Raw genomic sequence first — 72,089 nt, forward strand, 5'->3', positions numbered from 1 at the left:
GTTAAGAAGAGCAAGAACCGGGGCCTTTGTCATAGCTTTCTTGAGGCGTTCAAATGCTATGTGCATTCAAATTCCACTGAAAACAATCCCTGTGCAGCAAAGCAGTTAGAGGTGAAGCAATAGTTGCATATCCCTTAATAAATTTATGGTAAAAACCTGTGAGTCCTAGAAATCCTCGCAAGGACTTAATGGTGGTGGAAATGGGCCAATCCAACATGGCCTGTATTTTTGATGACTCAGGTTCCACACCCTTTTGGGATACTATGTGGCCGAGATACTCCAATTGACGTTTAATTGAGATAAAAAATTTATCTCAATTAATTGGCTTACTGTTTTTAATTGATTCCAGTGCCATTATTGAGTTAACATCTTGAAGTTTCTGTGGTTTAAATTTCATAATCCAGTTCGCTCTACATCATTCCAGTTAAATCAGTGAAAATCAAGCACAATTTGCATTAAAAAAATAAAAATAAAAATTTCCAGTAGCTAAATTTTTGTTTTCTTCATCTACTCTAATGTTTTTCCTTAAGTATTCTTTTGTGTGCCTACTTTTCTCATTGAGTTCTTTATTTTCTTGATTGTCTTTCATTCTTACTCTTTGAGTTTGTCTTACATATAGTTTTCCTTTTGCAATTACCTTTCCTTGCTTATACCTTTTCTTGTTTGTCTTTATTGTTTCATTGGTTTTGTGGTGGTTGCTTTTGAGATTGGTGTGCTTGCTTTGACATCTTTCATTTGAGGATTCCAAGGCCTCAAGATCAGATTGGTGCAAGGACATTATTTCTTTGAGAGTGACCTATTTTTCTGCCTCAATTTCACTTCGGCACTTTGGCTTAAAACTCTCACTGTTTTTGCTAACTTTTGTTTCTTAACTTGTTTGCTGTTTTTGTGTGTTTGCTGTTTTTTATTTCCAAAATGGCTGGATTTTCAAGTGATGCATCATACAAGCAGAATTCTCCATCCAAAGCTTCAGTCCTTGGTGAATTACATGAAGCTCAAAGAACCATTAGACGGTTGGAGGAGAAATTGCAAAAGATGGAGGTGCAACAAGCTAGACCATCTCCTTCAATTCATGATGAGCATCATAGACCTTCAACAAGAGTTTCTTCCAATGATTTTGGTCGTGAAGATGAGCATAGGAGAAGGAGAACTCCACCCCAAGTCCATGGACAAAGACATCATCACCAAGGGGAAAGAACTCACTACGGCAATGGCTTCTATCATGATGCAAAGTCTAGGCTTCCTTCGATCAAGCTACCTTGTTTTAATGGCTCTAGTGATCCTAATGTGTATTTAGATTGGGAGGCTAAGTGTGAACAAATATTTGAGATCCATGAGATCCAAGATGAGCATAAGCTTAAGCTAGCCACCCTAGAGTTTAGTGATTATGCCATGAAATGGTGGCATGGAATTGTAAAGGACATTATCTATCACAAGGGTCCTCCCGTGGACTCTTGGAACTCTTTAAAGGATCATATGCGCGCTAGGTTTGTGCCCCCACATTTTAGGAAAGACCTCATGTTGAGACTCCAACGGTTTCAACAAGGCACGCTAAATGTGGATGAATATTATAAGGAGCTTGAGACGCTTGTGCTTAAAATTGAATTAGAAGAAAGTGAGGAAGCTATGATTGCTAGGTTTGTGAGTGGTCTTAGGAAGGATATTCAAGACATTGTTGAGTTACAATAGTATTCATCATTAGGCTCTTTAGTTCATCTTGCAATGAAGGTGGAAGCCCAACTTGCTAAGAAAAACTCTTTCAAAAATGCTTCCAATGATGGATACTACTCCAAGACTTGGAGAAACAAAACTTCTTTTTCTAAACATCCTTCCAAAGATTCTTCTTTCAAACCCAAGGAAACTAAGCCATCTACTTCTAGACCTAAGTCTCCCACTAGAACATCCAATACTAAATGCTTTAAATGTATGGGTTATGGTCATATAGCTGCAAATTGTCCTTCCAAACGAAGTATGTACATGCATGAGGGCATTGTAGTTAGTGAGCATGATTCGGATTCTCCTAAGCATTCATTGCATTCTCATGCATCTAGTGAGGAAGAGAGCGAATGTCCACTTGAAGGGGACTTGTTAGTTGTGAGAAGACTTCTTGGACAAGTTTCACAACCTTTTGATGAAAGTCAAAGGGAAAATATTTTCCATACAAGATGTCTTATTCAAAACAACATTTGTTCCTTGATAGTGGATGGGGGTAGTTGTGCAAATGTGGCTAGTACAAGAGTAGTAGATAAGCTTGGATTGCCTACTATCTCTCATACAAAGCCCTACAAATTACAATTGCTTAGTGAAGTAGGAGAAATAATTGTTAATAAACAAGTCCTCATCCATTTCTCCATTGGAAAATACAAAGATGAGGTATTATGTGATGTTGTGCCCATGGAAGCCACTCATGTTCTTTTGGGAAGGCCTTGGCAATTTGATAGAAAAGTTTTACATGATGGCTTTACCAACAAATTATCTTTTGAATTCCATGGTCACAAGGTTACTTTAAAATCTCTCTCTCCAAGAGAAGTCCATGAGGACCAAGTTATCATGAAGAAAAAGAGGGAGAGTGAAAAAGATAAAAAAGATAAGAGTTCTAAGCCTACACTCCTTGTGTCTAGGCGTGACATTGAAAGGGAAATAGTGGCTCATCATCCTCTTTTCTTAGCCATCCCTAGAACTCTTAGAGTAGAATCACTTGTTGATAGTCCTCATTGCTTGGAAAATTTGGTAGAAGAGTTCCAAGATGTGTTTCAAGATCCTCCAAATGGACTTCCACCTTTGAGAGGGATTGAGCACCAAATTGATTTGATACCGGGCTCTTCTTTACCAAATCGTCCAGCATATAGGACCAATCCAAGTGAAACCAAGGAAATTCGCCAACAAGTTGAGGCTTTGATTGAAAAAGGGTGGGTGCAAGATAGCATGAGTCCTTGTGCTATGCCTATCATTTTAGTGCCAAAAAAGGATGGCACATGGCGAATGTGTTCGGATTGTAGGGCCATCAATAACATAACAATTAAGTATAGGCATCCCATACCTAGACTAGATGATTTGTTGGATGAATTACATGGTTCAAAAATCTTTTCAAAGATTGATCTTAAAAGCGGCTACAATCAAATCCGTATCAAACCGGGTGATGAATGGAAGACGGCTTTTAAGACCAACTTTGGTTTATATGAGTGGTTAGTCATGCCTTTTGGCCTAACTAATGCACCAAGTACTTTCATGCGCCTCATGCATGGATCATATAAATAATCTTACATCAAAACTCTGTTCTGGAATTAAGATATAAAATATTTTCTAATGAATATATCATGTGGCTTAATTGCCTGATGCTTAAAAATGTTCTTTGAAATTATTATATATTATGAAATATAATAGAGATGAATAAAAGAGCACAAAGATAAACAAAAGAGTAAAAGGAATGTAAAGGATATGAGAATGAATATCTCTTTTTTCTTGTTTTTGAAATCAAAACAAATGGTCGGAATATATACAAGTAGTACACTCATTCTAGGTTTAACTAAAGAGGGAAAGAATCAATAATTAAATACTAGAATCATAACACACAAAGACAAAATAAAGGTTATTCACCTCTATAAAGAGAAACCACCACAACTGATAATTAGAAAAAACACCCAAGACTCCCAATTAATATTAGGATATCCTTCTATAACTCTAGTATCTGTATCCTTTAATACCCGCCACAAGCTGGGGAGCAAATACTGATGAGACCCAGTTTGGAACAAATATTCTTAAAAGATTGAGGATTTAAAGCTTTTGTATAAATATCAGTCAGTTGGTGGAAATGAGAGGCAAATGGATGAGACCCTTATTTATTTTTTCCCTGACCACGTGACAATCTATTTCTATATATTTTGTACGCTCGTTAAATACTGGATTTGCTGCAATGTATCTTGATGAGTCATTCTCAAAGTATAAAAGAGATGGTTGCTCAAAAGGAACTTTGAAATCTTGAAGAAGATAAGTTAGCCATTGAATTTCACATGTAACAGTAGTCATTGCCCCGTATTTAGCTTTACAAGAACTCTTTGATATTGTTCCTTGCTTCTTTGATTTCCAAGATATGAGAGAATTCCCAAGATACACACTAAAATCAGTCACTGATTGTCTTGAATCACTGCAGGTGCCCCAATCACTATCACAAAAGGCTTTGAGAAGAACAAAAGTAGTGGAAGAGAAAAATAGACCAAGACTTGGAGCCCCTTTGATATATTTTAGAATTCTAATCATTGCATTATAGTGAGCAATTGTAGGCTTAGCAAGAAACTGAGAAAATGGTTGCACAGAAAATGTTATGTCAGAGGTCAGGTATTAGTGAGATAGATAAGCCTTCCAATCAATCTTCTGTAGGCTTGAATATCTGTGAAAGGAACACTTCCAGTAGAAGAGAATTTCTCATGATTATCAATAGGAGTGGGTGCAGGTTTGCAGGCTAAAAGACCTACTTTTGTTAATAATTCCAATGCATATTTTCTTTGATTTACCATTATTCCTGTCTTACTTTTTGCTACTTCTAGACCAAGAAAATATCTTAAATTCCCAATATCTTTAATCGTGAATGTCTGATTCAAGGCTTGTTTGATTCGAGCAATCTCTTCTTTATCATTTCCTGTCAATATTATATCATCCACATATACCAATAATGATGTAAAAGATCCTTCAGAAGAATTAATGAACAAGGAATGATCATTCATAGATTGAGTATATCCCATAGAAACCAAAAATGATGACAGTTTGGCAAACCATTCTCTGTTGGCTTGCTTAAGGCCATATAAAGCCTTTTTTAGTTTACAAACTTTTCCTGGTGGAATAGAAGTCAATCCAGGAGGAGCAACCATGTATACATCTTCTTTCAAATATCCATGTAAAAATGCATTGATTATGTCTAATTGTTTCAATTCCCAAAATAAATAGAAGCTAAAGAAAGAAGCAATCTTATGGTGGTGATCTTTGCTACTGGAGAATCCAAACTGTACTTCATAAAGAACTTCCCCAAAACTACCCCTGCATAAACCTCTTTAAGATACACTGTCTCCACAATAGAAATGTGCATTCTTTGTGACTCAAAAATTTTCCAGCGCCAGTGTACAAAGGAAATGAGACCTGCAACCTCAGCATCAAACCAGAAATTTTGATTTTACTCTTGAACCATCAGGCCAGCCTTACCATTCCTTCATCTATATATAGTTGGAATCATTCTATAGGGAGCATAATCAACACACTAAGCTTCAGCCACCTAAAGCATATTTGTGATTGAACCAGCACATAGTCCAACTGCTATCCATATCATCCTTCCACACAGCAGAAAGGCATTACACCATTCCCCTAACCCACCTTACCAGACTTAGTTCTGCCGAAATCCAAGACACCTTAATGAACCACACAACAGTAACACCACCTACACAAGGCAAATACATTCTATACAAACCTAGAAAACCAGCCCACATAGCTACCAAAACCCCAACCATCCCAACTAGCAGCTACAAAACACCAAAAACAGGACAATATACACCCCATTGCTCACCAAAAGCATTGTTGAAACCTACTACAATTCAATGCCCCTTATTGACTAGCTTTGGTATTCCATTCGGTCAGCTTTTGGTCTTCCATCCTCTCCATCCATCCACAATACATTCACATCAGCTTCACCACTTTGAAGAAATATCTATTTTCGTCTTTGTTTGTCATGAGGAATTTCCTTGGTACATCACAGTTGGAAGCTGAAACTGCATCTCGAACAACCATGCTTTGATACTTTCTTTCCAGCTTTCCAGACCAAATCATCCAGCATAGCTACAAAAGCAACCTTTCCTCCAACTCTTCATCCACATAGTGTAGATTTGAACCACCACTATTGGACCCTTGTTGGGGTCATCTGACAGTAGCTATAACGTTACCTCTACCTTTCAAACCCATACAAGGTGTTTCTCTTTAAGACAACATTGTCCTGTAGTGCTAGGACTCTCTTATAATCCTGTAGCAGTGACTAGCTCTTCCTCCACATCAGACCTTCCAGTTGCACCATATTGAACAAACGTTTCATAGAATCCATTACCAGTTGCAGTAATCTGTTTTGTTGTGATGATTGGTTCAAGAGACAGCATGCCCAACTCATCTTTGGATCCTTCTTTGAAGCTTAAGAGTGCTTGCCTCTCCCTCTCTATGTACTTTGCTTCACCACTTTCTCTTGAGTTGTTGAATAACACAACAAGTCCTTCAGGATCTCCTCCTGCAGGTGCATTAGCTGCAGCCAAAGTGCCAACCAACTACCATATTCCAGAGTGCTTACCTTTCCTTATCATTGCACTTTGCTTCCCACTTTCTTTTGATTGTTGAGTGCCACACCAATTCCTTCAAAGATCTCATCCAGTAGGTGCACTAGCTGCAACCAATCAGCCAAAGTGCCATCCAGCAACCATATTCCAGCCCACGTAGTCACCAGCATCAACTCCATCCAACAACTTTAAATTGATGCAACCTACTAATACAACCTTCATGGCTTTACTCACACCTCCCACCCCAACATACTTCAACGATAGTTATCTCATCCGTCTACTGGCCTTATTTATAACTATTAATGCAAATCAATGGGTTAAGAATCCAGTCTACAAAGGAGTAATTCAAAGAATGCACCTTATGCTTCAACCAGAGCCAAGACTTGAGTTGCGCCCTCTGAAGAACCTCTTCCTCATCTACTACACCTTGCTTGAAGACAATCAAGTTCCTTTGATCCCAAATGCCTCTTATAATATTAACCCATACTCCTTTCCAGACCAGATTCTGCTTAGAACTAGCTTGGTTCAAAGCAAAACTTTCAAAGTGCACCTTTATATCATTATGTTGGACGAAAGAGATTCCAATCCATTTGAAACACAAAGACCATACACATTGTGCATGTTTACACTACAGGAACAAATGTTGGCATGATTCATCATTTACCTGACAAAAGGTACATAACATAGTGTTTAACAGAACCCCTCTCCTACTCAAGCATTGTCTTGTTGGCATTCTACCCAGCAAAACTCTCCAAGCAGTTGTCGTTGCATTAGGAAATGCCTTTAACTTCCAAAGAATTTTAAACACATCTTGTTGAGAGCCTATGTCAGGCTTTGCTATGCATTCATAAGCAGATTTCACAGAATACGTCCCCGATACCTCCTTACCCCATACTTGTACGTCTTTGTTATTCTTCTTCAACACAGCCCTAGATAACACCATGGTCAGGTCTGTTTCCACTGAAGCTTCCCACTCAAATCTGGTTCTCCTCCACTTAAGACACCATCTCCATTCCGATTCCACCCACTCACCGACCTTTCCCACTGTATGTCCCTAGTTAAGAGACAAAGAGTACAATTTGGGAAACAAAGATTTGAGGTCAGAATTTCCTACCCAGACATCTTCCCAGAATTTTTGCTTTATCTGCACATCCTAATTCCCACCTTATTTCTTCTTGGAACCATCATTTTCCTCATCCCTCCCCACACACCTTTGTTAAGTCTCTCCACCACCAAGACTGAAGCCTAACAGGTGTTTGGGGGCTTCCAAACTCTAATCCATATTTTGAACCCAAAAGTTCCTTCCACCTACCACTCTCTTGTGATAAACACCTTCATCTCCATTTAGCTAGGAGTGCATGGTTGAACATACGTATGTCTCTAATTCCCAAGCCTCACTCCTCTCTGGGTCTACATACGTCCTTCCATCTTACCCATGTGATTGGCTTGTTCACTTTCTCCCATCCCCATAAGAATCTCCTCTGAATACTAATGATGCTTTTACTAATCGATTTTGGTGCTTTGAAGAGTGATAGATAATACAAGGGAATGGATGATATGACAGAGTTAATAAGACATATTCTCCCCGCCATAGATAAAAATCTTCCTTTCCACATGTTGAGTCTTGCTTTTAACTTGGTTATGACTGCCTCCCAGAAGAGTTTCTTCCTTGGGTTTCCTCTTACTTCAAGACCCAAATACTTAAAAGGTACCCTCATCTAAGTACAGTTCAAAGTCTTAGAGTAGACTACCACTGCATTACTTGGCACATTAATGCCTGCTAGTTTTGACTTGTGGAAGTTTATTTTTCAGACCAGATACTAACTTGAAACCCCTTAAGATTGCCTTCAGGGTTACCACATTACTGAAGGTGTTCTCATACAGAAAAAGAGTATCATATACGAACTGAAGGATGCACACCTCTAGCTCATTCTTGCCTATCTTAAGACCTGTCAAGAGGTTGTTCTTCATGGCTTGTCTTACTAACCCAAACAGGCCTTCTACAACCACGAGGAAAAAGAAAGGTGTTAGGGGATCACCTTGTCTCAACCCCCTTGAAGGTTTAAATTTCTCTGTTGGACATCCATTGACTAGCACAGACACTGTGGTGGATTCCAAGCATCCTCAGATCCACGATATTCACTTGTTGTTAAAACCCATCTTAAAGAGTGTGTCATATAGAAAGTCTCACCTGACCGAGTCATAAGCTTTCTTGAAGTCCAGCTTTAGACATAGCCCACTTCTCCCCTTCCTCTTAAGGCCCTCTAACACTTCATTGGCCATAAGCACACTGTCAAGAATCACTCTGCCCTTTAAGAAAGTTGATTGGCTTTCATCAATAACAGAGAGCGGCACCTTCTTCAATCTACCTGCCAACACCTTCAAAATGATTTTGTATAGGGCTCCTACTAGTGAGATGGGACGATACTGTTCAAGCTTTATAAGGTCCCTAACCTTCGGAACAAGAGCAGTGAAGGATGCATTACACCCCTTTGGGAGACTCCCAGACTCATGGAAGAAAGACAGCGCATCCACAATATCGTCTTTTAAAATCTCCCAACTTTGCTTAAGAAAGTTGAAATTGAACTCATCTGGTCTTGGGCTCTTTGAACCTTCACATTGCCACACAACGTCCCTAATCTTTTTCTCGAAGAAAATAGCTAGAAGGCTTTCATTATCAGACGTGTTAATAGACTTAAACTCAACTCCATCTAGTTTTACCCCTAGGTCCTTCGTTGCTTTAAATCTGGCTTTGAACAACTTCTTCACCTCAAGTCGCACTGTACTTGGTTCCTCACACCATTGGTCCCCCACTTGAACACCCTTTGCTTCATTCTTTACTCTTCTCCACCTCACTAATGAGTGGAAGAACCTAGTGTACGAGTCCCCAAACTTGAACTAGTTTGCTCTAGCCCTTTGACAGATAAGGGACTCAAGTTTGATATCATTCTCCTTTAGTCGACTTGCCAGCTCCATCCTTTTCCACCTGTCAGATTCCACTAGGCCCCCTTCACAATCTAAGCAGTCGAAGGCCTCTATTTCCTACAAAATCTTCCTCTTGGCAATATCAAGGTTACCAAACACTTCTGTATTCCATACTTTGAGATCAAACTTAAGGAGTTTCAATTTTTCTTTGATCTTTATTAACTCGTTCCCATGGGTTGAGTAGGACTGTCAATTATCCTTTACCATCCTGATAAAACCCCTTTCCATGTTCCAGGCATCAATTGTTCTGAAGGGTTTAGGGCCCCAATCCTTCTCCACTGACTTTACCACAATCGCACAATGGTCTGACACTTCCCTCCTTAAAACGTATTGTTTACTCATAGGCCATAACCAAAGCCAGTCTTCAGAGACAAGCACTCTATCAATTCTACTCTTTGTCAAGCCATCATGTTTGAACGATGTAAAATTCTTTCCTACAATAGGTAACTCCATCAACAGGTTAGAGTCAATGTAAGAATTGAATCCATTCAACTCGCTTGCTTGCACACCCCTTTCCTTAACCCCTTTTCTTTCACTTCTGTTTCTTACAGCATTAAAATCACCACACAAACACCATACTAGATCTTGAGAGGCCGATTTGGCATTGGAAAGATCCTCCCATAGAGTCTTCTTACCACTCAGAGAGCATGGAGAGTAAACATTGGGCACGACATATCTAGATGATGATTTCAGATGTTGTCCAGAGATAGCAATAAAGCCTTTCCCCATCACGTGACTTTCGTAGCTGAAGGATTCTGTATTCCACAAAGACAAAAGACTACCACTACCATTATCACCTTTATTGTGAATCCAACCAACTTTGTTATCCCCCCAAAGGGTGTAGCATCTAGCATCCAAAAGCTCACTTGTTTTCGTTTCTTGCAGACACACAAATTTTTCTTCCTCACACCCTATTATGGGCCTCAAGTACCTAGCTTTGGTTCCTCCCCCCAAGCCTCTTATGTTTAGATTGACAATTATCATAAGAGACCATCCTTTTTACTCTCCTCCACATTTTTCATTATCTCTAGGTCTCTCTCTTCCAAACAAATATATTCTTTGACTACCTCCAGCTCATCCCTGCGGCATGTAATCCCTGCTTGTCTACTAATCCCCCATAGCTTGGACGGTTCCACTAGCAATTCCGAATCCCTCCACCGCACATTACAATTAGCAATATCCCCGTCTGATATGGTTGTTGACGACATACCTTGTATATGGGAAGAGGTATTTCCGGCCTGTGACAGACGTGAACTCAACCTTACTGATCTCCTCGGTTGTGAATTGAATACTCCCAGCTCCGTTAAATTTCTGGTTTTACAGCGACGTGGGAGGGTTTTCGGTGCACTTTCCCCGGTCATTTCGTCGTCTTCCGAGTAAGGTAGAACGCCAGAACCTGTGCAAGGAGCCCCTTCTTCAGATAAGATTTTACGACCTTCAAAATGTCTACGACAATACTGCTGCCCTTCTTCCTTCCAAACCTTCTTCGCTGTGCTTGACTCACTCGTCGAACTAGGGGAAGCGAATGTGTTTGACTCGTTTGCAGCGTTCTCCTCCAAACCACGTGTCAACTCACAACTTGCTTCATGGGTTTTTCCTTCGTCTAACTCCAGCCCGAGTCCCATCTGATTTGGCCCAGACCCGGAACCATCTTCACCCGTTAACGCCTTCCCATCCTCTAATTGGACCTCCATCTTTCCTTCTTGGCCCAACTCCACTTTGGTTCCATCTGGCAAAGACTACCTTCTAGGTCTTTCTCTTTCTCTTTTTCCAGCAAACCTGCATAAGTGGTAGGGCTATTAAGAGTAACCCCATCTACTTTGTCAGCTTGGTTGTCAAAAACAGATCCTGCAAATACATTTTGCCTCTGTTTTCCTTCATTGGTGTATGACTTTTCACCTTTCCACTGACTTGTTCTATTTTTTTAGGAAGAAGCCCCAAAACTAGCCTTTGACATCTGTACCTTCCAATCCCCACCTACCTCCTCTCTTCCTCCCACCACTTTTCCCTTTGACCGGAGTTCCTCCCCGTCTCGGTGATTATTCTCCTCCTCTCCACTATTCTTAGAGAAGGATGATTCTTCCACGTACGTTTCAAAGGACGATACATTGTCTGAAGAATCATGGTTGTAGAGGTGGCCATTGCAACAATCAGCAGTGGATACTGGATGGTCCTCTTCAAGGAGGATACTTAACATATGTTCATTAATCCTCATCTTTTTTACCAACCTTACATACCGATGATTCTCGATACGAACTTGTATTTGAGTAAATTCCATGTTATCCCACATCAGCGTAGATTTATCGATTGACATCAACTTTACCGATTCACCAATCATTATTCTGAAGCATTCTTCGTTCCAAAGGGAGATAGGAAGGCCATAACACTTCACCCATACTACTTTGTGGCTCGCTACTACCATTTTCGTCGAAGGCTTTAAACTGACAAACAAACTATCGAACCAAACTCTGTTTAGCTTTATCAACTCCTCCATATTCTCCCCTTCTCTTGGTGTTAGGAGACCTAGGTTGTCCCCCATAGATCTTACTCTTATCATTTTCATGCCCCATTTTACAAACTCTTCACTCAGCTTATCAAAGTCCAGCCCATCAACATATTGACCCACTACACTTTTTTTCATCCACAACAAGGACTGTTGAAGAATCTTAGAATCTTAACCTTTCCCTTCCCTTCTTGCATGACCTTTAACAACTTAGCATAGGTTTTATTCCTTTTTTTTTCCACCCACTCCTCCTTACCTTTCTTGAGAGTGTTTCCCTCCGCTTCCTCCACCTTGTTCTTCCCACGATCCAACGTCCTCACCTTGTCCACGCTCCTATTCTCTTTCCTCTCTAGATTGTTTGGTTCCCCAAGATGGAGACGGTACTTTGGGATATTCACATAGAGCTTTCTATTCCCTACATATATTTGGTCAAGCTCCCTCTCCAAATTTCCCGCATTTCTTACTTCAAAAAATCGCACAAACCAAAATCTTCTGCCCCACTTGTTTAGCCTACGTGAAATGAAGACTTATTTCACCCTTGCCCATTTTTGGAAGATTTTGAGCATGTCCATCTCACCATAATCATTTGGGAAGTTGGAGAAGAAGAACATTGTATAATCAAAGGAGTTGGGATGTATTCTACGGACAATATCGCGACGATTGTGCCCCAAAGGGATGTGTGTTCTCATATTTTTTTTCTCTGAAGTCTTCAGTGTCAAATGATTTGTTAGACTGTCCTACTAAACGATTTATCGTTTATGGGTGGACAATGAAAGAGCATGGACAACCAAGAAGGAACTATAATGAAAGGCTTCGTGCAGGGCGATTTAGAAGTGTTTTTGAAAGAGAACACGATATAGCTTTTCTCCAACAGTCATGTTTCACAGCTTTAGAATAAGTGTTTGGCTCAACATGTGAAGAAAGAGACATAACAAAAGATTTGTAAGAAGGTGATAAATTGTTATAAGACAAAACAGAATTCAAAGGATATTTAACTCTTGAAGATGTACTGGAAACATTAAGATTACAATGATAATCCTTTAAATACTCAGGTGATCTTTTCATTCTTGTGCTCATTCGGACAGATGGATCTGATTCATAACTTTGTTTTATATCATGATTTTCATTGAGGTTTTGGTCTATATGAGAACAATCTTCTTCTGAAATCCCAATTTGTGACTCACAATTATTATCACTGCTATTTTCAACATTATCACAAGGTGCAAGAATGGCTTGTGATGGCTTGTGAAGAAAGAGACATAACAAAGATTTGTAAGAAGGTGATAAATTGTTATAAGAAAAAACATAATTCAAAGGATATTTAACTCTTGAAGATGTACTGGAAACATTAAGATTACAATGATAATCCTTTAAATACTCAGGTGGTCCTTTTATTCTTGTGCTTATTCGGACAGATGGATCTGATTCATAACTTTGTTCTATATCATGATTTTCATTGAGGTTTTGGTCTATATGGGAACAATCTTCTTCTGAAATCTCAATTTGTGACTCACAATTATTATCACTGCTATTTTCAACATTATCACAAGGTGTATTATCACAAGCTGCAATAATGGCTTGTGATGGCTGACTTAAGGCAAATTGATCTTCAACAAACAAAATTTGATCATTAATGTCAGGACTGTTAGTTTCCTTGCTAGTATCTTGAACCCTTTGGTATGGAAAAACATGTTCATAAAAGACAACATCCCTAGAAACAAAAAATTCTCTTGATTGAATATTCAACAAAATATATCCTTTTGTCCCCCTTTGAAAACCAATAAAAACACATTTTGATGCTCTAGGATCAAATTTTATTCTATTTGTTGACAAAGTGCTAGCATAACATAAAGAACCAAACACCTTTAATCCATTAAAATTTGCATCAGTTTTGAAAAGAATTTCATGAGGAGAATAATAGTTTAAAACAGGTGTGGGAAGCATGTTTATAATAAGCGCAACATGTATCACAGAATATGACTAATAAATTTTGGGTAAATGAGATTGTATCATAAGAGCTCTTGCTACATCTAATAAATGACCATGTTTCCTTTCAACTATACTATTTTGTTGTGGAGTATTGACACATGATGTTTGATGTATTATTCCTTTACTGACAAAAAAATTAGTCATGAAAAATTCAGTTCCATTATCACTTCTTATTATTTTTATTGTTGTCTCAAACTGTGTTTGAACAAAAATAACAAAATTTTCCAAAACCTTAACAACTTCATATTTTTGTTTCAAAAGAAAAATTCATGTGTACCTCGAATAGTCATCAACTATGGTCAAGAAATATTTATGCCCATGAATTGATGGTATTGAGTATGGTCCCCAAACATCTACATGAATCAAATCAAAACATTTTTTTGATTTAGATGTACCAATAGGAAAAAAAAGTCTTTTTTCTTTGCAAAATGACAAACATCACAAACAAAAGATTTGTTATATTTAACAAAAGGAAATTCATTCTTGATAACATCAAAACATTTATTTGAAATATGAGCTAATCAAAAATGCCAAAGGGTTTCTAGATCACTAGCACTGACATTAACAGTATTGATGGTGTGTGTAGATTCAAGGGGTTTAATTTGAAGTTTCTGGTAAGATGGGATCCTGAGTATATAAAGTCTATCTTGCATCTTAGCATAACCAATTATTTTCAAGGAGTTTTTGTCTTGAATGTGACAACCATTAGAATCAAAGGTAAGAACAAAAGATAGTTTGTCAATCAATTTTGTTATTGAAAGAAGATTAAAAGTGAAGCAAGGAATATACAAAACATTGTCTATGACATGATTTTTGATTGAGAAAAAACACTTCCAGAATAATTGGCAATGACTTGATTTCCATTTGGTAATTTGATATAAATAGGATCAATTTGATGATATAAAGTGAAGTAAGTTAAGGATGAACAAATGTGATCAGTAGCACCACTATCAATAATCCAAGAACTAAAAGAAGAAATAAAGTTATTACCAGTTTGTGTTGTTATGTTGGAAGGAATAACAGAGATTTGACTAGAAACATTGCCACTTGATTGACTTGTTGTAAAAGAGCTAACAATGTTTGATACTACTCAGGAGTAAAATCAATTTGTTGAGACTCCACTTCTGACTTTGAACCTTCATGATTTTGCTCATTATTGTTAAAATTTGTATTATGAAAGGCTGCATGACTCTGATGATGGTTCTGGTTTTTAAATTTGAAATGAGGTGGAAAACCACGCTTTTTATAGCATGTATCAATGGTATGCCATGTCTTTCCACAATAACTGTAAATTTTGGAAGTATATCCTCTTCCATAGCTTCCTCTTCCATATCCACCACCCATGTCATAGGTCGTAGCATTGTTTTTATAACCTCCTTTGCTAGTAGCAATCATTGCGTTGGATTGATCACAAAAACCTTGCCTCTCTTGTTGTGTAATGAGAGAGTAAACTCTATTCAAGGATGAACTATCTGATGAACTAACATGGTAAGGTGAAAAAAGATCTTGTGAGGGATCAACAACTTCACCCATAGATAAATGTAGCAACCAGAGCTTTGATGCCATATTACAAAGTGGACTAACTCAACCCCATAAAACCGGCTTATGAGGTGAGGTTTGCACCCACTTATATACAATGAAATATTCTTATATATAGTCGATATGGGATCTCCAACACACACCCCTCACGCCGAGAGTGACAGCTCGTGCGTGGGACAACATATTATGGGTGGTTCGATAATGACTCGATAGCGGGTGGCACGATAGGCCCAACAAACATTCGCTAGGATAGACTTTAAATGGTTTTGATACCATATTATGAAATAGAACAGATATGAATAAAAGAGAACAAAGATAAACAAAAGAATAAAAGGAAGGTAAAGGATATGAGAATGAATATCTCTTTTTTCTTGTTATTGAAATCAAAACAAATGGTCTGAATATATACAAGTAGTACACTCATTCTAGGTTAACTAAAGAGGGAAATAATCAATTATTAAATACTAGAATCATAACACACAAAGACAAAATAAAGGTTATTCACCTCTATAAAGAGAAACAACTGATAATTAGAAAAGACACCCAATTATTTTGCTCTATAAAAAGAAACAACTGATAATTAGAAATGACTCCCAATTTAATATTAGGATCCTTCTATAACTCTGGTAGTCGTATCCTTTAATATTATATAATATTATCAAATACACTTGTGCTTTATTTGATATTCATTTATGTATTGGAAGATATTTTGAAAAACAGAACACACACGTGTGTCGCTCATTTAAAGGTTTTTTGAAATATATTTCGGGGAATATATTTAAGAGAAATTATGGTTATACTGAAAAAGATTTACTCTGAATGTAATCTTGAATATATTGATGTTTACTTGAATTATATCTGAGATTGTAAAGTCTTGATAACTCAGATGATATTCAAACATACTATCATAACTCATTGATGTATAATTCCTCCATTATATTGAAAATATTAATGATCACTAAAAATCATAAAAGGGTTTCTAAGTGTAATTTTAGGAACAATCAGACTCAAAGGAGAACAAGTACAAAGTTTTCTTTTAGAGTGTCTAATGAAAAAATTGATGACTTTTCTACTGCAAGTTCACCGTGTTGTAAGAAGTAATATTTCTTTCTATGGACAGATGTCGAACCCACAAGGAACAATTGAATAATCATGTAAAAGACGTTAGAATATATGGCCTTAAACAAGAGGGGGTGAATTTTTTAAAAGGGGTTTTTGAAAACTTTTTCAGGTTTAATGAAATTCTTTGTATAATTCCAGAACATGAATTAAGTTAGCCAAGAACTCAAGCAGTTATACAACAATACACAGAAAAACAATCGGTTGTTTCTTCGAAACAATCAGTTGTTTATATCAGTTAAGCTTAAAACAGAATTTAAATGAGTTCAAGGTAAGAGAGAAACACACAAACAGTTTATACTAGTTCACTCTTAAGCCAAAAGCTACATCCAGTCCCCAGAATACCACTGGGTAATCCACTAAGCAATCAAACTAGATTACAAAACACAAACCACCAAAGTAGTGACCTTGAACCCTTCAAGAAACACACTACCTTTGGCAAACCACACCAAGAGTATTGATCTTGAACACCTCAAGAACACACAATACTCCTTGGCAACACAACACCAGAAATACAGTAGGTTTAGAAAGGATTACACCTAATCACAGTACAATCTGAATTGAATACAATTGCAATCTTATTCCACTTTCACTTGAAAATCCAGAGCTTGATGTGAATCTTGAAATCTTAGAATCAAATCTGTCAAACTGAATTTCTCAAAATTGTTTCTTACTTATTTGAAAACATAAACAAACCATTTATATTTTCCAAAGATTGGTCAAAGCAATTAATGAAGAAGTGTATTCAGTTAGAAAATATTTAAAACAGATTCATCATTCAAAACTGAATTCTATTAGGATTTTCAAAGAAACAATTGTTTGAAACCACGAAACAACCGATTGTTATGGCTTGACAGTTAAGTCAACCAAACCAAAACAGTTTTCAACCTTTTTCAAAATTCCTAAGAGCTAAACAACTGGTTGATTCGACAAAACAATAGGTTGTTTTTTTACTTATTAGGAAAAACACTTGATTTCAAAAAGGTTTTAAATCACATCAGTTTCAGATTCAACAAAGGAGTGGATCACATTCTATTCTACCCAAATCCCACCCAAACACAGCAGCAACACCAGCCTTTCATCAAACACCTTGGATTTACATTCTTCAAAGCACATGATCTCTCTTGATCAACAAAATATTCACTAAATACAAAACAAAATAATAAAAGTTCGTTAAGATTTGTTATAATGGCAATGATTAATAAGAAAACAAGTTGTCCCGACCAGTCCTCGGTCATCGATTGAAAGACTGACCTCAGACATCGTGCACCGATGCTTGGTATTGGAAGGAACCACGTGAGGTGGGCCCCAGACACACCTACCAGGGGATTGGTTAGTTTTTGGATATTAGTATGCTAAGCCTCGATGTTGGAGATCGATATAGGACCTCGCCAGTAGAGGGAGAATATCGAACATAGGTGGTCTGAATGTTATAAAGGGCCACGTACAATGGGCCCTAGAGTTATGTTGAGTTAACAGCTAAGACATGAGATATGTGGAAAGACTAAGTCACGAAGGATCCATGCACATGGTGTGTATAGTGCATGCAGGCGCGACACGTATGAATAATCCTGGGAGGCGTTAAAGCCCATTAGGGTTAGGGTTTCCAGGGAAGCTGCATGCATGGCACATGAATGCTTAGGGCACCCACGAAGCAGATGGCGCTAGAGAATAGGTGCATAAGTTGGTATCCAAGCGGCCACTCTATTATTCATTCCACTCTAGTTAAGGAAGGTTCCATGTGTCAGATACGCTAAGATTACCTAAATAGCGGGGCAGGGACATTTTCCAAGGAACCCTAGATGAGGGTAACAACACAAAGGTAAACCCTAGTTTCAACCTATATAAAGGTTGCCAAGAATCCTAGCAAAGCTAATATACACTTTTGGTGTTTCTTTGCCCTAATACCGACTTGAGCGTCGGAGTGCAAACGGCCGCTAGGGCACCCCTTTGTCTTTGCAAGTGAGAGGTTTCTTGATCAAGAAGGTACGATTCTCAGGTGGAGATAGAAGGGCCCAAGGCTACCTTTGGAGTCAACTAACGAAGCGAGTCAACCAGCAGGAACACAAGTCAAAGAGTTTGTTGCTTCAATTGGAAAAATAGGGATTGGGGTTCATTTTTCTGACTCTTTTGTATTTTGATTAGCATGACAATATTGTGTCCTTTGATTGATATTGATGCTCGTATAAAAATCATTTATATCGATTCCTCACATATAAAATTATTAAGATCACTAGTACAAAAAGAAGAAAAGAGCGTTCTTTATTTAATGTGGCTCTTCGCTTAAACGCATTCGTAAAAAACACGGTGGCATTTTTTAAATTAATTTGATTTACAAATGCGGTTGTTTGAATAACCGCATTTGTAAATCAAGCTCTTTGATTTACAAATGCGGCTGTTTAGCCGCATTTGTAAATCAAAGCGCTTGACTTACAAATGCGGTTATACAAACAAGCGCATTTGTAAATTACAAATGCGGTTTTTATGTTTAGCCGCATTTGTAAATGCTTTTTACCCTAAAAAATTTTACGCGCCTCAACAGTTTCGTAGTTTCTTTCAGTTCTTTCGTTTGCACTATTCATCCTCTTCGTTTGTCTCTCGTTTGCACACTTCATTGCATTGGTCGAAGGTATGTATATTGATTCCAGAGGTTCGCTTTCTTCCTTTCAGTCTTCACATTGGCTTTCGTTTTTAATGTCTTTCGTTTCCTTCCATTGTTGGCCGAAGGCACTATTCCATTGGTTCTCCGTTGCTGCTCTGCCGCTGCCACTACCGCTGTTCCTCTTGCTCCCCTACCACTCTTCACCGCCAACTTGGTTCACGAACAAGGTTGGTTTTTTAATTTTTTAATTTTTTTTTTTGCATTTTTTTGATTTTGTTTTATGTATTATAATTTATTGTGTATTTTAAATTTTATATTATTTAGTATTTATTATATTTTGAATTTGTATGTTTTTTATGTATTATAATTTGTATTTTTCAAAATTTATATTATTATAATTTATAATTTGAATTTGTATGTTTTTTTATGTATTATGTAATTTATATTAAAATTTATATTATTTAGTAGTTAGTTGTTACTTTATATGTTATATTTAGCAATAATACGTTCTGGTATTTTGTCTGAGGGTGTTCGACCCTCGGCAAACGCGTGAGATAGAACACTGATATAAAAATTCTAATTATTCCAGAATATATAATGGATAGAAATTGGATGAATTTTATTCGTATAAATGAGGAGTACGAAAGAGGAGTAGAAGAATTTATACAATTTGCACAACGTAACGCGATTAATAGTGGCCATGATGGAGCAAAGATCAGGTGTCTGTGCGTTAATTGTTTGAATGGAAGGATACTGGATGTTAATATAATGAGGTAGCACCTGCTATGTGATGGGTTTCTTCGATCTTATGCAACTTGGACATGGCATGGTGAATTATTAAATTTACCACGTGTTTCCGTAACTGAAGAATATGTGGGGTCCACCATGGATGAAGCAGTACAGGATGATGTAGATGATGATCGATTGGAGGACATGATTCGTGATGTAGGAGCTGAGTCTTTTGCAAAAGCGCATGGATATGGAAGTATGTCAAGCGATGCAGAGACTCCATTGTATCCTGGATCAACTAACTTCACACGGTTGTCGGCGGTGTTAAGATTGATGAATTTGAAGGAAATAAATGGATGGACTGATAAAAGCTTCACGGAATTGCTTCATTTGTTGAAGGATATGCTTCCAGAGGGAAATACTCTACCTAATCGTAATTATGAGGCCAAAAAGATTCTTAGTTCAATGGGTATGGAGTATAAAAAGATACATGTCTGTCCTAATGATTGTATATTATACCGGAAAGATTTTGAATTGTTGAAAAGTTGTCCGAGATGTGGGTTATCACGTTATAAGTTGAAAGAAAAAGATGATGATACTATTAAAGATATAGAAAAGCATGGACCCCCAATGAAGGTTATGTGGTATCTTCCCATCATTCCAAGGATGAAGCGTTTGTTTGCAAACCCAAACGATGTTAAGAATCTTAGATGGCTTGTAGATGAGACGAAATGTGATGGCATGTACCGACATCCAACTGATTCTATTCAGTGGAAGAAATTTGATGATGAGTTTCCAGAGTTTGGTAAAGAATCAAGAAATATCCGACTTGGTTTAGCTACAGAAGGAATGAATCCGTTTGGTAATATGAGTACAAATCACAGTTCATGGCCTGTTTTACTAGTTATTTACAACTTACCTCTTGGATTGTGCATGCAGCGAAAATACATGATGTTGTCTAAGATGATATCCGGTCTGAAACAGCCAGGGAATGATATTGATGTATATCTAAGTCCTCTAATTGAATATTTGAAGTTAATGTGGGACCACAGTGTTGAAGTATTTGACGAATTTGCTAATGAAACTTTCAAGCTTCATGCCATGTTATTTTGCACCATCAATGACTTTCTGGCATATGGTAACTTATTAGGTTATAGTGTTAAGGGTCATAAAGCATGTCCAATATGCGAAGAAGACACTGCTTCTCAATAATTGAAACATGGAAGGAAAATAATATATCTTCGGCATCGGAGGTTTCTTAGAAGTCATCATCCTTACCGGAGGTTGAAAAAAGCCTTTAATGGACACCAAGAGGGTAGTGGTCCACCAACTCCATTAACCGGTGTTGAGGTTTACGAAAAGGTAAATAACATAGACCACACCTTTGGTAAGTAAAAAAAAAGTCATTTGTGACAAACATTTGGAAGAAGAAATCAATCTTCTTTGATCTTCCGTACTGGTCGAGGTTAGAAGTCAGACATTGTATATATGTAATGCATGTTGAGAAGAATGTGTGTGATAGCTTAATTGGTACACTTCTTAACATTAACGGGAAGACGAAGGATGGTCTAAATGCTCGTTTAGATTTGATTGAGATGAACATACGCGGCGAGTTGGCACCCATAGAAATGGGTAAGCGTACATATTTGCCCCTAGCCTGTTACACAATGTCAAAAGATGAAAAAATTAGTTTTTGTCAATGTCTAAAGGGTGTGAAAGTGCCACAAGGACATTCCTCAAATGTGAAAAGCCTAGTGTCAATGCAAGATTTGAAGTTAATTGGGTTGAAGTCTCATGATTGCCACATCTTGATGCAACAGTTGTTGCCGATAGCTATCCGTGGGATCTTACCAAAAAATGTTAGACATACCATAACCCGTTTGTGCTCATTCTTCTCTTCCATCTGTTGTAAAGTCATTGATCCCTCAAAACTAGACGAACTTCAAAATGAAATTGTTGTTATCTTGTGTGAATTGGAGATATTTTTTCCTCCGTCTTTTTTGGACATCATGGTTCATCTAGTGGTGCATCTGGTAAGAGAAGTTAGATTGTGTGGACCAGTGTACTTAAGATGGATGTATCCTGTTGAGCGGTATATGAAAATTTTGAAAGGTTATGTGAAAAATCATTATCGTCCAGAGGCTTCAATGATTGAAAGGTACATAGCTGAAGAAAGTATTGAATTTTGTTCAGAGTACATGACAAAACCAAATCCAATAGGTGTTCCAGCTAATTCATGGCACCACAGGCGTTCTACAAGTAAATGTTTACATGGTGTGAATATTGTAAGCAAATCTCGATCATAAGTCTTGCAAGCACATTTGTACATATTGAATAACACAGATGAAGTTATACCTTACATAGAAGCTCATAAAGCCATTGTGAAGGCAAATAACCCAAGACAAGCAGAGAAATGGGTCTTGATGGAACATAATAGAACTTTCATGCCTTGGTTTAAAGACGAGGTGTTCAAGGATTCAACGGCATCAGAGACCTTGACCTGGTTGGCTGCTGGATTGAAGTTTGATGTCATCTCATGTACAACGTACGAAGTGAATAATTGTATATTTTACACGAAGTCCATGGATGAAAAGAGTACAGTTCAAAATTCTGGTGTTACTCTTGAAGCCAAGTCAATGCAGTTTTCGACTTCGAAAGATACAAATCCAGTACTTGGATCAATGGCATACTATGGGTTTATAGAAGAGATATGGGAGGTTGACTACACTAAGTTTTCCGTTCCAGTTTTCAAGTGTAAATGGGTTGACAATAAAAGTGGGGTTAAAATTGATGATTCAGGATTCACACTAGTCCGGAGAAGAAGGGTGAGGTTCCAATTGACAATCCTATAGCTTCATTAGGTCTCATTGCTAGTCAGATTGGTAATGAACCTTTTCCATTTCCATGGGATGATACATTTTTTCAAATAAACACTGAACTGCCACTGATGATGTACAACACATATTTATTTTTTATCTGGGAATCAGGAGCTCAATATAACTATAATTCAATTTTTTATGATGTAAGTATCTTTACCTATTATTCAATTTACTTTATGTTAAATTATTATTGATTATGCTTTAACTAAAAACTTGTAGGTTTTTGCATAGAGTCTGTATCACTGAGGGGAAGGAAAATATGTATGGATTCTTAGATCCTGCATATACTAATCCCGTTGGACCAAGGTCATCTGAGACTCAAGCATACATCACTAACACCTTGGAAAAAGAGGGAAAATAAATTTATTTATGCCCTTATATTAATGAGTAAGTTTAATTATATGTCATCAATTATTACTATTTCATGTTTTAAATATTTACTAACTCTTTTCATGGATGATATAGGCATCATTGGCAGTTACTTGTCTTATCAATGGTTGATAAGACTGTTGTGTGGTTTTGTTCCCTACACAAGAAGATTCCCACAAAATTTAAGGATATCATTGATACGTAAGTACATTATAAACTTAACTTTGTATATGTTACTAATTAACCATCTACTAACGAGGTTTTTTGTATTAACCAGTTCATGACATGGATATAACATCCTAAAAGGTCAATCCAATTCAAATAATTTGAACTACATAAGAATAAAGGTTTGTAATTTTTTTCTTTCTCTATTATCATTGTTTATCAATATACTAACATATTACTTTTTATTGAATTATAGTGTAATAAACAACCAGGAAGCTATGAGTGTGGCTATTACATTATGCAATGGATGATTACCATTATAAGACTAGGTGTTAAAACTGGTTGGAAAGAGGTAATAACATGATATGTTAAATCATTTTTATAATTCTTGAACATATATATATATCTAAAAACTAATTTATGTCAACTATATTTTGCAATGCAGTTATTCACGGATGAAACACCAATGAATTCGGAAGGCATTTCATATGTCAGAGATTCTTGGTCCACATATTTCGTAAATTTTTATAACTTTAGCATAGTTAATCAATAGTGTAGGTTTTATTATGTAATTTGATTACTTGTAAATGTACATTTTGATTCTATCAATTTATCTTTATATTTTTGTATTTGTCTGGTTGGGTTTGAATATTATGCAGGTTAATTTATATGGTTTAGGGACAATATAAATTGCACTTTAAAAAAAACACTATTTACAAATGCGATTATTTACCAAAGCCGCATTTGTAAATCAAAAAACAAGATTTACAAATGTGGCTTAGGAAAAAGCCGCATTTGTAAATGTGATTTACGAATGCGGCTATTACCAAATCCGCATTTGTAAATTTGATTTACGAATGCGGCTATTACCAGAGCCGCATTCATAAATCTTAAACCCCTAAAACCCTCTGCTCATTCAGAAGAATATACAAATGCGGCTATTTGAAATAACTGCATTCGTAAATCGCATTTACAAATGCGGCTCTATAGCCGCATTTGTATCTCTCTGATTTACGAATGCGTGCTGATCAAATGCGGCTCTATAGCCGCATTTGTAAATGTAAAATAGCCGCATTTGATTAGCATTTCTGCGCTAGTGGGTGCTTCCTAAATATCGTTTCCTCACATATTTATAAAAACTACTTATGATTAAGATTAAACGTTGATAGCAATTAACATTTCAAATATATTCCTAGCATTCAAATGTGTTAAACATTATCGTTTGGGTCAGAATCTGATGTGAGTTGACTTTAGATGTTTTCATATATGGTGACACTTTTACTTAAGATTGAGATTTTAACATTTTACCTAAGGAAGATTCCCACTGGACACGAACTTAACCAAGTGGTTAAGTAAGTGTGAAGGTTCACTTCACAGAGGCAAAGATGAAAAAACAAGATATGGTGAAAATGAGATGCAATTGTGGAATTGAAAATGGGCACAAGGTAACATCAATGGTGGTCATGGCCTCCCAAATGATGCATCATACTCATGATTATGAGTGAAACCCAAGAGCAACAAAGAAGAGAAACTAAGAGACAAACACATAAAATGGAATAGAGAAAATGGAAGGAAAATGGAATGAGAAAACTTATGATTGTGGGTCAGAAATGTCACGCCACTTGGAGGGTGGTGTGCTCCAAGATGAGTGTGTTGGCCGCCACTTGAGAGCTTCCCAATCACTCAAGATAAGACCTCAAACCTAAGAGGACATAAGTCTCACTAAGAGCTCACACAATTTATGCAGAGTTTCTTTACTTCATTCAAATCCAACTTGGAAAATACAATGGGTAGGCCTTCTATTTATAGGTGAAGGGGCCTTGGAAAACAAGCAAGAGGGGTAGGAAGGGAAAAGGGAAAAAATGGGCAGCCTTAGGGTTTGACTAAGTCAAACCTGTACCCTAGGCTTGTCCTTCTAGAAACTAGGTCAAATTACCTTTCTAAAAGGCTAGGAACAAGCTAAAATGATAACTACACCCCCTATTATGCTAAAGACACCTTATTCTAGCCTATCTTTGCTATTTGGACCCCTAAAGTGAGCCCAAATTATTTACAAACATATTCTATTTTTTTAAGAAGACCAAAAGGAAGAACTTCTGATATTCGGGTTTATAGCTTCTTTTTTTGTTGATTTTTTCTTCAGACTTGGTGGGGCCTAGCTTTGTATCTTGAGATGACTGACCTTTTTGGGAAGTGTTTGTTGTGTCCTTAGTTATCTGTTGGTTTGTATACCCAACACTTGATGTCGTTTGGGAAGAGTTAACAAAAAGGACCAAATTGGGTACTTCTTAAAAAATAAAGGGACCAAATTGATATTTTTTAAAAACTACAGTACAAAATTGAGTATTGACCCTATCTTGAGACCAATAAGGTATATATATATATATATATATATATTAATTTTTAAATTAGAATAGTAATCATGTGTTTACATGTATTACCTTAAAAAATTGTATATATTTATATTTTATTAGTCAATTTGATAATACGATTGAAATTCAAATTTCATTGAAAAATAAAACATCATTAGAATTTTTTTTACCCATAATTTATTACGCATGTATCGTGAGAATAATAATGTAAGACCATTTACCTGATCATCTAAATAAATAAAAAATTAACTTAATAAACAAAAAATAAATTTATTCAAAATTTATATTTAAAATTTTATTTTTCATTAATTTAAACAAAATATTTCTTAAGCGGGTTGGTCTTTATGCGAAACGAGCCAATAAAATGAATTCGCATTTTTTACGTGGGACAGACCAACCCGATCCGCATTTTACTAGTCAAATACGGAACGAATGTATGCATGACAGGTTGGTATGCATTGCCATCTCTAGACCTTCATTTGTACTACAGATAAAATCTCTTAAGCGTTTGACTCTTGGTTTTTAAGTAGGAAAAGGTTTCTCTGTTTCCATAAAGTTTTCCCTTAATGTCTCCAAATCAAAACTTTATAAAAAAAATTAACTTATACCCATATTTAAATGATGAATATGAGTCAGATAACAACTAAATCTAATACATAAATTACACAAATTGCTAGATGAAGGTAAATAACATAGAATACAAGGTTAAGCATAAAAAAAAATAAGAGTCTTCAATCATTAAAATACTTTATCAACATTATATGACTGACATTTCTAAAATCGTCTAAGGCTTCAATAAAGAATCATATATGTTGAATTTCAACGTGATTTTTGGTATTAATACTCGTACTGGTAAAGTTCTTTGTCCTCTTCCTGTTAGATGGGAGTTCCATTCACCAGGCTGGGTTAAAATTAACACTGATGGGGTTCCTAGGGGATATCTTGGTTTTTCCACTTGTAGAGGTATTTTTCGTGGAAGTACGGGGGAGTTTATTGGTGCTTTCTCTACGTTTCTTGAAGTTCAGACTGCTTTGGTTGTTGAGTTTTATAAAGTTATACATGCTATGGAGGAAGCTCAAAAGACGAGACTTACTAATGTATGGCTTGAATGTGATTTTGCCTTGGTTTGTGCGGCATTTACTGTTTGGACTAATGTTTCGTAATCGATGAAATACTTGTCTTAATTATTGTGGGAAAATCTGGTTTAGGGTTACTCATATTTTTCGTGAAACGAATGTGTGTGTTGATAAGTTGCCTAATTTAGGATTTATTCATAGAGAATCACTTCATTGGTATAATAGGCTTCCATCTAGTTTGTTCTTAGAATTCTTTATGGTCTACCTGTGTATCGTTTTTGTTAACATATGGATTTTGGTCTAGTCTCCCGTTTTTTTTAGTATTTTCTTTTTACTTTCTTTTTTAATAATATTTTTTCATGCAATGACAGATGATTGTTGTTACTTAAAGTGTCAACCTAGCTGAAATGTCAAGTTGCATAGTGATACCTAACATGAAACCTTTTATAAAAAAAAATAACACCAATAATATAGTCAAGCTTATACATTGATGATATGTTGAAATAAGTGATTACACATTAATTAAGTATTAAGATCACATTAAAAATTATTCCTTCTTTACCAATAAAAAATGTATAAATAGAAGTTTATTAATATATTATAAATAGAAGGTTTCTATTATCTTATTTAACCTGACTTTATTGGCATTCGCCGACTCAAAATTTACAAAAAAGGAGACATCTCATTCTAATAGAAGAAAAGACCTCGGTCCACAAAGAAAAACACAAGTCGATCTTGCTAGCTATGGTTGCAGAATCATTTTTTTTTTCCTGAAATCTCTCAAAAGTATGAATAATTATTCTTCGGTGTTCGTAGTTTTGTACATCTTGAAACATTAAGTTGAGGAAATGAAAAACACGTAAATAGTTTTCTCATTGAAGAAGACATTAATTGCACGTATGTAACTGAGTTGATAGATAAAAAGGACCAATACTGGAAGTTACACACTTTATATTTTTAGTCCAGACAATTGCCAACTGATTCCAACATATAACAAAGTCATCCCTCTAAGCTCAAACTACAAAATATGAAATTATTTTGAAGGGAAAGTTTTCAACATAAAGGAGGAAAATAGGATATATATAGAGTTTACGTGTGTTAATTAATGAGACAGTGGTGTATGAAAGAGTTGGTTATGAGTAAATTTGGTACAAGATATGTATATAGTATGCCTTCAAGAACAATGCATTAAAGGGTTTGGACATAGTTGAGAGATTGGGGCACATTACACGGCAAGAACAGAGGAAACTTTCACTAAGATATTGCTTCAAAATTACCCCTACCCTGGATTCAAAGCAATGTTAGCCAGAATTGAATTAATGAATTGGAACTATTTCATGGCCTAAATTGATAGCTCCATATTTAATTTTGCACTGTGGAACGTAGCTTTTGTTTTTGGGGCCGGGATACATTGTGAAACAACCTTCCCCCACCACATATTGCATGCAAATGGTACCTGCAGGTGTGTGGGGCCATCATTTCTTTTCACTTTACCACAACATCAAATTCACCACATCAGAACCACCTCTATTTAAATTCAATACATAATTGCCATGGCTACCCAACTACTTAGCGATGTCAAATTAACATTTTTTAAACTTTATTGGAAATGTGTTTGGTCCAACTTTTCTTGATAAGAAAATAAGTAAAAAAAAAGTACTGTAAATTCGTAAAAATTTAAATTAATAATAAATTGATTATTTATACTTGAGAAAGGTTAAAAACACATTCTTTTTAATGTATATTCTTTCTCATTAGTGGAAACTTATTAAAACTTATAAAAAGATGGTACTCATCTCTGGTTTAACGACCCCTCTATTTAATGACTGTCTCTCATAGTTTTGTAGTTTTAAATAAATTTGAATTATTAAAAAGGAGTGAATCCTATTCCTAGTATCTCTGTTCTTTTACAATATGCCTCTTTTAAACTTTCCCACTTTATGGGAATTAAATTCAATATTGGTATTCGATGACTTGCTTTTATCTTTTTATTTTTATTTTTCTTCTTTTCTCTGATATTTGCGAACAATAAAGGGATATTGTGATTATCCCGTTAGATATATAAATGGCACATATAATGTATGTATATTACGCTGGCAAAGATGATGGTTTGGATCAGGAGTTAGTTATTTTATATTGTGGTCCTAATGCGAACATTAATATCACGGGTTGGCAAAGAACAAATAACCGAAAATGGTGTGGGGCATGTCACATGTTAGAGGCACTGTCAGCTTCAACCTTGACCCTTCTAATGGGTCCACACAAAACTGCAGAATTTCTCTCATAAGATAGATTACTAAGATTAAACTCAAGCATTGCAGCCTCCAAATTTGAAAAATTATTTGACACTATCCATGTAAAAGGCCACACATGTATTCATTCCATGACAGCAACCTTTTTGCGCCGCGATACAAAAGTTATGTGTTTCATTTCATACTATAGTAATAATTAGAACTCACGATGTAGTCCATTTTATTTACAGCCATAGAAGCTGACCATAATTCATTACTACTACAAAGTGACACATAATTAAAACTAATCAAGAACTGCTTCACATGGATCCGATGGTAGTCTTTCGCGTTGGTGTCTAGAAAGTACAAACCAAACCCTACCCAGAAGAGAGAGTGATAAAGAAGTGAGAGAGACATGGACATGCACACGACACAAATAAATGCACTAGACTAGACTATTACATAAGTAAGCTCCTAATAATGGCTGCTTGAGCACTGTTGGAGTCTGTGTTAGCCAGAAGCTCTGATAATCGATCACTTAGATCATCAACCTCTCTGTGCAAGTTTTTTATATAGTTGCATGTCTCCTGCAATACCTTAGCAGCTGAAACCTACAATACCCACATATATCATTATCAGTAAACTTCATTGGTTTTGACATTATGATTCATGCACAACATATATATATATACTGTTTTTACAAAATCAATTAATCACGAGTAATATTAGAAAAGATAACCGAGTTTTGTATTATAATATGCGATGTATAGTGTTGGTACATTATAATAAAATATATTATTATTAATTTAAGACAGAGTTGGAGGAAGGTGTTGTGAGTAAGTAATGCAGTTAATTTAGTGAATGGGTTAAGAGGGAGGAATCTGAGTTGGACTATAGCCTCAAGTTGTGGCTAAAGAAAATAAGGAAGAGGTGACTTATCTACGAAAATGAAGGGCATCCACACAAAAAGTGCAATGTATGTGTGTGTTGTGCATGTGAGTGAGAGAGAGGTTGAGAGGGTCAAAGTGAATGAGAGGGACAGTAAGAAAAAGAGAGGGAGCAAGGATAATAAATACCTTGTCGGAGCGCCTGGCTCGAAGCTCAGGGATAAGTTGTTGCAACTTGGAAACGAGATCGGTGATTTGCGCATCCGTGATCTCAGCAGAAGCACCGGATTGTCTGGAACGAGATCTTCTGGTGGACATTGTGAATTAATGGAATGAGCTTAACCACCCTTTGTTTCTGTGTGTCAGAAATGTTATTTGGTGTTGCAAGACCACACTCTTAATTAGCCAGCTTTACGGAAAATGAAGAAAACTAGAAATGAGAGAACCAAGAGTGTTGTGAGTTGGTTGGAGTGAAATGAGAGAAGAACAAGGTGTGAGGGTGTCCACTGAGAGGAGGGCCAAGCAGGAAATGGGGTTGTCAGAGGAGAATGACAGAAAAATGAAACTAAACAAAGTTATCTCAAAAGAGGGTGTGTGCGTATGGAGGTAGGAAAGGAGAGGGAATATTTAAGAGGGGATTTGGATAAAAGAAAAGAAGAATGAAATTGAGAAAAAAAAAAGTGGAAATTAGATGTGAAGTTGGTTTTTTTGTTTGTATGGACACAAAAAGTGTTTTTGTCACTATCTTCTTCATCTGATTGTTCTACTTATCAGTTTTTTCTCGAATCTTTATCAGTTTTTTCTCGAATCTTTGATCTTTGTTAGAGTGAAGGATATTTTGCAACATTACAAGAAAATCATAAAACAAAAACTAATTATAGAGACAAAAAATAATTAGTTATTATAGTGACTAAATTAGAGACCATTTTAGAAACTAAAAAAACTTGCGGTTTCTAAATTAGTTTCTATTATTGTTAAATGGTCTTTAAATTGGTATCTAATTAGCTACCCAGGTTTTTCTACCAAATTTAGAATCTAAATAATTGGTAGTTAAAACTTTAGTAGCTAATTAGATACCAATTTAGAAACTACTTAACAATAATAGAAACTAATTTAGAAACTAAAAAATTTTGTAGTCTCTAAAATGGTCTCTAATTTAGTTACTATAGTAACTAATTATTTTTTGTCTCTAAAATTAGTTTATATTTCATGATTTTCTTGTAGTACAAAAAGGTTCTCTTACATTTAGATTAATATTCCGTGGTCAGAGTGAAATCTATATATAGAAGTGAAAATATTGTTTGAAAATTGAATCTGGATTAACATAACTCTCAAAGTTAATCTTTTTTTTCTCAACAATAAATAATAAAAAAATAGAAATACGTACTCCAACTCATATACAAAATGTAAAAGGTTCAAGAGAAAAAAAAGTTAAAAGCCTTGTGTGCCCCCTGTCTAACTAGTAAAGATTTGTCTCCGTTGGTAATCTTCAGCCACACAAACTTATATGGGGATATACCACCCGACCGCCCTACTCAGTTATAAGCTTTAATCCCAAAGGTATAAAAAAATAACCCAGTCAAATAATGCATTTTACAACTTTAAAGAAAGTCAGACCCAGGCACACTATTTGGTTTACTAGTCTAAGCCAGCCGTTGTAAACTACAAAAGGAATGTCTTCCTTCTCCCACCCTCAAGGTTAATCTTGGTTTAATCTGATAGTACATATTGATTAATATATTCTAATTGCCTTTAATCATTCTTTATTTATTTCTCATTTTAGATCATCAACATGTGTTCCTCGAGGTTTTCTGATATCATTTTAGGCTTGGTTTTTCTAGTATAGTTTGTCGAGTCGTCAACCGAGCATGATCTCGATCAAGTCGATGATGTCAGATATTAATGGTCTCTACCACATACACATTAGCCCCTCAAGCACGATAGGTTTGGCTTTGTGAGTCTTAATTGTTTTGAAAGAATTTTACCTTTTTTTCTTTGGTTGAATTATTTTGACAACCTACAATCATATCACCTAGCCCCCTAGGCTCGAGGCCTTATCCAGAAGAGTCTTAGAAAGAGTGGGCATGATTAGGATTCTGGTGCGTCCTCTTTCGTGATTTGTGCCTGATGTGATCTTTACCATTAGTTTGAAGGGATTTGACGATTGAGAGGTGACGGGGTGTGTTGATTGGATTCTTGTGCTTCAACATCTATAAATAAAGGTGGTTCCTTAGTTGTATGACCACTTTCATTTTTTATAAATCCGATTAGTGACTAGGTGTAGAGAGTTTGTGTATATTTGAGGTTAGTGATGTCTTCCTCTTTAAGTGTATTGACTTCTTTTGGTGGGTGCTCCTCGAGGAATTTTGGTCAATTGATCGTTGTTTTGGGGAGAGTTTGACCTCTAGGGTAGGGGAATGTTGGGTAGACACTCCTAGTGTGAGAATCTTGTTGTTGAGCAAGCCAAGAGTTTCTCCCTCTTCGTTCAAGGTATTAGTGGGTAGGTACAGGAGTCACCCAATATTTTTCAAAATATTGGTGGTAGTTAGTGATAGAGTCATACCACGAGCGTTCCTATGCTCAAAAGAGATTCTAAAGTAGACATAATTTCTCTTAAGCAATGTGTTACCATTGGCAATGTCTGTCATGGCTGGGAGTGGCGTCATCTGAGTTCTTCTATATGTATAGTTACTTTTTCTCAGACGTTGATGTCTCCCTTTGATGAGTTTACCATGAGTGTTTTGTGCGTCCTTAGTGTCACTTCTACACAACTGCATCGAAATACATGGGCCTCGTTTGCAAGCCTTTCAATTTGTATACAAGATGTTCAATTTATATCTCTCTCCTCAAGTTTTCCTCCATTATTATAATGCTTGGCCTAACATCCCAATCGCTTGGGTATCCCTTGTAGGTTAACTGGGTTGTGTTTGTTTGTCCCTTATACTTCATCCTATAAAAACTTTATAAGTGGGTTATTTAAGGCTGTCATTGAACATTTAGGTTGAAATCATATTTTCTTCAGGGATAAACCAAAGTTCCCATTTTATTGGACCCAGGAACCCCTCTGTTATCATAGTTGCTTGAGGTTTATGATGACCTGTGAGGATAAAAAAGTCTTCTCGGAGGCATTACCCACCCAGAAGATACTTCCATTTTATCTTTCCCCTTGATAATGGGTGGATTTGATAGATGTTTTGTTTGTATTCTCGGTAGGTGTTAACTTTATTGAATAATTTCCTATGTTGTAGGCATCATCACTCAAATGACCATTGACTTTATGTCGGTGTTGAAGCAGCTTCAACTATAGAAAAGTTAGTCCAACAATAAAAGTTCAACTAACTCTCATTTGTCCGAATGGAGGTGCCTTATTCTATCTTTTGGGTATTAATCTCTAGAAAGAAAACTAATGAGCATTGGATTTTATGAAGTTGGTGGGTGTTTTATTGCTTTATGAGTAAATGGTTTTGGATTCAATACCCATGTGGATAAGGGATTTGTGGCCCAAGTAGCAGATGTTGCGAATGGAAGATCAACTCCCATGAATGAGGATAAAAAAAATAGAGAGGTTGAAAAGACTGTTGTTGGTGAATTTAGTGACATCAAACATGTTTGGGGTATTCTTTCAATGGGAAGGTTAGGTCTTTCTAGACAGTAATTACTACTTGCAATAACATATTTTTGCTGAAGTTTTTTATTTCACGATCAGTGTATGTTTTCAGCAAACAGTTGTTCAATTTTGATATGGTGTTCTATTCTACCTTTGTAATTGACCTTGCGTCTCCTCCAGATGATAAAAAACACAAGAGGAATGAGATGTCCTAGAAACAATTTTCATCAAGAAGGTCCCCTTATAGGTCTTGATCTTTTTCTTCTTATGTTGGGATCAATGTTGTTAAACCCTTTCTCGATGGGGACCTGACCTTTTCAAATGTGTGAATATATCTTTGACGGATACTGATAAAAAGGTAGCAACCTCAACTTCATTCGAGGAACTCGTGGTCGCGCGCTTAGAGATGCAAAGTTGGGCCTTGATCTTCACTCGAATTATTAGTGTTGAGATTTCTAAGGGTTCTCCCAATTTTCTCTTCTTCTAGGATATTAACCTAACTTCTTTGTAGACCAAAAGTTTATGTGTGATAATGTTGGGGTTGACTCCAACATATCGATCGTCATTCATGCGAATATCAGTATCTTTCACGGTTAGTGAAGTCCCAATTTGGGTACACTAGTTCTCGTCTTGTAATTGTAACGAGATAATGTTATCTCTAGGTTCTACTCAGATATTGTTTATCCTTGGATCAAGGTCGATAAAAGAAATAGTATGGTCCCTTCTCATACTTGGTTGATCCCGGTAGGCCAAATAATCTTGATACGACTATGGTGGCTTAATTTTTAAGCTAGTCGTGTAACATTCTCTCGCTATCCTCTGGTCCACGTGTAAGGTGATGATGTCAGCGAATATCAAGGGGAATTTCATCGACAAATGTGGCCTCCAGCTAGTTAAGGGATAACCTCCCCAAACATCTCAGGTTGGAACCTTATCAACTTTTAGAATGAGGTCAACACTAAGAGCCTCTTTTAGAATTCAACTTTGTCTGTGTTCAACGAGGTGTAATGAGAGAATTTAGGTAATTAATTCTTCCTAGGTTTGTTTGTTGGTTGAGATTTTTCTTATCTCTCCTTTTCTTAGGGCTTCTTGGGCCCAAACTTGATTTAGACTTAACTCTAGATCACGTGAAGTTCTTTTAGTTGCATGAACTTTGTGACTTTTTGCCTTAGTTCATCTAGGTCAGCGACTGGTTTTTTGTAGAGACTATCTATGAAGGGTCTTGGTTTCAGGGCTGCACCATATGATAGAGAGCAATCTCCAAGTTGAGGTTTTAGATATTCAAAGTGACTTTCCCAAACCTCTCCATGAGAGCCTCCATGCCTCTCCCTTCTTTTGTTAGATGTTGACAAGAGTGACATGGCAAGCTCATTGCGAACTACGTTCTAAATTTAGTCGTCTTGTCATATCGATCAATACTTAAACCTTTCCAACTTGAAGCGAGTTCAACATTCATTTTTCTGTCAACGAAAAAGGATGTCATCGAGCACTTCCCAAGTTATTGAAGTGTTTGCTGATGTGTGAATAGTGATTCTGCCTCTAATGTATCGGTTACCATAGTTGGATGCTCGGGGTCACGAAAACATTGTTATATTTTTAGTCACCAGTGCTTGGTATTCTCCCTCCTAGGGTTGGGACAAGTTGGTACACCTTCTAATCTCCACTTCATTTTCTTGTTTTCTTGTTAGAGGGCACTGATTTCTTCAACATTCTTATGTTACATTTCAACCATTTCCTTTTGGAGAGCCAAAAGTAGAGTCATGTGTTCGGTCTCTGTTACTTTTGCATCTACTGATATTTGGTCGTTAGTCATATTCCTCATAGATACCATTGAATTTCCCAGTATTCTTCCTTCTTGGACTCACGATGGAAGCTAATTTTTCTTTTATAGACCTTAAAGGTATCTTCGATTCTGCCCTTTTAATCTGATTGTTTTACTTCTCAATTTTTTCTCAGATCTCGATCGGAGTAGGGATCTTTACAAAAACAATTTTAACGCTCAAGTCAATATTTGGTGGTTAGAATATTTAATACTATTGAAAATGTAAAATTTACTCTATGATGTTAACCTAATCATAGAGGTAAGTGTAATATTTTTGAAGTGGGTCAATATTATAACATGCGTATAGATTTTCTGAAATATTCTTGACTTATTATTTCTAGTTTGTCGAGACGATGTCCACCATATATAAATCTCAATCAAATTTGTTATTTGAAATATTAATGTTGTCGATAACCTATAGTAAACTTTTTATAGATGACAGTAATTTATTGGTAGGGTTGAGGAGGTGGTGAAGGAAGGGAGAGATTAAGGAGTAGAGAGTAGAATGGAGAAGTGCATGGGGGGACTAGGCATTGTTATTAATAGGCGAGTAACTGCTCCAACGGTACAGCGGTAGATGATGAGAACGGTGTGTACCCAATTTCTTCCATCAAACTCCCTAATGCAAACCCTAAATTATGCAATTTGTCTTCTCCTACAAAATCAAAATCAGAGTGAGATAGTCTATGGTGTATTTATCTCATCCTCTCCACCAACCATCCAATAAAAACCTAGGTTGGGATCACAAACAATTTCCCTCGGCGTTTGAAGCAGCAGAACGGGGAAGTTAACGGTGGTGCAAAGGCATCCCGTGCTGGAAGGCCTTGGATTTGTGCATGCATCATTTGTGGTTTTACAGAGCAAACTGACCATCTCTCCAAACAAAGTGAAGATCCATCATTACCCCTGCTGCCACACAGACAAGCAGCTTTGAAAAAAGTGAAAACTTCACCCCACTGCACTCACTTACAATATTTAACTGCCAATCTATTGTCTATGTGTTTTAATCAATTGCACAAAGTTCATGTGCCAAAATATAGGTAATAATATATTTAACAAAAAATTCAGCTAAAAAAAAGGCATTGTTATTAATAGGGTTTAGGGTGAGAGAGAGAGAGAGAGAGAGAGAGAGAGAGAGAGAGAGAGAGAGAGAGAGAGAGAGAGAGAGATGAAAGAAGGAATGGGAGAGATACGCCATACTGTCCTTTCTGAATATGTTCCCTAACTGGGGTTAGACTTCAAATGGCTTAAACCAAATGTGGTTGTTTATTAGCCAACGACGCGGGACCCCTTTGTGTCAGTCTCAGCACGCAAGCCCACGTTATCTATCTTACTACTTCCTTGTCATCTTAATCATTTCATACCCTATTAATCTTCTCTTCCTTTTCCCCCCCTTTTCTCATTATTCACTAATTCAACTTCCCCACCCTTTCATTATTCATCAAATTTTTACTCTTTTCTACATTTGCAACCCACTAACTCACCAATGCTTTCCTTTTTATTTTTAATCATATTTTACATTTTCATTCATTCTTACATCACATTCCTTACTTTACTTTATCAATTTTTTTAAACCATCATAAACTCACAACTTCAATATTTTATACAACCATTTACCAACTATCTATATTATTATTTTGTTTTAATTTTTTTTCTATATTTTACTTTATCATTTTAAATTAATATTTTATTATTAAAAAAGGTTTGTAAATTATGAATATAAAATAAAATGAGTGTCAAATACGAATCCCACAAAGTGAATGTTGAAATATTATTTGTGACCCATTTACTTTGGGGAAAAAATTCTACCACTAGCAACTCAAATTCAAATTGGGTCCCGCCAAGTTTCTCTCCAACAACAAATTTTTCATATATATATAACTTCTGTTTATTGTGTATTTAATCATAATACTCCTCATTAATCTTATTCTTATAAGACCCTGTATTGTAAATGTAAGACTTGGGATTTTATCAAAGAAATATTAAAAAGAATTTTAAAATTATTTTAAATTCTCTATTATTAAGAATATAAAACTATTTTAGTGTATAAGAACAAAACTACTAACACATGCTTTCTTTTTTTAGTACACTTCTTTTAGAGCATAATGTTCATTGTCTATATATAAAATAGTTTTATATAGTTGCCTTAACTGAAATAATTGGTATAACTTTTGTAAAATCTAACAACTTATAGACGATGTTGTGACTGAAAAAGAGTATATATACTTTTAGTTCATAATTTTTTCTTTCTTTTTTCATAATATTAGTTACAAATTATAAACGTAATATTATTGAAGGACTTGCCACTCATAATTTTGTAATTTATCATAAATTTTATCAATAAAAAAATATCCTAGAAGGAACAAATTCTTAAAAAACCTATATAAGAAAATATATCTTCCTAACATTTTTTTCAATAAAAATTATCATGTTTGGTATATCACAATGAAATTTGATATCGTTTCACATCCGAAATATCAACTATCATCTACCATCTCATAAAAAAAATATTAAAATAAATAAATAAATATGAAAATCTAGATGAACCCATACTAAAGAGAATACTAAACATATGCCTAACATATTCTTCAATATATATATATGCAAGTTTCATTTCTAAAAGTTACATATTACTATTTTTAAATAACGTTATCATGTTTTTCACTTTTTACTATCAAAATAATAATTTATTTTAATATGGAATGGTGTATTAAGAAGTAAATTTTAAATTTAATTTAATTTTACAAAATTGAGTTAATAAAATAAGATTTTTTTTTCATTTATATATTATGAAATATTTTTATTTTTAATTAATATGAAATTTTTAACATGATTCTTTAAAATAATTTTTGTTATCGATTAAAAGTTTATTATAATTCACTAATTGTCTCAGGATTTATTTCTTATTGATAAAACTCAATTATAACTGTATAAATTTTAGTGAAGTTAACTAGAAAGGTATATATTGCTAATTAAATTGAGAGTAGTGAATACCTCTCTCTGAACATGCATTTTTTGATGAGGTCTCTGTACATGCATGAATGGACAGTGTTTGAACGTAATAAGCTAAAATTGCACACACTGTAATTAAATAGTACTTTATATACACACATACATCCCTATCATATATAGGGTTCAGTAATCCAATCCACCGACCATGAAAGGTTACACTGTATGTGTGTTGTCTTAATCCTTTTAATTGCTGAATAGTAGTTTTTACCTCTAATTAATGCTTTGTATACATGTGTGTGTAAGAAATTGCATGTTCTTGGTATTTGAAGACCCTTGTTTTCTTGAGATTCATGCATAGATGATAATCACTTGGCAAAGACAAAAAAATGGAGAACTATGTGTAGGATTAGACTTGGCTAGAACAATATTACTGTGGCCCTTGAGCCTGCTGCTGCAACATCTTAATTCACTTTGGGAGTTGGGAGCATCAAACAAGTGGCTGTGCTACCGGCTCTGGCTGCCTCTCCACCAAGCAGTGAAGCAGTGGCTTTGTTGTTTTGGCTTTTGTCTTCTTTCAAACTCTCAACCTAAACTTTTCACCCATCCAAATCAGAGGTGAAATTGTTGACCACTCTCTTCTTTCCAGATAACAATATTCTTATCTCACTCTCCTTCAACAAATTTTTTAATCAAAACAACATGAACCTTACTTTCACTGATTTCAATCAAAAGAATTTGAAATCTGAAACTAATAACTTTGTGCAGCTATCCATAATTACTTTGGTTATTACAGTGCAAGAGTTGCAGTATATATATATATGTATTGTTTTTCCAAGTGGGAACGTAGCACATAGCACATAGCAACCCACAGTGTCACGTGTCATCTCGTTATGTCTGTCTGTCTGGGCATCAAAAACTGTAACATTAGCACGTCTTTTTTGTTGCTGATACATGTATGTTTAGGTAAACGACACATTAACTTTATCACTTTAAATATCACTCAATTAAAATCACAACTACTCTCAACCTAAATTCATTTTACATTTTTTTTTTCTTACTGTAAAAGGTGAGAGCCGTGTACAAAGTGAAAGAAAGGTGCATTAATTTTTAAACTTATTTGGTTCAACTTAGACTATATTTTAATTAATACCCTATATAAATAAAATAAAAAAAAACTCACCTTTTTATGAACTTAAATGTAAATAAATTTTAACAACTCAATCTTACTATTTTCACTTTTTTTATCTTTAAATCTAAGCTCTCTTTGAACAAATAGAAGAAGAGGTCATTTAGTAAAAGTACTTTTGTATTATATAGAAGTAAGATAATTAAATGAACTTAACTATTATTTTTAATCAATATCGAATAGTTAATTTTTCTTTTATATATATATATATATATATTTATATTATTTTATTTTTTGTATATAATATCCCCTTGTTTCTAAGTTTCAAATTTTTGTTTTCATTTACAAATTTCAATATCATACTTATTATTCTTTTGCTGAAAAAAAATACTAATTATTCTTTTAAATATATTTTCTAACCTTTGAATAATTTGTGTCTTTTATGTGTGGGCAGACAGAGAAAGGGATAAAATATGTTTTGTGTCTTATAAAATTTCTAAAATATTAAACACGGTCCAAAATCTATTTTATATTATTTTTTTCCCTAAAAAATAAACATACTTTTTAAACCCTTTAGAATATATATATATATATATATATATATATATATATATATATATATATATAGATAGATAGATAGATAGATGTGTGTGTATTATTAGGTCTTTTGTCAATAATAAAGATAAATGAAAAAACTAACATGGATCACCATAATTAATATGATATTAATTATATATTTAATTAAAAATATTTTTAATTTATAAGATTTACGCGTTAAAAATGTTACTCGTTAGTTTTAGTTCTATCATTATTATTAATAAAGACTTAGAAAATATTTTAAATTTTAGAGAGAGGAAAATAATATGAAAGATTTTGGGAAGAATTTAATGGATTGTTAGTTTTAAAACATTAAAAAAAGTTACTGTATGTATTTTTAATTTTTATTTATCAATTTTAAAAGATAAATTAAAAAGAAAGGGACTTGAAATCTTAGCCGTTACTTCTTTTAATCTATTTAGAACGCTTCTTCTCTCTCTTAGTTATTTTCTGTTTTGTTTCATTATGTTTGTTTTTCATTTTTCTTCATTAAATTTTATTTTTACATTGCTGTTTTACATTCTAAATTTTACAATATAAATTTTAAATATTATTAAAATAAAATATAAAAATAATTTGTGTACATCAAATAAGAAAATCTCATTATACTATTAGTGAAAACACTTATAGATATACGTTTGTGTAACTAATTTTTATGATATGAAAAATAAAAATATAATTAAAAAGTAAGTATTATAATAAATAAATTAAAAAGTACTACTAAAACTTATATTGATGTTATAAAAAGTTATATCCACAAAAAATAATCATAAAAGTAACTTTTTATAATGTTAATCACTTATAACTTTTTATTAAAAATTAAAAGTAAAATTATAATAAAATATTTTATTTTTTATTAATTGTTATAATTTTACAATAAAAATATATCTTTCTTTTATGGTAGTTTTCTTAGATAATAAAAAATGAAAAAGTTGCACAATATACAAAAAAAATTTAAAAAATTAGAAACCAAATAATGGTTCCAACTTTCAATCTCAATTTTAGTTTTTTTTTTGACAAAAATAAAATAAATAAATATGACCTACTTTATGGTAGACCAACTTTTATACAGATCAATAAAGACAAACACATCTCTCTCCAAAGCTAAACAAGACCGACAAAATGCACTAACTACCTATGCAACAAACACCAATTAAAACTGCTAAAATACCAAATTCTAGCCCGATCGTCCTATAAGCAATTTTTAATTAAGTACATACAAACTAGGGGTTCTAGGCACTAATCAGATAAGGAGAACCCTGCTAAATGTATTTTTAAGGAAATTCAAGACCAAACCTTTAATTATACCAAGGAAAAAATTTCAGAATGATCGATCACCCCACCTTTAAAAACACACTTACCAACGCAATTTTAATTAATGATTATATATATATATATATATATATATATATTATTTTCTCACTTTTTCCTTTCATGAATTCTAATGTTCTTACAAATGATAATATACTAGGTTTCAACTCACTTTTTATATAAAAAATTATCCAATAAAATTTGTTGGAATTATTATATCATCTGTTATTGATCGATATCAGACTACTCACAAATATTTTGGTCCACATATAATACTCCATATGTGAAATATTTCATCAAGATAAAAAATCAATTTAGAATATATAAATATCTTATAAATTGATTTTATGAAGATTAGTTAGAATTAAATTTAATTCTTAATAAAAATACATATATTTTTTAACGAGCCAAAACAATGAAACTGAGGTAGGATAATAGGAATCTAAATTCTCTTCAAATACATAATATGCAATTATAAGTAACTAAATTGCGTCTACACACCTTAGAAGTCTAGCTTTCAATACTTTTTTTTTCATTTTAATTAAGTAATTATTTTGCATGTTATCTAATGTATATATGAGGTACCAAAAAGTCGTAGGCTGGGATGGGGGAGCGTTTTTGCATATTCTTACATTGTAACTCATGAATGTGACACAGATTCCGATTGTAAACACGATCATCACGTCATTAGTTTCTTCTGTCTCTACTTCTCTTTTCTCAAGCTCAACCAAATGCTCTACTTTCTCTGAAATTCCTGACTAATTATCAATCTTTTTCTCATACACGTGTTTAATGACAAAAGTTCATACTCAACCGAATACCGTGGCATGTTAACGTGATCCTCTTCCGCTAGCTGTCTCTTATACATTCTTATCTATCTTTTTATCTATATAAAAAAACTGATGACATTTCTGATTAGCTTTCAACATTTTACACATTTATGTGCATTTGTTTTTGCTTTCTACTAGTTAATTTAGCTTTTGAAAATACCTTATTTTGGTAGGTGGGATTTGATAATATTGAAATAAATATATTTTTAAGGGATAAGTGATTGATATTTTCAAATTTTCTTATTGGCTAGCTCAATTGAAGATCTGATATTGGGTTACTTCCAAAGTTCTTTTAGTTTGCTTTTCCTTTTCAGATTAGTGTTTTGATCATTTAGTTTACATGTTTTCAATTAAAAATAAGTTATTTGTCTTAGATTGAATTTGTGTATTTTTCTGTTATTTACGATGAGTTGGTTTTTTTTTTGAAATATTGTGAGTTGTTTGTCTAAGGTATATAAGGCTGTTTTTTTTGTTTGGAATATTATAAGTTGTTTGTTTAAGATATATAAGAATTACATCATCTTTAAAGGGGTTCATATTTATTTTATTTTTTTTATCCGATAAAAAATAATATTGTAAACGGAGCAAAATTAATGCGCTGCAGTTGAGCTAAATATTCTGCATATGATAACAAATTTCAAACAAGGAAATACCAAATATGATTACCACTTTCAACCAAATAAGAATTTTTAATGTTATGATTTAGAATTTAGGATTATTCTTGAAAAAAAATTATCAATTCATCTGTTACATTATATATTTATAGATAAATATTTATAAATAGTATGATAGATTTAATATAATTTTTTATTAAAATAATTTTAATATTATTTTTAAAAAAATTTTAAGTCTAATTTATTTTATAAAACCCACTTATACGTTATCTAACACAAAAACTGACACGGATATGGAGATATATATAATATCTAAAATGTAGGATATGGAAATACGGATCTATATATTATATAATTATAAATTATATAAATTGACAATAAAAATTTGTGTGCATAAGTATGTTTCAGTTTTTTTTTAAACAAAAGAATGTTTTTCATAATTGCTTCAAAAGAATTTGTTTGTTATTTTTATAATCATACTAAAAATTTATATAATAAATTTAAATTTTTAAAAAATAAATATATTTCTTTTTTTAAAATTATGTTAGAATCGTGTGTTAAAATTATTAAAAATTTAACATACGAATATGGTACAAATGTATAAACATTATGAAGTTACTTTATGTCTATTGATTTACATCTCCATCCATAACTTTATATGTACGTAACATTAATTAACGAAACTAACTAATGGATTGTTTTCTAATATTGCATGGAATATTGTTGCGTGTTATTTTTTTTTTTGACAAGACAGACGATATTCTTGCGTGTTATTTTTTTCGATATGACAGAAGATATTCTTGCGTGTTACATAAGGTGTCCATCTTTGACCACTTAGTTGTAAGTGATTTGTATTTAAACATTGGTTGAAGTACGTCCTGTGGAAATAAAATACGAGAGGAATATACGTGTTTGATTACATATATTATTACAGCGACCAACTTCGAATAGTTTAATGTTTCACTGTTTGTTGTTGTGGATGTTAGAAACTTGATGAATTAATATGACCTAATATGAATCTCTTGAAAGTGGTGACTGACAATATGAGATATTTACACGTTGCATGTGGATTTTTTATGGCGTGATTCTCGGCATACATGTTATATATACTATATAAACGCCCACAATTTTAGCCATATGGAGGGCTACGAAACCCAAAAGTTGGTTCCCATCTGTATCTATATCTACTAAGGGAAGTGAAGTGATTGGCATCAGAGATAGATATGTTGCCCACTTCATGGTGGATATCACTTTTTAAACAATGGGGTTTAGATTTTTAAATCACACGTGTTTCTGGATATACTTTTTACTTTTTTTTTTACAGTAAGTGATAATTTTTTTATTTCATAAAATATTATTAGAATAGTGATACAAACTTGATAGTTTTGTGGTGATCAGATTTTTATCATATTGTTTGTTTCTCTGAAAAGAAATTACTAGTTTAGATTTTTGAATGAATATTTTTAGTTATTACACCTTAGGTTTGTTAAAGGTACATCAAAAAGTGCAATTTACTAACATATTTCTAAAAACAATTTCAGAATGATGAGCCATAGATTGAGTTAGGTTGATGGATCTTACAAAGGTTAGGTCTTACTATTGAGTGTCGTCAAAAGTAGGAAAGACTTTTCAGTTTTTAATTGGTGCATTCAGTGGCACCTCTTGTGCCCATTAATAATACTTGTCTTCGCCGATAAAAAAAAAATGCTACTGCATACACATAATACAAAACCTTTTAAGCAGTATTTATGATCCAAGGGATATTAATTATTGCACATAAACTCAATAAAATCATGTGTTATTCAAGATATAGTGGTGTATATTTTTATAGTTTGAGTAGTTGTACTTTATTATTTAAATAGGATTTAATGATCGAATACGATGATGATTAAAAAATGTGTGAGTTTGGAAAATATCCGAGGAGGAGGAGGAGGAGAAGAAGAAGAAGAAAAAGAAAGTAAGTAATTGATGATTGAATCGGGGGGCAAGGGGTGTGATATCCCTATACTATTCTCCACTTGAAGTCGAAGTGAGTTCCAATAGGTTTGACCAAAATAAACCAACAACGAAAGATACCAAATATCGCTCATGCTTGATCACATGCATGTCACAAGCATTGTACCCTTTTTATCGAATACGTATGGGACCGAAGGAGTTGAGTTCATACCCTCAAAACAAAAGGGACAAAAACCCCTACCCTTGAGGAACAACACCATATATGTGAATATTGTTTATTCGACATGATCTCTCAAACATTTACATCAGCTGAAAACAACAGGGCACGTATGATTGTCTCTCATCATCAGAGGCACTCATCTTATACCAAAGCCATGCACATACTTTGTACCCTGCATTAATTTTCCACACACATCTTATTCATTGCTTAATTAAGATCACTACTCGCCGGAGTTTTTCATATATTTGTCCTTAATCAAATTTTGACAATCACAACCCATGTACTTTCTTGCACTTTCATCGTAGTATACTAGTCCTCCCCCCCCCCCCCCCCTACATCTTTAGCTACCTACCCCACCACGTATATCTTCCCTTTTTAACAATATCATCACCATCTTTCAAAATCTCCCCAACAATACCATTCAAAAACTCACAAAATCACACCTTTACACGTAAATATTAAGAATTAATTCAATTAACATCCAATCCATAAACTCCTCACTCTATAGTGTTTATTGACAACAGGTCAATATATCTTGGGTCATGCCTTTGTTTAGGATTTCGCATATTATTACCAATTTACTTGTCAAATAATATTACATTTCCATGTATCCTACACATATTATAAAGCAAAACAAGTTCATGCCCTCAATACACTTTTTTTTTATCGGCAAAAAAAATGAATAAAAAGAAAATATTTCAGAAATACCTAAATCCTTATACAAAGACAACGACACCCTTTAGCCTACTACTCGCATTGTGAGTTTTAAAACAAACAACCCGAGACATGCAAGCTCGACATCTACCCATATCCAACTACAAAAACACCATCTCTAACCTGAAACAATCCTGTTCAACCCAACCTTGTCCCTCTAACTTCCTTTTTTGATTGACCTCATCATGCAAATCAATGATTCTAAACACCAATGAGTATGAAAAACATGTGAATCGTACCTTCGAGGTAACCCATGACCAAACCTGCGACTGCGCCATTGTGAAGATTTCCATATGATCTATGCGTCCATTATTAAAAACCTTCTTATTTATTTGTTTCCATATTTCGCCTATAACTGTTACCCACACGCAATACCAGATTCGGTTAACATCTTCGCTTCCCTCGTTCATCCTGAAGTGTGAAAACATCATTTTTAGATCCTGATGAACCACCGTTGTCCTTACCAACCACTCATAGCACTTGGACTAGACCAACCACGCTACCCTGCAAGTACCAAACAGATGGGACGTTGTTTCCACGCCCTTTCCACACATATTACATGTACTACTCTCCACCATAATCCCATTCTCAACAAATTAGCTCTAGTCACTATTTTGTTTTCCAACACCTTCCATGTTGTAACTAAGGCTGAGGGTTGTTACTTAATCCTTCAGAACCCCTCGAAAAGATCAGAGTCTTCCCTCTGCACCTCACCTTTTAAAATTCTACCAGCATGCCCAAGTACTTAAAAGGTGTTTTCATTATCTCACAATTCAGGATAGAAGCACAACACTATATTAGATTCTGACTGCAGCCTACCCCACCTATGTAACTCTTCATGAAATTTACCTTGAGACCTGATGCCAACTCAAAACAATTAAGAATAACCTTAATCACCATCACACTTTAGGGATTTGCTTTACAGAAGAACAACGTGTCATCTGCATACTGGAGCATGTTCACCTTTATAAGCTTTTCGCCGATTGTTAGACTCTCTAGCAACTCCTTCTCCATCGCTTTCCTTACCACTTCTGCTAGCCCCTTGGCCACAATTAAGAAGAGAAACAACGCTAAAGGGTTTCCTTGTCTCAACCCTCTTCTAGGTTTGAATTCTTGGGTTAGACTATACCATTAACTAACACAGAGATCGACGAGGATTTAAGACAGGCTTTTATCCAACCAATCAATTTCTCACAGAACCCAAGCCATTGTAATATGTAATAAATAAGTCTGTTAATTGAATCATACGTCTTCTTGCAATCAACCTTGAAGAAAACACAACTACTATTTTTCCTCTTCACTTCTTCTAAGACTTCATTAGCAACAAGCACTTTGTCCATGAGGCCCCTTCCCTCTGAAAACGCAAATTTCCTAGCATCAATGACCTTATCCAAGACCTTCTTCTACCTCAAGGACAAAACTTTAACAACTATTTTGTACAAGCACCCAACCAGAGAAATCGGTCTGAAGTCATTCAAGAGTTGGGGATTATCCACTTTGGGAATAAGGGATATGAAGGAAGCGTTCGTCCCCCTTGGCCACTCTCCTTAAAGCTATGCACTGCTCTAAATATATCCTTCTTTAGATCTTCCCAACAATACTTTATGAACCCAAAATTGAAACCGTCTAGACTTGGGCTTTTCGAGCTATCGCAGCTCCATACAACATTCTCTATTTCCTCATCGGTGATTCTTTCAACCAACATATCGTTATCGACATCTGAGATACTGGAGAAATTTGCATTGTCGAGCCTGACCTGCTGTTAATCCCCTCTACTAATCCCCTCTACTAAACTCGTCCTTAAAGAAGTCTCTAACCCTTTGGCCATTATCTCTTAGCCCACTGATTTCATTCCTTGACCTCTCCCACTTAATAACTTAACGAAAATACCTGGAATTCATATCCCCTTGTTTCAGCCATATTTGGTGCGCTTTTTGCTGTAGGAGCATTTCCTGTTTGTGGCTATTTGATCTTTGTTCTACCAAAAAACCTCCTTTCCTCCCTCCCAACCTCATCTAGCTCCCTGCCATCATCCCTTGCATCTAGATCTTGAATTCTTCTTTGAATCTCTTCCCCCGCCTTATTAACATTCCCAAAGACTTCTCTATTCCACACCTTATGTCTGCTTTCAACTGCTTTAGTTTTTCCTTAAAGACGAAAACCCCACTACCATGCACCTCATAGCTCTCCCATTTACTGAGAACAGAGTCCTTAAACCTGCCATCAGATTGCCATATATCCATACTTCTAAACGATTTAGGTCCCCAATCCACGAAGTTTTAAGCACCAGGGTGCAGTGGTCAGACACCGATCTACCAAGAACAACTTTTTTGCTATCTGGCCATCTGTCCAACCATTCGCGTGAAACTATAATACGATCTATTATGCTCTTAACTAACCCATTGGGTTTATACCAAGTGAACTTTCTCCCCACCATCGGAATGTCAAACAAATCCGATTTCTCAATAAAATCATTGAACCTTCTCGTCTCCCCTCTATATACTTGATTGGAAATCACACTTTTCCTTTCTCCTAACCTCCTAATGGAATTTAAATCACCAAATACACACCAAGCCGCTGACATGTGTGCCCTTCTCTTCTCCCAGATATCCTCCTAGATGGCATTTCTCTCCTTGAGAGATCCAAAACTATAAATATTCACAATGGTGATGTGGAAAGTCTCCCACACTTTCCATTCCCCTTCAATAATACAAAAGTTCATCCCGGTGATGACGTTAACCAGATGAAAACGACTTCTCCTCCATATCGTTATAACCCCACCAACATTGTTGTCAGCGCCTCTCTCAACCCAATCAATATCATTAGTACCCCACATCTTGAAAATATTTTCCTTCCACAGCTCCTTGCACTTTGTCTCCTGTAAGCATACGACATTTGCTTGCTCTTTTCTTATCAAATCTTCTAAATATTTCTTTTTAGAACTTCCCCCTGTTCCCCTTATGTTCATGCTAATTAACTTCATCATTAGAAACACTATCCTCCACCCTGCTTATACTCGCCCTCCTACTTGCACCATTATCCCCTAGTTCCAAAGATTAAAGGTGACCTATTACGACCTCCTCCTTACCTGTATAAGAAAACCCCACTTCTTTTCCCAACTTCCAAATTCTTATTGCTTCGACATGTTCATCTTTCAACCAGAATAGTCTATTACAATTCCTGACTACATTGTCAGACAAACTAAGATTTAGAGATTGGCTTTCTAACCTTAGTTTCGAGCCTTTTGTGTTGCTAATTGGTGTTGCTCCCTTCTCTTCTCTCACCACCGTCTTTCTTCCCACTCATGCCCCTCTCTTTTATGCTCCTTCTTCCTAAAAAACGTGCTCGAGCCTTCGACTACTAGAAATTAAAATGATAACAAATTCTTATACATAAGGAGTTGTATAATTATATATATATATTCTTATAAATTCTACTTGAAACACAATAAAAGGTATCTCAAATAGTGTTGTTATTCATTTTTATTTATTGAATTCAACTATATATAGTTCTTGATCATTAATTAAGAAAAATTCTTGGAGAACATGATAGAATTAATTACAGTTTTCATTCTAACAACCATTTTCCAAAATGATTACTAGTTCATGGAATTCATAATTTAGTTTTCCAGCAATGTATACCCAAATTAATATATGAAACAACTCCACATGATTGTAGCTTACCTACTCATTACTAACCAAAATAAGTTTGTTCTGTGACTCTCTGTTAATAAAAAAGTATAAGAGAACAAGAAAAAGTTTTAAGTTTTTATCATCTTCCATAGGTATGATTTAATTTTTTTAAGGATTAAATGTATAAATAAGATGGCATTGAAATGTTTTAACCCTTTTACAACAATAATGTTGTCTAAAAACTGAGATAGGTTCTCTCACTAAAACAAAATATATTCTAACATTTAATTGAACATTATGAGGAGGAACCATGCTAGGATATATGAACAACATGGTTGCATATGCACCACGGTTGCATGGTATACACTAAGGGATTGGGTTAAAAGGTACTAACAAAGTACTCTCTTACACTTTTTGGATTGGAAACTTTGTTTTGTAAGACAATTTTCCAGAGGTTTTTTTCTAAAAGTTCTTAATTTTTTTTATCAACAATAAACAATATATATATATGAACCACTTAAGGAGTGATCCAACCCATATACAAAGAACATCTTAACAACATCAAACTTTCCAGACAATTACTCTAAATACAACCCTGCCAAAAACTCATACCGTCAAGAAACTAGAGTGAAGAAAGACAAACCAAATGATCAAGACACCAATCAGAAAAAGAAAAACAAATAAAAGAAAATTTAGAGGTGATCCAAGACTAAACCTTCAATTGGGCTAAAGAAAAGACCTCAAACGAATACGAATCCAAAACTCCACCTTTAAAAATAATCTTATTCCTATGACTCCAAATCTCACTAACCACCGCAATCCAAATATAACCCACCCCTAAATTAACCGACTCTGGAGCATTACTCAACTTGAACTGAAGAAATGGAAGTAAGCGTGAAGAGAAGCAACTGACGAAATACCTAACCACGCATGATAAAGATTCCACACCAGCCAAATTATTCTTCAGTAAAAAAACAAATGATTTAGCTCGTCCTCTCTTACCCCCACAAAAGCAATAATAAACACTTATATTTTTTGACTGGTTTAGGTCTTGTTGATGGGGATATGATTTAAGACCCTTTTAGGTATGAAAGATGGGTGGCTATGCTAAATAACTTTTTGTAAAAGGTTGAAGTATCGCTTAAATATTCTTATTTATTCAATTCTTTCTTTGCTAATAAAAAAAGTTATAGTGTTCATCCCTTTGACCTTCATATTGTATTTCCCTTAGTTACCGAAATTATGTAATCTCAAAGAAACAAAGAAGATAATCTATTTTTGCATAGTGTTGTACTGTGACAAAACTAGTTTGATGTCGGATGTCAGTTTGTAACCCATAAATTAGTATTGTGTGCAATGATTAAAGTGGTTGAATTTGATTTATTTAACTTTATTTTTTTTCTTAGTTCTCTTTTATCATATTTAGTTAGTAAAATAAGGTATCATATTTAGTTAGTAAAATAAGCTATTTGACCTTTTATTTGTCTAACTTAACTTATAGGATGTCAAAATGGATTCAAATACATGAGTTAATCTGACTCACCATAGATTCAAGAGTTAGAGTCATATTAGGGTAGAAAATATATGATTTTTTTAAAATGTGGAACATATTGAACTTGACGCACGAGTTAAACATGTTCGAGCTGGATTAATATATATTTTGGACATGAATGCTCGGGACCTTGGTCCAGGTATGGACCAAACCAAGAAAGGTAATTCAGATAAAATATAGAAAGATATTTTATTTGTTGTGATATTATTCTGAAGATGAAAGATATAATTGTTATTGTTTAAATCTGTTATCATATTATTCTGAAGATAAAGACATATTTTATCGCTTGTGATAATATGCAAGTTAGTTATACATTAATTAATACATGTTAGTTACATATTAATTAATAGTTGTTGAGAATAAAAGAGGAGCACCCCGAGAATAATAGTCTGAAGATAAGTACTGTCGGGAGCAGGTGATTTGCTGTTATTATTTTATGCTTTCAGTAGAGATTATATTCTCATGAGTGAAAGTTGTTAAACGAGTAAGCTATAAAAGAAGCTTGAGACCCCAGGTAAAGGTACGCTGCCGGTTGACTCGAAACGCCTTCGTACGGCTACGTCACTCTTAAGTCCAAAGTCCTTGCGTTTGTGTGTGCCTTTCCTGCAATGAACACCTGAAACACAAAGACAAAGGGCGCCCTAGCGACCGTTTGCACTCCGATGCTCAAGTCAGTACTAGGGCTAGGAAACACCGAAAACTGTATAATCTTGCTACTGTGTGTGTATTTATGGCGCAAGATAATTCTCTCTTGTTAAGTTTGTTAACTTACTATTTATAGATTGGAACTAGGGTTTCCTGTTTACCTGGAATGGGCCTTTCTGATGGGCGGGCCCAACACTGTTGTTACCTTACTCTTAGGATAACCTAGCGCGTGGGGTCCCTAACTGGAGTGCAACCTCTGACGGAATGACCACCTGGATGCCTCCTCGTGCACCTGATCTCTTGGGTCACCCGCCTCTGGGAGTGCCCAAGTTATTCACGTGCCATGCATGCAACTTGCCCTTGAACGTGACCCTTGCAGGCCACATCCTTTCAGCGACTCTATACTTTGTGTCAAGCCTGAATGCGTCGTCCACTCTACACGCATGGTCACTCGTGATCTAGGCTTTTCCCTTACTGATAACTGGTGCGCGATCTGGGATCCACTTCTCGTGGCCCATCTCTACTGTTTGGGTTTCTGATGTTCGACCTCTCCACACTGTTTAGTGGCAAGTCGGTACATCCTGATGACCGATGTCTAACCACTCTTGGCTCCTTGGCGCACGTGCTTCGCGAGGTACTGGTTCACGCTGCTTGTGGGACCTGCTTACGTGGCACCAACATTACCTGTGGTTTAGTCAACGCCCGGGAACTGGTCGGTACACAAGTCCCCCAGCCTCGAGCTGCAACTCGTTCAGCGAAGAGGCTAAGTCCTTGCCCTAGATGACCTACGTGGCTTTGTGCGACAGGACGTAAATACGACGCCAAAATGACGTCTTTCTGGGCCTGTCTTATCAGTGCGCACGTGTCTTTGATCAATGACTAGGGTTTAACGTCGCTTAGGCTTCTTTGTTTGCTTTTAAATTCTAGAAAACGCGCGCGTCCAATCGCTTGTTACATCATTCTCTGAAACCCTTTGATAGTTTCACCTTCTTCCTCAAGCATTCTCGCGCTTCCTTTACGCATTTCGCATTCCCTCGCTATCGACCGTAGGTATGAACTCTAATTCCCATTCACACCTATTTACTGATTCTAGTTCCGGATAACTGCTTGTGTTACTTAATCTCTGCATTGATCACCCTCTGTTTTTGGGTTTTCTTTGATTCAAGAAACCCCAAACTCTGAGAGGTGCAGATTCTTGTTATAGTAACGTTGCGTTTGGGCTTTTCTTCTGCACATTCGCATGCTTTATCTCCTTATTTCTTCTGGAATGTGTACGCAGGTATGGGACGTGGAAACCTCTCGCCAGCGCGCCCGCGCCGTCGCCACCGCCGCACCTTCGCCCACTTTTTCCAATTCTGAAGCTTTGGTTCCTCTCGTCGCCGTCCAATCGTCTCCCACCCCACTCCATTGCAAGGGTAAGGCGGTGGTGATTGAATCAGACGAGGATTCTTCGGAGGGGCCAACCTGCAAAAGTCCTAAGCCTATGCTGGTGATGGTTTCACACTCTTCCTCTACCGGTCGCTCCGCTTCGCCCCGAAATTGCGCTACTGGCATTCCCCTTCTCCCAAACCTTGGTGGAGCTGGCACTTCTACTCTTCCTGTCCCTGAGCTGCCCCTTGTCCTGCAGCACGCGGTCAAGGGCTTCCAACAAGGAGTGACTGCGGATTTGGACAAGGCCACTACGAGGGAGAGGCTGAGCTTTAACTTTGGGGCCCTTCTCGCTCAGTTCCACGCTTCACTGTCCAGGGCTGAATCGGGGGACTCCTCACTAGCTCGCTCGTTTGTTGCTCGTGAGACTACTCTGAGAGAGGAGTTGGTTCATCTCTCGAAACTACTCCACGCCAAGCGCCAAGAGGTTACTGTACTGGAGGTGAGAGTTCTGTCCCTGCGAGTTCGGGTCTTTGAGCTGGAAGAGGCCGAGGAGGAGTCCAAGTCTAAGATTATAGGGCTTGAACAAAGGTCCACCAATTTTGAGGTGCATCTGGGTCAGGCGAAGGCCGAATTTCATCAGCAAGCTAAAAGGTTTGAAGAAGTCGAGGCTGAACTGACCGAAGACATTTTCGACGCTTACGACGAGGGATTCAGAGACACTCTTGCCCAAGTTGCTTGTGTGCACCCTAGAGTGGATATTACGCCCTTCACCACGTCGAACCTTGTTGAAAATAGGAAGATCTTTCCCAGGGTCCTTCCTTGATTTGTATTTGGCTAATGCACAAACTCTTTTATCTTTCTGCAACCTTTACTTTCCTGAACTCATATCTGTTTTATTTCTACACTGCGAACTGCTTTTTTGATTCTCGTAACTGTTCTGTCATGGTGCCTGGCGCCAAGACATTTCCTCTAGCATTCTGTTGCATGTTCCCCTTATCTTGAAGAGAGGTTTTAATTGTGAACTGGGTTGTTCCTCCTTAGCGCTTTTCGCAAGGGAAACAAACTCTCGACTGACCTCGGCTTCGCTCAAAGGCGTGGAGGATTTATCTGGCGAATTATTTCATTTTACCTTGGAACTTTCACTCACGAGGGGAGGTGTTCTCTCACGAACCTACCTCTCTGCTCGCAAGGCTTGTATCGCAAGGAAAATTAATTCTCAACTGATCTCAGCTTCGCTCAAGGGCGATGAGGATTTAACTGATAATTATTAACTGACCTCAGCTTCGCTTCAGGGGGAGGAGGATTTAACTGGTAACTATTAGCTGACCTCAGCTTTGCTCGAGGGCGAGGATGATTTAACTAGTAACTATTACGTTTAACCTTAGCGCTTTCACTCAAGAGGGGAGGTGTTCTCTACGAACCTACCTTTCCGCCCACGAGGCTTCTAATGCGAGGAAAACAAACGTTTGACTGACCTCAGCTTCACTCAAAGGCGAGGAGGATTTATCTGATAAATATTACGTTTAATCTTAGTGCTTTCACTCGAGAGGGGAGGTGTTCTCTACGAACCTACCTCTCCGCCCCCGAGGCTTCTATCGCGACAAAAACAAATGCTTAACTGACCTTAGCTTCACTCAAAGGCGAGGAGGATTTATCTGGCGAACTATTTCGTTCAACCTTGGCGCTTTCACTCGAGAGGGGAGGTATTCTCTCATGAACTTACCTCTCTGCTCACAAGACCTATAATGCCAGGAAAAGAAGTTCTTAACTGAATTGTACATAACTTGAGAAAATATTTCAATCATAATTATCTGGGGACCTCATTAAAAAACCCTGGTAAGGGAAAAAGAGTGTCCTCTAATACTAGGTACAATATTCTTGCTTAACTGAAGTAAGACTTGAAGTCAGCTGCATTCCATGTGCAAGGAACCGAGCCCTGCTTCAGCGCCTTAAGCCTGTGTGCTTCGTCCCAAAGATCTTTGTTCTCCTGAGGGAATTTGTCCACACGGGAGAGACTGGGTGTGAAACTAACAGGGCTGTATTTGGTACCAGGTGTTTCTCTCCAGGCTTTTTAGCATACTTTGCTTCCCTTGTGTGTAAGACCTTGAAACTGACACTGTCTCTGTTCGAGGGCCGAACCGATCACCTAGTCGATCATCACTGGTTACCCCGGTTCTAGACTCTACGGTCTTCTCAATCGGGTTTTGCGCCGTTTGGCCGGGGATGTTGCTTAGGTTGGAGACTCCCTCTCCAATCAATCTTTCCCCAGAGTTTCCAAACAGATTAGATTTGGTCCTGCGGGCGATTTTTGCTATGGTCCCGTCGGGTTTGAAGCAACTGACCTTGGGCATGGGAACCACAGATACCCCTCACCGTGTTTTGAGGTTGTTCTCGTAGCATCGCTTGGCCTTCTTTTGATCTGATTTGATAGTAATCACCTTTCCTGTCAGGTTCGGTAGCTTCATCTTCATGTGCCTTGTCGATGCTACCGCTCCCAACCTATTCAGCGTTGGTCTACCCAACAACATATTATAAGCAGAGAAGGCGTTGACGACAAGGTACCTGATGCTCTCCGTTCGTGACGCGGTGCCATCTGTGAAGGTGGTCCTCAAGTCCAAGTATCCCCGCACCTCCACCTGGTCTCCTGCGAAACCGTAGAGACAGCCGCCATAGGGCCTTAGCATGTCGGGGGATAGTTGCAGTTTGTTGAAAGTCGTCCAAAACATTACGTTTACCGAGCTTCCCTGATCTACTAGCACACGGTGCACCTTCCTTCCCGCGGTTATCGCTGAGATTACTATCGAATCATTGTCATGGGGTATGACATCCTCTAGGTCGGCCTTGGTAAAAACCAGGTCAACATCGAAGGCGTCGTTGGTCCTCTGTGCTTCCATCGACATCATTGTTCGTGCATATCTCCTTCGCTGAGAGGCAGTACAACCTCCACCTGAGGATCCTCCTGCAATGGTGTGGACCTCACCGTGCACGGGGACTTCATGGCCTGGACCACCCCCTGTTGCTGCCACGTCCTCGGTCCCCTGTTTCTCTTGCAGATAATCTCTTAGGAGACCGTTCTTCACCAGCTCGTCTAGATGGTGTCCCAACGCTAAGCAATTGCGTATGGGGTGGTCGTATGCTTGGTGGAACTCACACCAGGCGTTCTTGCTGGGCCCGAGCCTCTTGTCGATCTTGGGAGACACCTTCAGCCTCTCCGCTATGTTTGGGATAACAATGAGGTCTTTCAATTCCACTATGAAGTCGTGCCTTGGCGGCACGTTATCTCTCCCGCGCCCCCTCGTATTAGGCCTTTGATAGGGCTGCTGCTTCATGGGGGCCTTCATCTCTGTCGTTGCCTCGTGGACCCTTAGGGTTTGAGGACGACCTGTCGCTCGCGGCCGCGTGGAGACCACACATGTGCGCTTTTCACTAACTTCTTCCTCCGCTGCTATATGGGCCACCGCCGGGCACCTTATCTCGGCGAAGGTCTTGAGGTGGTTTCAAATTAGTGACTCGCTGAAGGGTCCCGGCACGATGCCCTTCCTAAACGCGTGCACCATTATCTTTTCTTCTATGAGGTTCAACCTCACCACTTGCGCTCCAAAGCGGTGGAGGAACTCCTTCAAAGACTCTCCTTGATACTGTTTTACATCAAAGAGGTCATAGGATACCGAGGGGGGGGGGCTCAATTCACGATGTATTGGGTCCTAAACAGTTTTGTGAGTTGCGGGAACGACGTTACATGGCCATCAGGGAGGCTGACGAACCAGTCCATCATCGTTCTTGCCAATGTGCTCATGAACAACTTGCATCTCAGCGCATCGGTAGCCACCAACCAGTATCATCTGTGTATGGAAAGTCGTAAGGTGGGCCTTCGGGTCTTCCACCCCGGTGAAGGTCACCTTGGGCCCTACGAGCGTGGTTGGTATCACTGCGTCCACGATCTCTGGCGAGAACGGTGTTGGGAACTCTCTGGGTAGAGTCCCAGGCTCTTGATCTGCACCCTCACGTTCCGCCGCGTGTGTTTGCAGGTCTCTACGCAGTTTCTCGTTTGAACGACGCAGTTCTTTGCTCGTGGCTCGCGACACTACCAAGTCAGCTTGGATGCATTCTTGGTTTGCTCTTGACACGACCACCTCTTCCTGAAGGGCTCGCATAATCTCCTAACCTGCTGTAGGGTGAGGCCCTCACCCTCGTTTGATGCAGCAGGTCCTTGCCTCGTACTTCTCATCTCTTGAGTTTTCCTGGTTCTTGCTGGTGGGACAATGTTTTGTATCGTGCCCCACGGTGGGCGCCAAATGTTCCTGCCGGTTGACTCGAAACGCCTTCGTACGCCTATGTCACTCTTACGTCCAGAGTCCTTGCGTTCGTGTGTGCCTTTCCTGCGATGAACACCTGAAACACAAAGACAAAGGGCTCCCTAGCGGCCGTTTGCACTTCGACGCTCAAGTCAGTACTAGGGCTAGGAAACACCGAAAACTGTATAATCTTGCTATTGTGTGTGTATTTACGGCGCAAGAGAATTCTCTCTTGTCAAGTTTGCTAACTTACTATTTATAGATTGGAACTAGGGTTTCCTGTTTACCTGGAATGGGCCTTTCCGATGGGCGGGCCCAGCATTGTTGTTACCTTACTCTTAGGATATCCTAGCGCGTGGGGTCCCTAACTGGAGTGCAACCTCTGACGGGATGACCACCTGGATGCCTCCTCGTGCACCTAATCTCTGGGATCACCCGCCTCTGGGAGTGCCCTAGTTCTTCACGTGCCATGCATGCAGGTCGCCCCTGAACGTGACCCTTGCAGGTCAAATCCTTTCAGCGGCTCTATACTTTGTGTCACGCCTGAACGCGTCGTCCACTCTACACGCATGGGCACTCGTGATCTAGGCTTCTCCCTTACTGATAACTGGTGCGCAATCCGGGATCCACTTCTCGTGGCCTATCTCTACTGTTTGGGTTTCCGATGTCCGACCTCTCCACACTGTCTAGTGGCAAGTCAGTACATCCTGATGACCGATGTTTAACCATTATTAATATGAATATAATTTATTTTATTATTATTATTATTAATATATATTATTAATAATAATATATATAAATTATATTAATAATAATAAGTATAATAAAAATGATAATATGATCAAAGAACTTGTTTGGTGTAGTGGTTAATGCTTCCTTGGTTACAATATTTTTAAATTATAATTGCTAGTTTTAGAAACATATTAATTCAACAGCCTATATATATTTTTAAATTATAATTGCTATTTTTAGAAACATATTAATTCAATAGTCTACGCATTCTGAGCTCAGTTGATTTGGATCGTTGGTTAAATGAGTTGGATTATTATTGACTTATATTTTTTCAATCTTTCGATGACCTATTTTACAGATTATTCGAATCATTGTATCAAATTAAGTCTACTTTCCTAGTTTAAATTATGTTGTAATTTACAACTGATAAATATATTAGGAATAACAAAGTTGGAAGTTGAGTATCTCTTAAAACAAATTAACTAAATTTTAATTCTATATTATAATAACCCATTTATCATATTTTGGATGAAAGCAACGTATAATACTTTTTTTTTATGAGCAAACTATTAAGATATAATAAATTTAATACAAAATAAAATGTGATTTTTTATAAAAGATACAGATGGAAGTTTTGTATGGTAAACATGGAGAGAGGTGATTCATTAGTTAATGGTGGGAGAAAATTAAGAATCTCCATCTGGTGGGTCATCTTAATACCTAAAAGTTTGGCCAACTTGCAAAAATAGAATCACATCCTTTCAAAATTCAGTAAGGCTATGCATGGATAGCTGGAGATGAGCTACTTGCCCTTGCAACTACAGTAGGATCCACGTGATTTCATAGAATCTTACAAAACAAAGGACACTATCTTCAACTAGCTACGAAAACAATAACATTATAAATAAATAAATATAGCTTCTTAAATTAATTATAAGCTCCCAAGATATTCATCTTATACTTTAATACGCGCATGTGATGTATATTTTTATAATTCCATAAGTATAACAATTTGGAACACCATGTAATCAAATTGCTAACCATATCACTCATATATAGCAATGGAAACTTCCTTTTAAATAAGACAAAGTTGCACTAAAGATTCACTGTCACTCACATCTTAGTCTTTGATTTGGGAACGATTTAAACTTGGTTTCCCTTTCGATGCGTGCGGCTTTCTTTTATAATATAATTAGAAGAAGGGTTAGTAGCCATGACATAATGTTGATCATTGTGTAATACAAGTTACTTGCGGGTATGCACTGATCTAAAAATCAATGTAATTTTTTTTTATTACTAAATAATAAAATAAATAAATTAGAGTATTTGAGGAATGTTTCCATCTTTATAAAAAAAATAGTTTAGGTTATATGTTATGTCTTTTTTATAGTTGTCCAAACAATAGTTCATTACACCAACCAAAACTACCTACTTTTTGTTGTTAAGTCAGTGGACGAGCCAATATCAACTAGTGTAGAAAAGTCCTTTTACGACATTTAATTTACGATAATATACAACCGTTTCATTGTCAAATGTTATCTATCAAAGTGCGGTGACATTTTTGAAATTAAAATAAAAGTATACATGGCAGTTTCACGTAAAATCGTTGTATATTTTAATTATTGGGAAAATGAACGATGGTTGTTGGGTAGAATCGTCGTCTATCAGTGATGCAAACCAAGCCCACAAGGAGATGACCAAGGATGCTAAAGTACACAAAGAGAAGTCATCTCAAAGTAGAGAGCTCACCAGAGGGAGAATTAGACAAGGACCAGAGCACCTAAAGTTCTTCCTGCTAGTCTTCTTAATGTTTAGAATATGTTGTAAATAATTGGACTCACTTTGGGCGTCCAAATAACAAATATAGGCTAGAATAAGCTACCTTTAGCATAATAGGGGGTGTGGGTAGAAATTTAGCTTGTTCCTAGCCCATTTGAAGACATTTTGACCTAGTTTCTAGAAGCACAAGCCTAGGAGGCGAGATTAACTTAGTCAAATCCTAAGACTGCCTATTTTTTCCCTTTTCCCATCCTACCCCTTTAGCTTGTTCTCCAAGGCTCCTTCACCTATAAATAGAAGGTCTACCTAGTGTATTTTACAAGTTGAATGAAATAGAGAAAAGTTACTCTGCACATTTTGTGTGAGATGCTAGTGAGACTTGTCCTCTTAGTCTTTTAGTCTTATCTTGTGAGAATTTGAGAGCTCTCAAGTGGCGCCTTCCAACACTTATCTTGGAGTCATTTCGTCATCCAAGTGGCGTGCTCATCATCTCAAACTCCATTTCTCATAAGTTTCCTTTTCCTTCATTTTTTCCTTCCATTGTCATTCCATTCAATTCATAAATATGTTCTTCTTTTGGTTTCCTTTTGTTCATTCGGCCATTGTCTTTATAATTGCTATCCATGCTTAATTCCGCACCATATCTTGGCATCATCTTCACATTATAATTGTCTTTTTCCTTTTGCCTTTGCGAAATGAGCATTCACATGTCCAGTGGGGATTTTCCTTAGGTTTTCACTATTAATTGTCTAACAATCTCAATCATAAATCTAAAGTGTCACCTAAATGAACAATCCTAAAATCAACTCACATCAATCAGTGTAAAATATACAATGATTTTACGAAAACTGTTATATATTGCAATGCATTTGGGTATAGATGACGATTTTACCTAGGAACCGCCGTCTATACCTCTGTTATTACCTTAATTCGAAGCCTGCACCACTTACACTTTCGTTCTCTGCATTTTCGTTTCTTTTTCTTCGTGCTCATTACTCTCTTCATTTCGTTTCAACTCTCTTCAACTCATTGCCTTTGTAAGTTCTTCCTTCACCCTCATTTCTTATTCTCTCTCCACCATCATTGCTCATCCTTCCATTGGTTCATTGCTTTAGGTTCTTGTTTGTGTTTTTCCGTCACCACTGTTTGTGCCGCCGCTGCCACCACTGCGTTCGTATTTTTATTTTGGTTTGTTGTTGCACCACTGCCCTCCATTGTTGCCATCGTTTCCATCACCACTGCCACTTAAGGTTGGTGTTGTTTTAATTTTTTCTAATATTTTTTTAGTATTTATGATAATTTATATATTTTAGTATTTTTTTATATTTTAGTATTTATTATAATTTGTATATTTTAGTAATTATAATTATTTGCGTAATTATTATTAATTTATATTATGTTAATTGTATTTATTATTAATTTATAATTTGTTAATTTATATTGTGTTAATTGTTATAATAGAATTATTAATTAGTTACATTTTAATTAGGGTAATATTATTTAATAAATAATTTAATGATTTATAATTCATATTCTTTATTGAATTGTATGTAGGATTAAATTTGTTAATTTTATATTGCACGTATATTTATAATTCTTTGATTAATGTTGGTATTTGTTTTCCGTATGATTGACCCTTAGTTTCCCGTTTGAGATTTAGTCTACTACTCCTCCAATTGTAATATGTTTTTAAACATTTTTTAAAAAGTATAGGAGGTTGTAGCGAAAGTAATTGTATTGAGTTTTGAATTGTCTAGGTGGACAGTTTGAGAAGAACAATAACTTTTTATTAGTTAAGTAGTATGTAACTTATAATTGACATGTCATATATTTTATTTAATTTTGGTGCATAGCATTATGTGTTGTTGTTTTCGGGTGCATATTTGATTATGGAGATTTTGTGTCACCATTTTCATTTCGTGCCACCTAAAGACCAATGCGAAATGTTGCCAAAATTTCATTAAATATAAGCAATGTTGATTAAAGTTATGTACTATTAAATTATAAAAAAAAGGTGTATCTTCTCGAATGAGATATGTTTATACCTATAATAAAATGTAAGATTTCACATGCATAAGTGAACACCTTAATGACCATTACAAAACATAATGGATCTAGATTAGATTAACTTAGTTCGGATAAGTGATGAGTACGAAAGAAGAGTAGAAGAATTTATACAATTTGCCCAATGTAACACCAACAGTAGTGGTCATGATGGTGTAAAGTTTAGGTGTTTGTGCATTAATTGTTTGAACGGGAGAAGATTGAATGTTAAAAAAATCAGAGAGCACATTCTGTGTGATGGATTTCTACGATCTTATACAACCTGATCATGGCATGGTGAATTATTAAATTTACCAAGAATATGTTCAGTTCACCATGGATCATGCAATACATGATGATCGATTGGAGGACATGATTCATGATGTTGGAGCTGAGTATTTTGCAGAATTACATGTATATGGAAGTATGTCAAGCGATGGAGAGACTTCATTGTGTCCTGAATCAACTAACTTCACACTGTTGTCGGTAATGCTAAGATTGATGAATTTGAAGGCAATGAATGGATGGCATGATAAAAGCTTCACGGAATTGTTTCAGTTGTTGAAGGAGATGCTTCCAAAGGCTAATTGATAAAACTCTAAACCCTAATTGTAGTTATGTGGCCAAAAAGATTTTTTGTCTGATGGGTATGGAGTATAAAAAGATACATGCATGTCCTAATGATTGTATATTATATAGAAATGTTTTGTATTGTTGAAAAATTGTCCGAGGAGTGGGTTATCACGTTATAAGTTGAAACAAAAAAGACGATGATACTATTGAAGAGATGGAAAAGCATGAACCCCAATGAAGTTTGTGTGGTGTCTTCCCATCATTTCAAGGATGAAGCGTATGTTTGCATATCCAAATGATGTTAAGAAACTTATATGACATTCATATGAGAGGAAATGTATGACATGTACCGCCATCGAGTTGATTCTATTCAACAAAAGAAATTTGATGACGAGTTTCCAGAGTTTGGTAAAGAGTTAAGAAATATCCGACTTGGTTTAGCTATAGATGGAATGAATATATGTTTGGTAATATGAGTACGAATCTCAATTCATGGCAATGTTTTACTAATTATTTATGACTTACCTCCTGAATTATGCATGAAGAGAAAATACATGATGTTGTTTATGATTAAATTCGGTCCAAGACAACCGGGAATTGACATAGATGTTTATCCTTATCGAAGGTTGAAAAAATCCTTTAATGGACATCAAGAGACTGGCAGTCCACCAACTCCATTAACTGGCTTACTTGGTTTTTAAATGAACAAGTTAATTAATAAGGGAAAATGCATAAAACAGAATGAACTAAAAAAAATGACCATAATAAATGGTGATTATGACCATAATTGTCGTTTATACCTCGACCATGTACACCTTTTGAGCAGTGCCAGGGAAAGGTATAAACGACAGTTATGACCATAACTGCCGTTTATACCCTTCATGACACTCTGTATACCCATATTTTATTTTCGTAATACACTGCGGTTATGAAAAGAACCACTGTCTAGATGTGACTTATAAACGACGATTTTAGAACCGCTGTCTATACCCCAACAGTATAGAGTACGTGTTGATAGATTGCGGTTGCTAAATCGCTGTCTAATTGCTAAAAATTTCGTTGTGTAAGGCCTTTTTTTGGAGTAGTGATTCAACAAATGATTTCATATAATACAAGTGTCTATATGTTTTGATGATAATAAAGACTATAAGGTGTGTTGTGATATGACAAAAATCACTCATGTGCAGTAAAGTTAAAACAAAAGTAATAGAGCAAATGAACAAGATTCACTAGACGAAAAACAATAAGAAACGAAAAGCAAGACTCAAGAAACAATACAATATAACAACGGAAAAGTAAAAACACATGTTCACATCATCAGACGATCCAACTCTTGTGTGTATGGTACATAAATATTCTAACTGGCTAAGATATTGAAATAGAACTTTGGAAATAAAAGAAGTTGTGCATATAAGAACAATTAGATGAAAAAACACACATCAAACAAAACTTTTGTTAGACAAAGAACATATCAGACGAAGCTCGTAAAGAATTACATTAAACGTTCCAAGTGTTGATGAACTTATTAGAAAATCATATCAGACAAAACCCTTTGGTAATACAAGGCAGACACACATGTTTACAAACATCAAATATGCACTGTAGATTACACGAATCAGTCGATGCAAACATTAATTTGGGTACTTTTTAAAAATCATAGGGATTAAATTGATTTTTTAAAAAAAAATCACAATACTAAATTTAATATTGACCCTAAATGTAGGGACGAATAATGTAATTAAATATTAATAATATTAACAATAATATTAATATAAATGCTAATAATAACATTAATAAAAATATAATAATACTAATATTATTAATAATAATATGATAATACTAATATTAATATTAGTAGTAATATTATTATTAATAATTTTAATATTATCATTAGACTCAAATCTTAGGTAAATTTACTTACACTATTTTATTTTTTAGATAAATTTACCTACAAATTTAGTTGTAAATTTATCTACAAATATAAATTTATAATAATATTAATAATAATTTTAATATTATCATTAGAATAAATCCATAAGTGCTTACACTATTTTGTGTTTGTATATAAAACTAACTACAAATTTAATGTCTATTGGTAAATTTATCTACAAATACAATTTCATAGATAAATTTATCAACAAATTTTATACCCATAGATAAATTCACCTATTAATTTGTTTATATAAATATATTAATAAAATTAATAATATTATAATAATCTTAATATTAAAACAACCTTTTTATACTCCAATCAAGTGGTTAAAATAGTTAAATCAAAAACTGAAAACTGTTGGAATAATTTAAAATAGATTGGAACGTTTTAACAAAATTCTGTTAAGGTTTTCAGAAAAACAACCAGTTGAATTCTCGAAACAACCGGTTGAACTAGTTTGTCAGCAAAGTCAAAGCAAAGCGAAGCTTTTCAAACTCATTTTAAAACTCGCAAAGTGTCAAACAATCGGTTGAATCGACATTTCAACAGGTTGAAATTTCACACTCTTTAGAAAATTCATCTTTTTCAAAAAGATTAAGATTCAATTAACCTTGAATCATCTTAAAGAGTGGATTAACAATTCACAGACTACTAGACACACACAGAAAACTAGCAGCACAGTCTTCAAACATTCCTCTTGGATTTGGAGACATCAAAGCACCTTGTTCAACAATCTAGACACCCTACTGATTTGTGTAAAGATTATTGATTGAGTGATGATGAATTTCATTATGCTAAAATTCATATCCTCATCATTGCAATGAGGTCCAATCAATACTTGAGTAAGTTAAATCTCTCCTACAAGAAAATGATTAAACAAAAACTAATTTTAGAGACAAAAAATAATTAGTCACTATATTGACTAAATTAGATACTATTTTAGAGACTAAAAAACTTATTGGTATTTTAAGTACTTTTTATTATTAATAAAATTTATAAACTAGTTTCTCAATTGGTGTCTAATTAGCTAGCAAGGTTTTAGCTACTAATTACCTACGATTCTAAATTTGGTATCTAATTAGATACCAATTGAGAAACCATTTATTAAAAATAGAAACTACTTTAGATACCAATAATCTTTTTAGTTTCTAAAATAGTATCTAATTTAGTCAATATAGTGACTAATTAATTTTGGTGTCTAAAATTGGTTACTATTTATTAATGATTTTCTTGTAGTGTATCATTAGACATGGTCGTGTATGACATGTAATTTCCACATCTATTCATGGTTATCTGGCTATAGAGCTAGGAGAAATCCCCTATTCCAGTGTGCCACCAAGGTCTACTGTTTTTGTTGATGGTCATTAAAGTCTTCCACATTCTTCCACCCTTCTTCCTCTACATTCACTTCCTTGAGTGGCCAACTCCCATTTGATCGGTCATCTTTGCTATGCATCGCTTCGGTTCATTGTATCCTTGGTGGGGAACATGTTGTACAACGTCTTAGCTTTAGTCACTCACCATGTAGGTTATCACCATATCACCGAGCTATGTCATCATCTCAAGCCACCACAAATCCACTATTGCATCCCATAGTAGTCCATTGGTGTAGTTATATTCTTCTCCGAGAGTCTATCACTCGTGATGGCATTGAGCTCTTCTCTTTTGCGGTTTTTGGGTGGTTTGCGGAAGCTTAATGAGTTGTAGGTGGATCAAGGCCCTCCTAGGAGGAGTTTGCATGATAGGTAGGGAAATAGGAGAGGTTCGGCCAGCTCCCTTTGGTTGGTGAAAGAGTTGAAGATGCCCTAAATCTAGAGAGATTTAGGCAAGGAGTATGTATGGCACAAATTTGGCAGCATATCTATACTCAAAATAATCTTGGATTTACATGAGGTAGGCTCCTCCTTAAATAGCCTAAGGAGGACCGTAAATGTTAAAGCAAATGAAAAGCAAATGTAAGCTAAATTACATACAAATGTGAGCACATGGAAGCACATGGAGCACATGGCACATGGGAGCACATGGGATACCTATCCTTGACATGGCCGGCCTAGATTAGTGTGGTAGGTTCTAGAAACCGTAAACTAATCTAGGTAATCCTAACTTAATCCTAATTTGAAAATTAAACAAGGTTCACAATTCTATGCTATTTGCACCACAAATAAAGCTACGCTACGCTTGATGGGCTTCTTGGAACATGTATAGATATGTTTCCCTTCCATCCGTAGCCTTTTCCCAATCTTCATTCAATCTCTTAGTCATGGACCTTGTGGTTGGTCCTAGACGCTCTTGTCCTAGACGCTCTTGTGGTTGCGCTTCATGTAAGGTTGGTCCTAGACGCTCTTGTCCTAGACGCTCTTGTGGTTTCCTTTCATGGAAGGTGGTACTTGGTCCTCTTCCATCATCCTCTCCCCCTTGGAAAGGATTTGTCCTCAAATCCAAATCGTCCTCTTCTTCATTGGTACCTACAAATGGAGATAAATCAATTACATTAAAAGTATCATGTACTCCATATTCAATAGGTAAATCCAATTTGTAAGCATTGTTGTTGACTTTCTTGAGGACTTGAAAGGGTCCATCACCTCGGGGACTTCGTTTGGACTTTCTTTTAGTGGGAAATCTATCTTTTCTAAGATGAAGCCAAACTAAGTCTCCTTCCTCAAAAATTATTTCTCTCTTCCCTTCATTGTTGTATTTTGCATACTTTTCATTTTGTTGTTGTATTTGGAGTTTAACCTTCTCATGGAGTTTCTTAAAAAAGTCGGCTTTGATAACTCCTTCCTTATGCACAAATTCTTGTGGATTAGGAAGAGGTAACAAATCCAAGGGTGTAATAGGGTTAAATCCATATACAACTTCAAAAGGAGAAGCATTGGTAGTTTTGTGAACTACTCTATTGTAAGCAAATTCAATGTGGGGAAGGTACTCATCCCAAGATTTGTGGTTTCCCTTCATGATAGCCCTAAGCATAGTACCAAGAGATCTATTGACTACTTCGGTTTGGCCATCCGTTTGAGGATGACAAGATGTTGAAAATTGTAGTCTTGTGCCAAGTTTGTCCCAAAGAGTTTTCCAAAAATGGCTTATGAACTTGGGATCTCTATCGGATACTATACTTCTTGGTAGACCATGAAGTCTCACCACTTCTCTAAAGAAGAGTCTAGAAATATTTTGAGCATCATCTACTTTGTGGCAAGGAATAAAATGGGACATTTTGCTAAAACGATCCATTACCACAAAGATAGAGTCATGACCTCTTGCAGTCCTAGGAAGTCCTAAAATGAAATCCATGCTAATGTCTTCCCAAGCAGCATTTGCAATCGGTAAAGGGGTATATAGTCCATGAGGCATTGTTCTAGATTTTGCTTTTAAACATGAAATGCATCTAGAACAATGTCTTTGGACATCCTTTCTCATGTGGGGCTAATAAAATTTTCCTTTCAAAAGATCAAGAGTCTTGTCAACTCCAAAATGGCCCATGAGACCTCCCTCATGTGATTCCTTTACAAGAAGCTTCCTATGTGTACCTTGGGGAATACAAAGTTTGCCTTCTTTTGAAAAGAGAGCATGTCTCCTTGAGAGAGCATCCACCACTATGTTTGTGCTTCCTTTCTTGTATTTGATCACATAAGGAATTGTTCAAGAAATTCCATCCATTTTGCATGTCTTTTATTGAGCTTGTGTTGGCATTTCAAATATTTTAAAGACTCATGATCACTATGGATAACAAATTCTTTTGAAACAAGGTAGTGTTCCCTAGTCTTTAAGGCCCTCACAAGTGCATAGAGCTCTTTGTCATAGTGGGATAGTTAAGGGTGATAATATAAATGCATTACTTTATTATTGTTATCTGATTATTTTTATGATATTTTTTCTTACTTTTTTTTATATTTCTTGTTTTTGTTTCTTCATATAAATGATATATATATATATATATATATATATATATATATATATATATATATTCAAACAATTATTTGTCATAATGCAAGCTTTATTTCTCAATCTGTAATGGAGCATAAATGCTCAAAATAATTAGTAACCTTTAGAGGACGAAGATGATCACTTCGTGACAGTTCAACTACAATATCTCTGACGACTTCTATCACTGTCACCTGCAATATCTACTTAACTCATTGTCATTTGAATAGTCATTCTTTAGAATATGTAATAGAGTTATTATCTTATTGGCAATATATATATATATGTGCAGGTGAGTATGTACTAATGTATGATTATAGATAATACCGTTTGTGATATATATATATATATATATATATATATATATATATATATTAATATTATGTGGGAGTAATATATAAAGTGGTAACTAGTAATTAAAGTGATATATTTTATTTTAGAACAAAATATAATTAACAAGTTGAATGATTGAATTAGTAAGCATAAAAAAAGATTTTAGAATACTTATACTTATCAAAATTTAATAAAATTAGTAACAAAATGATAGAAAGAAGACGTTACAGTTGCACTTGTAGCTTTATAGGTGCAAAAAGAAAGCAAGAAAAGTATGATTGCTTGGAGCAAGGAAAGCATATTACCCTTGCCTCTTCAATTTTCAGTGAGAAACCAAGAAAATTTGAATTTGAAATTCAAATATTGCTCCATATATTCAAATCATCATATTTTAGAATAGGATTAGCATTTAATTTATTTTATATTCACATTTATGACTTCTCCTATAGATAACCATGGTTGCCATTTCTAAGACACTTTTGATATATTGAAATGATTTTTAGCACTTGGTGAGTGTAAAAGAAATTCTTAGAGTTGTATTTTGATTTTTAAGAGTCAAGTATCTTGGAGAAGCATAATCATTTGTTCATTCAACAAGTGGTGCATTATTCATCATCTCTTAAGTCTTCACTTTTCTCTTTCCTCCTTGTGTTAAACATTTTTTTCTTCTTTCAAATTTATAGATGTAAGCTTTCACGGTTATTTAATCTTGTGGATTAAATTTATGTATAGTGTTGAACATCTTTGATTTTCTTTATCTTTGTTAAAATTTCTAAAAATCTTTGTTCAAATCAAATTAAATCATAAGTAAAGTCATATCACTTAGTGTACTCGTGTTTTTCTCATGAGTAGCATTGTGTACTTAGTTGTAACTTTTTTAATACAAGGAAATCTTTTAAAAATTTCTTAAAGACGAATTGGAAGTAGACATAGAGTTGGAGTAAATCAAAATAAATAATTTTTTGTCATTATTATTTAATTTATTTTTATACAAATTCATTCAAATTTTGGTATAATATCTCTTTTTTGAAATTCTTAAAAATTCTACTATAATAAATTCAATAAGAATAAGTAATCTTCTCAATCTTATATTAGGTAACAACATCACTCCTAAAAAAACCCTCTTAATTTTTCCCTGAAATAAGAAAACTAATTATTCTTTAATTATAAGTTATTTGTGTATTTGACAAGTATTTTTTTAGCTATCACTCATATCTTCAAATTAAGGTATTTGAAGGACAATTACATGCATTATTTTCATGGAGAATATATATAATGAAATGGTCTTGGCTAATGATGAGAACCCAATTATCTTCTAGAAATATCTTCTCCAATTTCTTTTTGAGTTGACGTATTCATCTTCTTATTATCATCAACGAAGATCTATCAGTTCTCGAGTGGAAGAGCAAAGAAGGAAAAACTAAGCATGGTACATGCTATTGAGGAAGACACATGTGTCACTAGTGCAAAATGTATAAACAAGTGCCGTTTATTTAGTGCGGCTTTGCGCTCAAACACTTTCGTAAAAAATGCAGTGACATTTTTGTAATTAAGTTCATTTACAAGTGTGACTATTTGTACAACCACCCTTGTAAATCAAAACGCTTGATTTACAAGGGCGACTATTTGTATAGTCGCCCTCGTAAATCAAAACACTTGATTTACGAATGCGGATTTACAAATAGCCACCCTTGTAAATAAAAACGCGTCACTTACGTTTTGATTCTCTGATTTCTCTCGCGCTTCGTTTCTCTTATGTGTTTCCTCCATTAACTTTGCTTCCTCTTTTCTTTGCATTGTCTTTGTGCCATGGTAAACATTGTCTTTCTCTCTTCTTCTTCACCATTGATTTTTTTTTTTTTTTTATGTTTTGCGTTTCTCTTATGTTTTGTTTTATGCCATTGCTAAGGTCATGCTTGGGAAGGTTTTTGTTTGCGCTTTCTGCTGTGCCTTCCTCGTCGTTGTTGCCGCCTTGCTTCGTCATATATTTGCGTTTCATTGGAGAATTTTATTTGCGTTTTCTGGACTTCCATTGGGATGAATAACGAAGATGTATAATATGGATGCACCAAGAGATTAAAAGAAATGATAAAATAATGACCATGTTCTTCGTAAAAGATCAAAGTTGAGAACATTGATTAGAAATCCAATCAACAACGAAAAAGAAAAGAAACCCTAAACGCCTCTCGTAAATTCGATTTATAAATGCATCTATGTAAATAGCCGTTTTATTAATCGAATTTACGAATGCGGCTATATATAGTCGCCTTCTTATCTCTTCCATTTACAAATGCGTGCTCATCAAATGCGGTTATATAGCCGCCCTTATAAATGTAAAATAGCCGCATTCGTTTTGCTTTTTTGCACCAGTGTGTGTAGCGAAGAAAGAAGAGTAAAGAAAGTGCGTGTGAGACAAAATGAGAGTAAATAATATAATATTAATAAATTATATAAGTAGATTGACGAATTAATATGCAAGTCTCATTTCATCCCTGACATTTGCATTACGAATTATATGAGTTGAATTCATCTTATTTATTTTTATTGTGTAAAAGAGAACCACGACGATCACCTCTGTGATTTTGATTCATCCATGGTTTGGTTGATGTAGGGTTTGCGGTTGCCAAGAAGCAGTTGAAAAATGTGCTTGAACAATACTAGAATTCAACAAACGATGTTTGTCAAAACGTTCCTCTTGAGCAAGCAGAAGAGCCTCAATGTCATCAACCCTATATGGATCGACGCGAGAGGTGACGAAAGTAATGAAACTGTCATATTCGTCAGGTAAGTCGTCCAGAATAGCTTCGATTTGATCATCGATCGAGATTGAAGCACCAACAACGGCAATGGTATCCACAATTTTCTTTTAATCAAGAAGATAGGTGGAAATTATGTGATATTTCTCAGGATAGCGTAATTGTACCTTGAGTTTGTTCGAGATTTGATACGTTGTGCGAAGACCCACCATTTTCGTCAAGATTGGCGTTGTCATGGACGCAAAATGTCAGACAACGAGAAGGTGATCTTGTTGTTAATGCTGAAAAGAAAGAGGGTTAAGGGTGGACTATTCTGAATTTTTAGCAGTGAGAAATTCTGGAGGTGATGAAGAATCCTCAAAGAATCGTGAAAGATTGAGACCATGTACAGTGACAATAACTTGTTGTTACCAGATAAGAAAGTTATCATCATCCAATTTCAACGAGATGGGAGTAAAGAAAGTATGAGGTGTGAATGATGAAACACCAGAAAAATTTTCAAGATTGGTAGCCGAAGAAGAAGAGGAAGACATGAGTAAGAAGAGCTCTGTATACCATATAAAAGAGAAGACGATAAAGAGATAAATGAGTAAAAGCAGAGTGAAGGTTTGAGAGAAGAAAATTTATATCAATTAGTCATGTGACAGTATACCTTTACTAGTGTATATAAAGGAGTATTATCTAACAGGTAGTTACAAAAGAAAAGACTAAAAAACAGAAGAAATATATTATCTTTAAATTATTGAGTTAAGAGATTAACATAACATGAATATAAATAAAAGATGTTAAGTATAAAGTTGAACGTAGTTGGTTGTGAATAAGGAAGATGGTGGCAACAGAGTTATGTCTGAAATGACCATGATGAAAAACAAAAGGCATGCACCAACTTGGTCTTTGTCACCAAATAGTCACCTTGAGCAGTCAAGGTTTGTGTGGCAACATCAAACTGTGATGACGCTTGTGATCTCTACTTTATCTTAGAAATCCATCAACACACATAAATACCATACATATATGTTATGCATAGC

At 35.5% G+C, this 72,089-nt stretch overlaps 1 protein-coding gene and 1 pseudogene across 1 annotated transcript; one reads left to right on the top strand and one right to left on the bottom strand.

Moving 5' to 3' along the window:
• Positions 1-28,984: 28,984 nt before the first annotated feature.
• KDR (basic helix-loop-helix (bHLH) DNA-binding superfamily protein) lies at positions 28,985-30,347 on the bottom strand. The gene is made up of 2 exons (XM_068612200.2): positions 29,937-30,347; positions 28,985-29,471 (listed from the first exon to the last, which is right to left on the bottom strand). The coding sequence occupies exons 1-2, from the start codon at positions 30,063-30,065 to the stop codon at positions 29,319-29,321; spliced, it is 282 nt and encodes a 93-aa protein (XP_068468301.1). The 5' UTR covers positions 30,066-30,347; the 3' UTR covers positions 28,985-29,318.
• A 5,406-nt stretch (positions 30,348-35,753) lies between these two features.
• Positions 35,754-36,220, top strand: LOC150029019 (structure-specific endonuclease subunit SLX1-like; annotated as a pseudogene).
• Positions 36,221-72,089: the final 35,869 nt, after the last annotated feature.

Source organism: Phaseolus vulgaris, chromosome 2, assembly GCF_051622355.1.
Source record: "Phaseolus vulgaris cultivar YP4 chromosome 2, ASM5162235v1, whole genome shotgun sequence".
Classification (NCBI taxonomy): domain Eukaryota; kingdom Viridiplantae; phylum Streptophyta; class Magnoliopsida; order Fabales; family Fabaceae; genus Phaseolus; species Phaseolus vulgaris.

Excerpts from the sequence above, each read along its gene's own strand:
- KDR (XM_068612200.2), bottom strand. The coding sequence starts at position 30,065 with ATGTCCACCAGAAGATCTCGTTCCAGACAATCCGGTGCTTCTGCTGAG. Across the intron at positions 29,472-29,936 it reads GAGCCAGGCGCTCCGACAAG|GTTTCAGCTGCTAAGGTATT; the intron begins GTATTTATTATC and ends TGGGTATTGTAG.